This window comes from Coregonus lavaretus (genome assembly GCF_964263955.1).
Source record: "Coregonus lavaretus genome assembly, chromosome: 29".
Taxonomy (NCBI): domain Eukaryota; kingdom Metazoa; phylum Chordata; class Actinopteri; order Salmoniformes; family Salmonidae; genus Coregonus; species Coregonus lavaretus.
In genome coordinates, this window is record NC_140016.1 from 18,141,748 (window position 1) to 18,213,836 (window position 72,089).

General features: G+C 43.4%; 1 protein-coding gene across 1 annotated transcript; it reads right to left on the reverse strand.

The window, feature by feature from the left end:
• Nucleotides 1-35,301: 35,301 nt before the first annotated feature.
• Nucleotides 35,302-56,096, reverse strand: LOC311105054 (uncharacterized protein). The gene is made up of 5 exons (XM_084147042.1): nt 55,774-56,096; nt 55,130-55,468; nt 54,496-54,750; nt 36,526-36,639; nt 35,302-36,410 (listed from the first exon to the last, which is right to left on the reverse strand). Exons 1-5 carry the CDS (start codon nt 55,820-55,822, stop codon nt 36,397-36,399), a joined length of 771 nt encoding a protein of 256 aa, XP_084003168.1. The 5' UTR covers nt 55,823-56,096; the 3' UTR covers nt 35,302-36,396.
• Between the last annotated feature and the right edge of the window lie 15,993 nt (nt 56,097-72,089).

Below are 72,089 nucleotides of genomic sequence, written 5' to 3' on the forward strand. Positions count from 1 at the left end.
ACCTTCTGTTCCACAGATAATAGTAACGCATCGAATGGTGGGAGTAAGGTGCATCATATTTTCATCCCAATCCTGAGTGTAGGGAGTTTCTTCATCATCAGTCACATTAAGTGTGCAGTGTAAGTCAGTCTGGGGAGGTTTGTAAGGGTAAAAAGAGTAAATGAGCTTTCTCATTTGATTAAACTGGAACTGGACAGCTGGAGTTGCTGGTCCGGTTGGGAGACACCTAAGCCAGTAGATTTCCTGTGTTGTAGATGGTATAGGGGTTGGTAGAATGGGAAGCATCAGGACTCTTGCACTTGGAATTTGGGAAACAGAGACTTCAACTCCCTTTTCTGTTAGGTATATTGCGCATCCGAGTCTGCAGAGTAGGTCCCTACCCAACAGGTTAATGGGGCAGTTTGGACAGAAAAGAAACTGATGTTTCAACTTTGATGGTCCCCATTGAAAAAGCAAGGGGTTGGTTTTGTACTGAGCTTCGGGTGTTCCTGATACCCCCACCACCTGTATTGATTCCGAAGACAGGGGTTGGTGAGATCTGATGGCAGAGTATGTACATCCAGTGTCCACCAGAAATTGATGGGTAACACCTTCCACCTCACACGTCACTGTTGGTTCTGTGTAAATGGGAAAATGCTGGCCATTTGTCTCACCAGGTGATGGTGGGCAACTTCATTCCCAGGGTGGGAAGCCATCGGACATGCCCTGGAAAGATACACCGGGATTGGCCGGGGTGGTTGGTGCTGCAGCTGGAGCAGTCGGATGATTGTACAGAGGTTGGTAGTAGCGAGGTCCCGGTGCCGCTGCTCTTGGACCTCCTCTTCCATGATAGGCATATCCTCTCCCACTATTGGCCATCCAGTGTTGTTGTTGGGCCGATAATGGCATCGGACAACGCCTTACCGGGTGTCCGGGTTGGCCGCAGTTATAGCACGGGCCCATTCGTCTAGGACCCCATTGTTGAGCTGGCACAGGATATCCCGGCTGGGCGTACCCAGCACCTGTATACACTGGCCCCTGGGTTGGTTGGGCTGGATAAGCCACTTGTGGGTATGGTGTGAGTTGTGCTGGGTATGCACTAGGTGGTGGCGGCTGGTATGGAGGCACAGGACCAGTCAAAGGGGTAGCAACCAGCATCTTAGTGACAGTCTTTTCTATGATCTGGGATACATCGGGCGTGTCTTCTGCCATCATCTGCTTCTTGGGTTTTTCATTCTTCTGTGCCTCTTTGAGCTGGAGCTTCAACAGCTGAACCTGCAGTGACTGTACCTGTGTGTCAGCGGTGCCCTTATCCTTATTGTATTGGGTGATGTGGTGGGTGACATGGGAGTTGAACTGGACATTTGGCATGGCTCCCAACCCTACCGTGGCCCTCAGTTTGGTTCTTACTTCTGATGGGGTTCCGCTCACCACCATTTCCTTCCACATACTTAGGGTGGTTTCAGTATAATCATAGGGTTCATTATGGACTGTCCTCCAGGTGGTTTTTGCCCTGTCCAGGTATTCCGCTGCCTGTTCCCCTGGGTTGATAGTAAAGGAAGTGAGTGTAGCATAGTTCCTTTCTGTAGGATATGCTCTCCTCAACACATCCCAAAGTGGAGTTCTATATGTTTCAGGAGGAGTGGCCCCAGGGCTAGTTGTCATGCCTGCATCTCGGATGAGAACTGTCATGGTGGTATGGTCTGTAGCTCTAGCCAGCAGGGCCTTCATATCCGCTAAAGCCAGTCTGACCCCTGAAGTTAGTGTCTGTAGCTGCAGCAACCACGCCGACGCCCCACCATGCAGGCTGGGTAACTGCTCCATGAGAGCAGTGAGGTCTTGCATTTTCCATGCCACATACTCCTCACGGTTCTGAGTGGCACTCAGTCTAAGAGGCATCTGAGAATGTGCCTCTCTTTCTTTCTGCTGTCTTTCAACAATTCGGTTTGACCTTCTTATCACGTCCCTCAGTCCGGTTACCTTCCCCATCAGTACTCCCTCCACTCGGTAGGGGCCCCCTTGTTGTTCCACTTGTCTCAGAAATTCGAGTTCTCTGGATGCTTCTTCCAGATCTTCCTCACAAAGTTCCTCCCCATCATCCTTTTGTTCTTCAGTAGGTCGGTTCATGTGATATTCTCTTTCAGTATGACTGGACAGGTTGGGAACGGAATGGGCGTATTCCGCTAGCTGGCAAGCACCCTTTAGGGAATGTTCATATTCTTCCCTCAGACTGTCTCCCCTTTCAGATTGGGCTGGGGATGTCCTTTGCATATGGGAGGAGTGTCCACGCTGGGATTCGTTGTTTGATTTCGGAGAATCGGCTCTGGGTGGAGAAGTGTGGGAGTTATCTGGTCCTGAGTGTCTGCTCAGCTGTGGTGCACACTGGGATCCCCTGGTTGATCTCAGGGAGTCTGCCCTGAGTGAAGAAGGATGGAGGGAGTCTTCTGATGTTGAGTGTCTGCTCAGGTGTGGTGGCTGGGTTGTGTCCGGTTCCCTTGGGGTGGAATGGTGTGAAGGCCGTCTGTCTATTGTGAGTTCTTCACACGTCAGGTGTCCCCCCTCAAGGTCAACGTTCATCCTTCCCTTTAGGTGTCCTCCTTGCACAACGAAGACTGGAGCCTGTATCTTTGGTCCAGTGACAGAGTTCACCAAGGGAGTGTATGGAGGGGGTGTAGCAAGGGCGACCTCTGCTGGTAGAGGTGGGTAGATGGGAGCCGTGGGTGGAGTCGGCTCTGATAGGCTACCCTGCTGGGCCTCCATAGACGCCTCTTCCTCCTTTGTAATGACTACCCCCATCATTTCTGGTTTCTTGTTCAGTTGCGCTTTGAGAGCCTCCTCCACAGCCCATGTTCCTATTTTTAGTTCTGCTTCTGCTCTCTCTCGTTGCTTAGTCCCTTCCTTTTTAAACAAATGACTTTTATTCTTTTCTACCTCCCTGTCTCTAGCTTCCTGCACTGCCTCTCTCAGTCCGCCTTCCATCTTCCCCAGTTGGGCCCTGTTTGGCGGGCCCCCCCCTAGATAACCCGCCTGTGTCCACTTCAACTTCACCCCCTCCCAAACCTTCTTAAGAGACTTCCACTGTAAATTGCCCCCTGACCTATCTTGTATCTTCTGATCTAGAAAATCGTTAAATTTAAGCTTTAGAGTATTTGGGGTCGTCATTTTATCATATATCTTGTATTTTATGCTTATTTAATTTTTATTTTATCAGCTTAAATTTTAATACCTTAATTAGACTATCTTAATATACTTAGCCCGTCACCGGTTAATACCAGCGCTGCATTCCTGGAGACATGTACTCTGTCTTATCTCAGAGCTCCTCCCTCGTACTCTCAGAATTTTATATGTGTTGTTTATTTATCAGGCGTTGTGGAATGCGCAACCAACAGATTATATCAGCACATTAAAACACATCATTTAGACATTCATTCAATATAGTCAATATTTGTCACTTAAAATACTTCACATTAATCAATATACTTTCAACACTTACACATTACATTAGAGATCTCTCAAACACTCTGAACCTATTCCTTACCGATCTCAGTCGGACCGGTCTCAGCCGGACTTAGAATGGTTACCACTTTATCATTTACCACTGTTCACTTTAACTACACCCTTCACCTAACGAATATTCGAGCTTTTGGATAAGGCTTATACACTTTAAGACTATCGGAATCCTATTTTATTTTTTATTTTTATTATATATATATATATTTTTTTTTACTAGCAATGTTCATCATTGAACAATAACCATTAAACAATTGACATTTACACATCCGACCCTATTGGTACATGGAGCGTTTGTCATTAAGTAATACACATTTATCAGTTGACATTTACACATCCGACCCTATTGGTACATGGAGCGTTTGTCATTAAGTAATACACATTTCTATCTCTCCTAGCCACACAGTTCCCCCCGGTCTGACTCTCTTGGTCCGTCTCTGTGAACCAACTCTCCCAGACGGTTTAAACTTAATACATATTATCACACATTCCCCGATCTGACTCTCTTGGTCCGTCTCTGTGAACCAACTCTCCCAGACGGTTTAATACATTTTATCACAAAGTCCCTCCCGGTCTAACTCTCTTGGTCCTTCTCTGTGAACCAACTCTCTTAGCCGACTCTCGACTTATTAATTATTCCCAGACATGTTTACTACACTGCTTTTCAGTTTGTCATCTATGCATAAATTTTATCAACAATTCATACTCACACTCGGTAATACTGATCAAAATTTGGATAGACTATTCGACAATATGCAAAGTTTGATTTAACAGGTTTTGCTTACCTTTTTTTTATAGTCGACTTTAGGATCAGTTTCCCGAGCTGAGTTGAATTGTTGTCCTCCCTCCGAATAATTACACCAGTCTTTCCGTGAATCGTCCTTTTACCAACTCGCCCCCTCACATCCACATTAACCACTCTGGACCGTGTATCTAGACAACCATCGACTGCTACCAAGTTTCTGTTAATAACGGGATATGAAGGAGGGAGAGTCGGCGAATGATCGATTCAGACTAGGTGGTAAATTGTATGACAAGCGGCAGTTTATTCAGAGTAAAAATGTCTGGTACAAAACGTGCACGGTCTCGTTCTTTCAGCTCATAGGGAACCTCCAGAAAAAAGCCCCAAAAAACAGTTCACATATGTTTTATACTATTTGTAAAGTAGGTTGAGCCTGGCAGATCTGGTCTTCTGGTTGGTCCATGCTGCTCGGGCGTCGTCCTCTGTGATTGGGTCTAGGAGATTTGCACACTGTAGCTCAGGTCCTTTGTTCCGAATGTTTCAGCAGAGTAAAGATTTGGTGTGTGCGTTTAGTTATCTCTTATCTTGAGTGAGTCTGTGTGTGTGAGTGCATTTGTGGCAAGAGTGTGTGTTGGTCAAAGCTTGTCTTGGAAAAAGGAATTAGTTATAGCAATTTAATGGCAATAAGCTGTTTATAAAAATAGCATTTATTACACCAGGCAACAACACCCACAGAGTGGTGTTAACAAAGAAGCATATATTGCAGGCTGACCACTTTCTTCTTAAGAACATAAGTCTAGCATCCTAAACTGAAGGTCTAAATTATTCTTAAACTCTACTGGATGTTTGCATTCAATGATTCCATGGCTTTTAAGCCCCTTATACAGTGGCTTGCGAAAGTATTCACCCCCCTTGGAATTTTTCTTATTTTGTTGCCTTACAACCTGGAATTAAAATGGATTTTTGGGGGGTTTGTATCATTTGATTTACACAACATGCCTACCACCTTGAAGATGCAAAATATTTTTTATTGTGAAACAAACAAGAAATAAGACCAGAAAACAGAAAACTTAAGCGTGCATAACTATTCAACCCCCCAAAGTCAATAGTTTGTAGAGCCACCTTTTGCAGCAATTACAGCTGCAAGTATCTTGGGGTATGTCTCAATAAGCTTGGCACATCTAGCCACTGGGATTTTTGCCCATTCTTCAAGGCAAAACTGCTCCAGCTCCTTCAAGTTGGATGAGTTCCACTGGTGTACAGCAATCTTTAAGTCATACCACAGATTCTCAATTGGATTGAGGTCTGGGCTTTGACTAGACCATTCCAAGACATGTAAATGTTTCCCATTTAACCACTTGAGTGTTGCTTTAGCAGTATGCTTAGGGTCATTGTCCTGCTGGAAGGTGAACCTCCATCCCAGTCTCAAATCTCTGGAAGACTGAAACATGTTTCCCTCAAGAATTTCCCTGTATTTAGCGCCATCCATCATTCCTTCAATTCTGATCAGTTTCCCAGTCCCTGCCGATGAAAAACATCCCCACAGCATGATGCTGCCACCACCATGCTTCACTGTGGGGATGGTGTTCTCTGGGTGATGAGAGGTGTTGGGTTTGCGCCAGACATAGCGTTTTCCTTGATGGCCAAAAAGCTCAATTTTAGTCTCATCTGACCAGAGTGCCTTCTTCCATATGTTTGGGGAGTCTCCCACATGCCTTTTGGCGAACACCAAACGTGTTTGCTTAATTTTTCTTTAAGCAATGGCTTTTTCTGGCCATTCTTCCGTAAAGCCCAGCTCTGTGGAGTGTATGGCTTAAAGTGGTCCTATGGACAGATACTCCAATCTCCACTGTGGAGCTTTGCAGCTCCTTCAGGGTTATCTTTGGTCTCTTTGTTGCCTCTCTGATTAATGCCCTCCTTGCCTGGTCCATGAGTTTTGGTGGGTGGCCCTCTCTTGGCAGGTTTGTTGTGGTGCCATATTCTTTCCATTTTTTTATAATCGATTGAATGGTGCTCCATTGGATGTTCAGAATGTTGGATATTTTTTTATAACCCAACCCTGATCTGTACTTCTCCACAACTTTGTCCCTGACCTGTTTGGAGAGCTCCTTGGTCTTCATTGTGCCACTTGCTTGGTGGTCCCCTTGCTTAGTGGTTTTGCAGACTCTGGGGCCTTTCAGGACAGGTGTATATATACTGAGATCATGTGGCACTTAGATTGCACACAGGTGGACTTTATTTAACTAATTATGTGACTTCTGAAGGTAATTGGTTGCACCAGATCTTATTTAGGGGCATCATAGCAAAGATGGTGAATACATAAGCACATATCACTTTTCCATTATTTACTTTTTAGAATTTTTTGAAACAAGTATTTTTTTTTATTTCACTTCACCAATTTGGACTATTTTGTGTATGTCCATTACATGAAATGCAAATTAAAATCCATTTAAATTACAGGTTGTAATGCAACAAAATAGGAAAAACGCTAAGGGGGATGAATACTTTTGCAAGGCACTGCAAAGTACATACACATACAGTGCCTATAGAAAATCTACACACCCTTTTTTCCACATTTTGTTGTGTTACAAAGTGGGATTTAAATATATTTAATAGTAAAAAAAATTTTTACATTGATCTACACAAAATAGTCCTTAATGTCAAAGTGAAAAGAACATTTAATTTAGTTTCTTCAAATTAATACAAATATAATAACAAAAATAGTCACTGCATATTTATTCACCCCCTGTTTAGGCAAACCTAAATGAGATTTAAAATGGGGCGTAACAAATCACATAATAAGTTATATGGACTAAACTAATAGGGGTTGACATGATTTGTAAATGACTACCCCTTCCTATGCCCCCCATACATACAACATCTGTAAGGTCTCTCAGTCAAGTATGGAATTTCAAGCACAGATCCAAGTACAAAGACCAGGGAGCTTTTCGAAAGCCTCATAAAGACGAGCAGTGATTGGTAGATGAGTAGCAATAACAAATCAGACACTGAATATGTCTTTAATCATGGTCGAGTTAATAATTATGCTGTGGATGATGTATTAAACCACCCAGACACATCAAAGATGCAGTTGTCCTTTTGAACAGAGCTGCAGGACAGAACGGAAACTGCTTAGGAATGTTACCATGATGCCATTGGTGATTTTAAAACAGCTACAGAGTTCAATGGCTGTGATGGGAGAAACTGAGGATAGATCAACAACACTGTAGTGACCTCACAATAATGACCTAAATGACAGAGTGAAAAGAAGAATAGCAATATTCACAATAAAATATTCAAAAAAGGCACTAATGTAATACTGCAAATAAACACAGCAAATGAATAACATTTTTGGCCTAAATGCAAAGCCTTATGTTTGGGGCCAATCCAACACAACACATTACTGAGTAAGAGCCAATTTATTTTCAAACATGATGGTGGCTGCATCATGGTATGGTTTGCTTGAAATCGGCAAAGACGTGGGAGTTTTTCAGGATGAAAATAAATTAGATTGAGCTAAGCCCAGCTAAAATCCTAGAGGAAAACCTGCTTCAGTCTGCTTTACACCAGACACTGGAAGAGAAATTCACCTTTCAGCAGGACAATAACCTACAACACAAAGCCAAATCTACACTGGAGCTGCTTACCAAGAAGACAGTGAATGTTCCTGAGTGGCCAGGTTACAGTTGTGACTTCAATCTGCTTAAAAATCTAAGGCAAGATTTGAAATTGCTTTCTAGCCATGATCCCAGACACCTTGACAGAGGTTGAAGAATTTTGAAAAGAATAATAGGCAAATATTGTACAATACAGGTGTGCAAAGCTCTTATTAGACTTACCCAAGAGGACTCACAGCTGTAATTACAGCCAAAGGTGTTTCTAACATGTATTAACTCAGGGAGTGAATAGTTATCTAATCAAGGTATGTTAGTGTTTTATTTTTTGTTAAAGGAATAATCCGCCCCAAACCACCAATTCCTAGGATTAACAGTGTCAAATAACATTAAATAACACTAATATGTACAAAATTATATATACTCTACCGGTAAAAAGTTTTAGAACACCTACTCATTCAAGGGCTTTATTTTTACATTTTTCTACATTGTAGAATAATAGTGAAGACATCAAAACTATGAAATAACATATTTGGAATCATGTAGTAATCCAAAAAATCTAAACATTATATATTTGAGATTCTTCACATAGCCACCCTTTGCCTTGATGACAGCTTTGCACACTCTTGGCATTCTCTCAACAAATTTCACCTGGAATGCTTTTCCAACAGTCTTGAAGGAGTTGCCACATATGCTGAGCACTTGTTGGCTGCTTTTCCTTCACTCTGCCGTCCAACTCATCCCAAACCATCTCAAATGGGTTGAGGTCGGGGGATTGTGGAGGCCAGGTCATCTGATACAGCACTCCATCACTCTCCTTCTTGGTAAAATAGCCTTTACACAGCCTGGAGTTGTGTTGGATCATTGGCCTGTTGAAAAACAAATGATAGTCCCACTAACCCAAACCACATAGGATGGCGTGTCGCTGCAGAATGCTGTGGTAGCCATGCTGGTTAAGTGTGCCTTGAATTCTAAATAAATCACCAACAGTGTCACCAGCAAAGCACCCCCACACTATTCCACAAATTAATTTTGAAGAAGGCACACCTGTTAATTGAAAGGCATTCCAGGTGACTACCTCATGAAGCTGGTTGAGAGAATGCCAAGAGTGTGCAAAGCTGTCATCAAGGCAAAGGGTGGCTATTTGAAGAATCTCAAATATAAAATATATTTTGATTTGTTTAACACTGTTTTGGTTGCTACATGATTCCATATGTGTTATTTCATAGGTTGATGTCTTAACTATTATTCTACAATGTAGAAATAGTAAATATAAATAAAAACCCTTGAATGAGTAGGTATTCTAAAACTTTTGACCGGTGGTGTATGTGTGAACAAATGTTTCATTTTGTTGTTATAACAAGGTTGGTAGAAACATGTGAAAATTGTTTTGGGAAATCTGTTGCTGCTCAAGTTGACTACAAACCCACAATGCAATGCGCTCTCTCTCTGGGCTGGCTGGGTAGCTAGGTAGAAAAACATAGCTACACACAGTAATACCAAAGTCAATATCAGCATTTGAAGTGGCTAGCTACTGTAGCTGTAAAATCGGCAAAACAAACTGCACTATCAATTTAGGAATCTATCTCACTGAATTCAACTTGCAGTTCGTCTCTGCCCAGAGCGAGAGCAGAGTACGTTTCTTTTACACTTTTGAGGAGATGGGAAACTCCCTTAGACCGTATTAACGCCCATTGTGTACATTGCCCATTCGTCGTCAATAGACCACGTGGTGCATTCTGGGTGATTCTGGGACAAGGAAAGCTCTCCTTCAAGGAGTGAATGGGAGTCAGTTAAAATATCTAACTTGTTCTCTGTAATATCATATAGCTTTGAAATCGTGACATTACGTACTTTTGAGGACAATAGGCAGGTTTCTCGACTCGATTAGTTTAGCAACTGCGTGACGCAGCATGACAACGTGAATGCGATGGGTCGACAGTCAGTTGGGTGGGACGTTTCTCCATTCATTGCCCAATGGGATTCCCATCACCTCCTTTCTGTAATATCTCTCTTTTCCACAGACACACTGGGCACATTGCGACATGGTACTTAAAGGAGAAACAGAGTTGAATAATTTGGTACACTGTTTAGATTGGGCACATCTAAGCAAATTATATACTTTGTCATGACGATATAAATAGATGGATGTGTTCTAGACAAGTATGGCCATACCATCTATTGATTGATCAGGTGATCTGGTGTGCAGGTAATTGTTTTAAAAGTGTTATGAAATGTGATAGTGTGTTATCTCCTATCTCCAGTTACGAGAATCATGTCGCTATGACACGTTCCTATACTATTTCCTGGCTTTTACAGACGGACCACTTAGAAGTTAAATCATGGGGAAATGTTGTATTTTACCCACCGATAGAATATAGGCTTTCACCAAATTGACAGGAGTTTCATTATTTATATTTCTGGGGTTGGATTATCCCTTTAATCTTCACATTTGTTTCATAATTTTTCATCTGATTTCTGCATGCAGTGATTTCTGGCTACAGACACTGGGCTACGTTTGAGTTGGATATGTAATGTGTATCTCTCACTGTTAGGGACATAGAAGGGGGGCATTCGACTGCTTGTTTGTAAGAGGCAGATGTCAGCAGCAGCAGAACAAACTCAAATCAAGTACATTTACATTTACAAGTACAAATGAGACAGCATAGCTAACTAGCTAGCTAGCAGAATTACATCATCATTCATTAGGTGATAGACGCTCTTTTCAAACTGTCAATCCACTTAGAAGTTAAATCATGGGGAAATGTTTTATTTTACCCACTAATAGAACATAGGCTTTCACCAAATTGACACGAGTTTCATGCTTTTTTTTTTCTGGGGTGGATTCATCTTTAAACAATGTTATAATTTGTCTTCCACTTTGACATTACAGAGTATTTTGTTTAGAGCATGGACAAATTAAATTCATTTTAAACCCACTTTATAACACAATAAAATGTGCAGAAATCCAAGTGGGGTGTAGACCTTCTATAGGCACTTGTAAGCCTACATGAATGTGGATTTTTCAGTGTAGCCACATGTGCTGTGTCTCAGCACATTGTATTCACCTATTGTTATGATGAGTTTCTCTGGTATCAAGTGAGTCATGATGCAAGAAGATATTTAACACTTAGAGTTAATACAAATTATTTAATAGACACGGTACCGTGGTTCGTCTAACAAACGGCCCATGCTTTGCCTCTTGTTATCCGAACTACTAGACAAAGAAAATATCTCAGTTTATATAGTCCATGTTACATATTGCTTCCACAACATCTGGTAACCATCAATGGGCACTTCCTTCTTTGATGTTATTACCTTGAACCCCAAGTCAGTATATCATCTATCAATCATTCTAAGATAAACCCCACTAAGCTCCCTCGACATAATGGAATCCTTGGCAGTCAGACCCTGTGGCACCAAGAGTTAACTATCTACCAGATTGAACTTTGTACCACACAACACTATGACAAAGACATCATAACATCTATGTTACACAATTTGTTTCAATCTGACAGTATTTCCAACCATATAAGGAAATGGTTACTAGGTCTAAGGAAGTAGTACTTATGATCTCTGCTAAATGGAGATGTTGATGGTTTACCTGGCAGTATCATGGCTACTTTGATCTGCTGCACCTTATTACATTTGTTTTGTATTTGGCCATTTTAATAGATAGAGGAAAATAAAATATGGATTAAAATGTATTGTGTTATATCATGTTACTTGCCTTCAATGTCCAGTTGTACTCGTCTGGTTCCCAAACGAAACCCATTTGAATTGTAGATCTCCACAAGGTATTGCCCAGAATCAGTCCTCTCCACATTGGTTAACCTAAAGGTCCCGTTGTTGATAAAGAAAGATGATCACATCCACTAGCATTGGTCATCAGCTGGAGATCCAGAGTTCCACCCAGAACCACGGAACACTGGGATGAGTTCTGAGAAGCATTACAGCTGGTCACCATGTCTGTGGTTGAGGAGAGAGAGAGAGAGAGAGAGAGAGAGAGAGAGAGAGAGAGAGAGAGAGAGAGAGAGAGAGAGAGAGAGAGAGAGAGAGAGAGAGAGAGAGAAAGATCTCAATGAAAGACATGATGCCAAAAAAAATGGATGTCTCTCTTTAAAACATTTGTTGCAATGGGCAATGGTGGCAATGATCTAATGCATGATGATGTATGTGCATTTGACTCAATAACCATTCACATCTTTACAATACAAAGTAGACAATAGAAACAATTTAGAAGATACTGTCACGTCTCCTCCCGTTGCTCCCCTCCGGTGCTCTGATTCGCCCGTCTACTGAGCCACCGGTCTGAGCGCACCACCTCGGCAACACCGGAATGAAAACCCAACGCACTCTAATCACCTCCAGCGCACCTGCACCTCATCATCTCATCACCACCCCTATATAGCCCTGGACTCTTCAGTGTTCTGTTGTGTGTGATTGTTAGCGTCATGTCGCGTACTCGCTCTTTGTTGTTCTCTTTCTCAGTGTTAAATAAACCTTTACATTGTTGATTCCTGCGTCTGCGTCCTGCCTCTTCGTATCCTCTTCGTATCCTCTCCATATTTCCCAGCGCCTCGACCAGCACCAGCAGCAGATTGCCCAGCTGAACGCCGCCATGCAGGAAGTGCTCCAAACGCTGCATAAACTGACCAGTGCTCCGGTTACACCTAAGGGAACCCCTCGCCCTGCCGGAGCGCTATGATGGGAAAACGGCTAAATGTAGAGGCTTCCTGCTACAGGTTTCACTGTATCTGGCGAGTCAGCATGGGGCATCTCCATCAGACCAAGCCAGGATAGAGCTGGTGATTTCGCTACTGAAGGGAAAGGCGCTGGATTGGGCTATGGCAGTCTGGCAAGGAGGTGAGGCCGCGGCACTTCCCTACTCCACCTTCCTAGCTCGGTTCAGGGCAGTGTTCGATCATCCCACGGAGGGAAAGGATGCGGGTGAGCGTCTCCTCCGGCTACAACAGGGAGAGGAGGCCACATTAGAGTACGCCCTGAGCTTTCGCACGGTGGCGGCGTCTTCCGGCTGGAATGACCACCACAGACCATAGATCTCCTGGTGGCTCCCTATCTAGGAGGTATGACACCCGTTGCTGCTCTGTCATCACTTGTCACCAAAACATTGTTTTTAGTTCCCCTAATTCCCACACTGCCGAAGCACCACAAGGAGCTGTCCTTCCACATCGTCACGTCACCCCTTCACCAGATCGTCTTGGGATTGCCCTGGCTCAGATTACACAACCCCACCATCAGTTGGATCACCAAGAGGATCACAGCCTGGTCCCCATCATGCCAGAAGACCTGCCTGCTGGTGGTTTGCTGTTACATGTCAGTGGAGAGTCCGGAGTCCACCCTCCAGCCCAACATTCCACGGGAGTATGCAGATCTCTCCGATGTCTTCTCTGCCTCCAAGGCAAAGTGTCTCCCTCCTCACAGGCCCTGGGACTGCGCCATTGACCTGCTGGAGGGACAACACCCCCTGAAGAGTCGCATTTACTCCCTCTCCATAGCGGAGACTGAGGCCATGGAGAAGTATGTGGCGGCGACCCTGAAACAGGGGTTCATCAGACGCTCCACCTCTTCTTCCTCCGCCATCTTCTTCTTCGTGGCCAAAAAAGATGGAGGACTGAGGCTGTGCATTGACTACCGGGGGCTGAACGCAGTCACCACCAAGTACCGGTACCCCCTCCATCTGGTTCCGTCGGCTATCGAGCAGATGTGAGGAGCCCGGTACTTTACCAAGTTGGGAGTGCCTACAAACTGATCCAAATCCGGGAAGGAGACGAGTGGAAGACATCATTCAGTACTTCCTCAGGCCCCTATGAACACTGCGTCATGCCCTATGGCCTCGCCAATGCACCTTCCGTGTTCCAGTCCTTCATCAATGACGTGTTCCGAGACATGCTGAGTAGACAGGTGGTCGTGTACATCGACAATATCCTGATCTACTCGGCTACGTTCGAGAAGCACGTCAGGGACGTCCGAGTGGTCCTACTCCGCCTCCGTGAATACAGCCTGTTGGTGAAGGGGGAGAACTGCGAAATCCACCAACAGTCCATCTCCTTCCTAGGATACAGGATCAGTCCTCAGAGGGTGTTCATGGAAAGAGCAAAGATGGACGCCGTCAGGTCATGGCCAGTCCCCACCACCATCAAGGGCCTACAGAATAAGAGGATAAGAAGAATCTGACCATGAGACACTTCTGTTAACATCACCATCACTAGTCCAAACACAGCCTCCATGTCTCTTCACACAACAATCTTCTAAGTCCAGTTACCGTTAAAAAAACGCGTTTTGAAATTCTCTTCATAAAAAAAAGGTGAACATAAAGGCAGAGACGTATTGATTAACCTAGTCGTCAGACAAGTAGTGAGGTGGATGAGTTAGGAAAACAACTGATGGTGTTGCCTCTGTCAGCAGGGGAGGTGCTTAACACAAGGGTCACATCTCACTTCTACATCCCATAGAGTCTGAATTCTACATCTGCATTGCTTGCTTTTTGGGGTATTAGGCTGGGTTTCTGTATAGCACTTTGTGACATCTGCTGATGTAAAAAGGGCTTTAGAAATATATGTGATTGACTGATTGACATGCAATGTCATACTGCTCTGAATAATAGATGCACTTACACAATTGAAAGGGGAAAACATCTTATACACACAATCTATAGAAACAACTTTATCAGATGTTATACGTTTTTATAGCGTTTCCTTTATTTTGCTGTTTGTTTTGGGCTCAGCATTGTAGGTGACCTGTGTCAGTGACAAACCATTATGGTCAGAATCAGAATCACCTTCATTCGCCAAGAATATTTTCACATACTCAGAGTTTTACTTGGTGATATGGTGCTGCTAGTGATAGACAGCATACTCAGAGTCAAAAACTCAACCAGGAAGTACCAGTGATGCGCTCAATACGGAAGTGGTCCGATGAAGCTGATGCTAAGATACAGGACTGTTTCACTAGCACAGACTGGAATATGTATCATGATACATCCGATTGCAATGAGGAGTTTACAACATCAGTCACCGGATTCATTAAAGTCCAGGTTGCAGATAAAGGACCCTAACAGATATTTATGTAGTTGGTGCTCTATAGTAACTATTATAATTGGGTTCTAATTTGAACTATTATTTGTTAGTTTACATTTTTAAAATGTATGCTCCCTGCATATAAAAAACACAAAACTGCCAGAAAGGCCCAAACGAAAGATTGTAATTTTGATGACTCACATGGTGAGCTTACTGTAGCCTACTGTACATAGTAAACTGGTGCACACCAAGTTGTGCTTCACTTTTTAGTATGGAAAATGGCTGTGAGGATTTTGACAATATTCACAACATTGTCACAATTACAGTACAATCTATATACAGAAAAAAAGCTAACTTCATCTTTTACATGTGGAAAAACATATTTCCGTGAACATAATCAAGCCAGCAGCAGATGAAAAATTAAGTGAATTCTCTCCTCCCTCTCTCCCCAGTTTTAGCTTGTGGCTATCACTGTCTAGCTGGCTAACTTTAGGATATTTACTAGCCATAACCGAGTCCAGAACATAGCATTTCAATTTAGCCCACAAGCAGGCTCCATAGAAAACTCCCCCGGTACCCCAGACACCATCCAACGAGCCATCCACACACACAGAGAGCCCGAGTTCAGACAGCCAGAGGCTCCCAAAACACAACACATGCGTCAAGCTCCAGAAATAAACTTTACCATTGAGCAAAATCCACAATCCAACCCTCTAAAGAAAACCTGGCTCCTTTCTCTGAAATGCTACCAGATCCACAATCGAATACCTGGCCGAAGCATAGCATTTCGGTTTAGCCCGCCATCCACACAAATAGACACACACAGTTTCTGCCCCAGCCACAGGGCTCTATACTAAAGCAATAGTATCCTGTGTTTATAGCCATGTTATTACCTCGTACTCCTGCACATTGACTCGGTACTGGTACCCTGTGTATATAGCCAAGTTATTACCTCATACCCCTGCACATTGACTCGGTACTGGTACCCTGTGTATATAGCCAAGTTATTACCTCATACCCCTGCACATTGACTCGGTACTGGTACCCTGTGTATATAGCCAAGTTATTACCTCATACCCCTGCACATTGACTCGGTACTGGTACCCTGTGTATATAGCCAAGTTATTACCTCGTACCCCTGAACATTGACTCGGTACTGGTACCCCTTGTATATAGCCAAGTTATTACCTCATACCCCTGCACATTGACTCGGTACTGGTACCCCGTGTATATAGCCAAGTTATTACCTCATACCCCTGCACATTGACTCGGTACAGGTACCCTGTGTATATAGCCAAGTTATTACCAAATACCCCTGCACATTGACTCGGTACTGGTACCCCATGTATATAGCCAAGTTATTACCTCATACCCCTGCACATTGACTCGGTACTGGTACCCTGTGTATATAGCCAAGTTATTACCTCGTACCCCTGCACATTGACTCGGTACAGGTACCCTGTGTATATAGCCAAGTTATTACCTAATACCCCTGCACATTGACTCGGTACTGGTACCCCATGTATATAGCCAAGTTATTACCTCATACCCCTGCACATTGACTCGGTACTGGTACCCCATGTATATAGCCAAGTTATCGTTACTCATTGTATCTGTTATTACTTTTGTTATAACTTTTATTTTCTTCTCTCTGCACTGTTGGGAAGGGCCTTTAAGTAAGCATTTCACTGTTGGTCTACACCTGTTGTTTCTGAAGCATGTCGACGAATACAATTTGATTTGATTTGGAGGGAGAACTTTTCATTTTAACAGTGTCACAGGTTCATGCTGAATATCTCTCATGAGAAAACGTATTCAAATGAAATTTGTTTCCATATCCTGAGAACATTTATTAATGCCATTGCTAATTCATATCTGCCCCATTTTTTATTTTTAAAGCCAATACCATGTAAATAATTTAGGTCCTAGAAGTGAATGAATGACTACAATGAAAGAGCAAAGGGCTTTGTGCATTCTTGAAAAGTGTACTTATATTTTCTCTCCATTCCAGTTTCTTATCAATAATCACTCTCTGCCAGGCACTAATCACATCAGACCACAGAACTGGTGATGTGAGATGTGGTCTGTGATGTTGTGATGTTTGACTGACTACACCTCAGTATTGGCTCTTCATGAAGGGAAGTGCTACAGTATATAGCATTCGGAAAGTTTTCAGACCCATTCACTTTTTCCACGTTTTGTTAAGTTACAGCCATCTTTCTAAAATGTATTAAATAAAGCATTTCTTTCATCAATCTACAAATAATACCCCATAATGACAAATCAAAAACAGGTTTTAAGACATAAAAAACAAAAAAAAACGTATTTACATTAATTTTCAGACCCTTTGCTATGAGACTCGAAATCGAGCTCAGGTGCATCCTGTTTCCATTGATCATCCATGTTTCTACAACTTGTTTGGCGTCCACCTGTGGTAACTTGATTGGACATGATTTGGAAAGGCACACACCTGTCTATATAAAGTCCCACAGTTGATAGTGCATGTCAGAGCAAAAACCAAGCCATGAGGTCGAAGGAATTGTCCGTAGAGCTCCGAGACAGGATTGTGTCGAGGCACAGATCTGGGGAAGGGTACCAAAACATTTCTGCTGCATTGACGGTCCCAAGAACATAGTGGCCTCCATCATTCCTAAATGGAAGAAGTTTGGAACCTCCAATACTCTTCCTAGAGCTGGCTGCCCGGCCAAACTGAGCAATCAGGGGAGAAGGGCCTTGGTCATGGAGGTGACCAAGAACCCGATGGTCACTCTGACAGACCTCCAGAACTCCTCTGTGGAGATGGGAGAACCTTCCAGACAACAATCTCTGCAGCACTCCACCAATCAGGCCTTTATGGTAGAGTGGCCGGACGGAAGCCACTCCTCAGTAAAAGGAACATGACAGCCAGCTTGGAGTTTGACAAAAGGCACCTAACGAACTCTCAGACCATGAGAAACAAGATTCTCTGGTCTGATGAAACCAAGATTGAACTCTCATTATTTTACAGAGAACACATAGAGCCCTGAGTTGATTTTCCCTTTAATACCGTGGCTACAAATGAACATATTTGCCGCTAGAAATGTGTTCATTTGCCAGTAGAAATGTGACAACATCCACTGAAGTAGCTAGCAAGTCTAGCTAGCTAGATAGCTACAGTAGTTGCCTTGGTAATAAAACAAACAGACTTGCTAGCTTAGCTAACCAAAAATGTTTTCAATTTGACTTTTGCTTACAGAAGCAGCTAAAAAATTAAACATATAAGAATGACCTTCATAGCCATTGAATACCATGCAATTATACCGTGTGTTATAGGGAAATAATGCACGCTCTAGAATGCCCCTCAAGCCAATCAAAAACAAGTATTAAACAATGCAATGGTACAATTGTTTATAATGTAATTATCTGATTTTGAGGCTTGAACATGACAATAACATACACTTAAAACTGTTACAATCCTCTAAATGTATGACGAGAGAAATAAAGCAAAAACTAGAAATGAACATTAACATGATGTTCTCTGGTATGGCATTAGTATGAACAGCTTTTGTCAAAAGTATGTGTTCCATACACCAATAATACATCTGCAATTATTAGGGGACACTAAACATTATACTGTGACATGGAATCATTGTCAGAAATTCTTCATGAATTAGCCTAGCATTTTTTTCATCTTACGATCAATGCATAGAAGGATAACTGTATCCGAACCCAAACACATATTAAACTTACCATGATACACTCCTACTTACATCACCAACAGCCCAAACACAGCCTCCATGTCTCTTCCTGTTCAATTTAACCCCAAAGTGGAGAAATACTTTTCTGTAATCTAACTATGTCTGGCTACATATGAGCAATTAAGAGTTGTCCAGTCTGTAGTTTAGAGAACTGACCAAACCTCTCCTAAATGTACAGGTTGTTCTATTTGAGTAAAATTTACATTTAACATTATTTAGCTTCTCTGAAAACAAGTGTGATTTTTACCGTAACTTCTTCGTTTGAAAAAAGTGTTACAGACTCAAACTGTTAATTTCTCATGAGAAAAAGTATTCAAATGCAATTTGTTTCAATATCCTCAGAAAAAGTATTTAATGTAATTTAAAGCCACTGCTAATTCACAGCTGGCAAAAAAAGAGAACATCTATGAATAAAAAACAAGCTAATACCACAAAAATATGTATTATAAGTAAATGAATGCATACACAGAAAGAACAAAGTAAATTGTTTGGGCTGTCTTGAAAAAGGAATTCGTATTTTGTCTCCATTCTAGTTTCTTATCAATAACTATTCTCTGGAAGCCTACTAATGAGTCCACAATCTCTATTTTCCCTCTGTTACGAACTCATTCTGAAGGCTGAGGTCCTTTGAGTTCTGCATCTGAAATATGAGATGGGGTAAATCAGTGGTGTGATGACACGGTAAGTCAGATCCTAAGTAATGGTGACACATCTGTGTTGTACTGTAGCCTCATTGATAGTAACTATGGTAACATTATAGGTGGGGTGCTAGCTGTGTTCTAACCTGTGGTGCTGGACTTCTCCTTCTCCTCTGAATACAACAGGCTACCAGCATCACTACTAGGAGGAGACCACCAGCTGAACCTGACCCCAAGATGAGCGCAATGGGTAGATCTGGTCCTAGATAGAGGAGAGTTAACATGGTGGAGAGGTGATGAGCATACTAATGAATACACTGAATGTACAAAACATTAAGAACACCTTCCTAAAATTAAGTTGCACCCCCCCCCTTCTGCCCTCAGAATAGCCTCAATTTGTTGGGGCATGGACTCTACAAGGTGTCGAAAGCGTTCCAAAGGGATGCTGGCCCATGTTGACTCCAGTGCTTCCCTCAGTTGTGAAAAGTTGGCTGGTTGTCCTTTGAGTGGTGGACCATTCTTATTATTTTATTCATTCTTTTTTTTACCACCTTTTTCTCCCCAATTTCAATCTTGTCTCGTCGCTGCAACTCCCCAACTGGCTCGGGAGGCGAAGGTCAAGTTATGCGTCCTCCGAAACATCACCAGCCAAACCGCGCTTCTTAACACCCGCCCACTTAACCCGGAAGCCAGCTGCAGCAATGTGTCGGAGGAAACACCGTTCACCTGATGACTGAGGTCAGCCTGCAGGCGCCAGGCCAGCCACTAGGAGTCCCTAGAGCGCGATGAGCCAAGTAAAGCCCCCCCGATCATACCTTCCCCTAACCCGGACGACGCTGGGCCAATTGTGCGCCGCCTTTTGGGACTCCATATCACGGCCGGTTGTGATACAGCCCGGGATCAAACCCGGGTCTGTAGTGACACCTCTAACACTGCGATGCAGTGCCTTAGACTGCTACGCTACTCAGGAGGCCTGTGGTGGACCATTCTTGATACATTTACATTTACATTTACGTCATTTAGCAGACGCTCTTATCCAGAGCGACTTACAAATTGGTGCATTCACCCTATAGCCAGTGGGATAACCACTTTACCATAAAAAAATAAATAAAATATTATTCTTTTTTTTGGGGGGGGGGGGGGGGTAGAAGGATTACTTTATCCTATCCCAGGTATTCCTTAAAGAGGTGGGGTTTCAAATGTCTCCGGAAGGTGGTGAGTGACTCCGCTGTTCTGGCGTCGTGAGGGAGCTTGTTCCACCATTGGGGTGCCAGAGCAGCGAACAGTTTTGACTGGGCTGAGCGGGAGCTATGCTTCCGCAGAGGAAGGGGAGCCAGCAGGCCAGAGGTGGATGAACGCAATGCCCTCGTTTGGGTGTAGGGACTGATCAGAGCCTGAAGGTACGGAGGTGCCGTTCCCCTCACAGCTCCATAGGCAAGCACCATGGTCTTGTAACAGATGCGAGCTTCAACTGGAAGCCAGTGGAGTGTGCGGAGGAGCGGGGTGACGTGAGAGAACTTGGGAAGGTGGAACACCAGACGGGCTGCGGCATTCTGGAAGAGTTGTAGGGGTTTAATGGCACAGGCAGGGAGTCCAGCCAACAGCGAGTTGCATTAATCCAGACGGGAGATGACAAGTGCCTGGATTAGGACCTGTGCCGCTTCCTGTGTAAGGCAGGGTCGTACTCTCCGAATGTTGTAGAGCATGAACCTACATGATTGGGTCACCGCCTTGATGTTAGCGGAGAACGACAGGGTGTTGTCCAGGGTCACGCCAAGGCTCTTCGCACTCTGGGAGGAGGACACAACGGAGTTGTCAACCGTGATGGCGAGATCATGGAACGGGCAGTCCTTCCCCGGGAGGAAGAGCAGCTCCGTCTTTCCAAGGTTCAGCTTGAGGTGGTGATCCGTCATCCATACTGATATGTCTGCCAGACATGCAGAGATGCGATTCGCCACCTGGTTATCAGAAGGGGGAAAGGAGAAGATTAGTTGTGTATCGTCAGCGTAGCAATGATAGGAGAGGCCATGTGAGGATATGACAGAGCCAAGTGACTTGGTGTATAGCGAGAATAGGAGAGGGCCTAGAACTGAGCCCTGGGGGACACCAGTGGTGAGAGCACGTGGTGCGGAGACAGCTTCTCGCCACGCCACTTGGTAGGAGCGACCGGTCAGGTAGGACGCAATCCAAGAGTGAGCCGCGCCGGAGATGCCCAGCTCAGAGAGGGTGGAGAGGAGGATCTGATGGTTCACAGTATCAAAGGCAGCAGACAGGTCTAGAAGGACAAGAGCAGAGGAGAGAGAGTTAGCTTTAGCAGTGCGGAGAGCCTCCGTGACACAGAGAAGAGCAGTCTCAGTTGAATGACCAGTCCTGAAACCTGACTGGTTTGGATCAAGAAGGTCATTCTGAGAGAGATAGCAAGAGAGTTGGCTAGAGACGGCACGCTCAATAGTTTTGGAAAGAAAAGAAAGAAGGGATACTGGTCTGTAGTTGTTGACATCAGAGGGATCGAGTGTTGGTTTTTTGAGAAGGGGTGCAACTCTCGCTCTCTTGAAGACGGAAGGGACATAGCCAGCGGTCAAGGATGAGTTGATCAGCGAGGTGAGGTAGGGGAGAAGGTCACCGGAGATGGTCTGGAGAAGAGAGGAGGGGATAGGGTCAAGCGGGCAGGTTGTTAGGCGGCCTGCAGTCACAAGTCGCAAGATTTTATCTGGAGAGAGAGGGGAGAAAGAAGTCAAAGCATAGGGTAGGGCAGTGTGAGCAGGACCAGCAGTGTCATTTGACTTAACAAACGAGGATCGGATGTCGTCAACCTTCTTTTCAAAATGGTTGACGAAGTCATCCACAGAGAGGGAGGGGGGGGGGGGGGGGGATTCAGCAGGGAGGAGAATGTGGCAAAGAGCTTCCTAGGGTTAGAGGCGGATGCTTGGAATTTAGAGTGGTAGAAAGTGGCCTTAGCAGCAGAAACAGATGAAGAAAATTGATACACACTAAACTGTTGAGTGTGAAAAACCCAGCAGCGTTGCAGTTCTTGACACAAACCGGTGTGCCTGGCACCTTCTACCATACCCCGTTCAAAGGCACTTAAATCTTTTGTCTTGTCCATTCACCGTCTGAATGGCACATATACACATATCTCAATTGTCTCAAGGCTTAAAAATCCTTATTTAACCTGTCTCCTCCCCTTCATTGAAGTGGATCTAACAACTGACATCAGTAAGGGATCATAGCTTTCACCTGGATTCACCTGGTCAGTCTTTGTCATGGAAAGTTTTGTACAATCAGAGTAGATTTATAGCCAGGCACGTGCACAGATAGGGCTCAACTGCTCTTTTGCCCTCTTATAAAAAAGTGACCTAGCAGCATGGTGGATTTTTTCAAATGTAATAGTAATTTTAGAAAATTATTTTGAGTCTCTTTTCAATGTTTTAATTTTAAATGTAACAAAGTACACATCAAACTGGCTCATTTCATAAACTTGAATCTTGGAAAATGTCCCCTCCCCCACACTCCAGCCCCTCCCCCGCACTCCAGCCCCACTTGTGCACTTGTCTGACTTCTGCATGCAGTGGCCTCCGGCTACGGACACTGGGCGGAGAGTGTGAATACTGCAAGGCTACGTTTGTGTTGGATCTGTAATGTGTACAGTTGAAGTCGGAAGTTTACATACACCTTAGCCAAATACATTTAAACTCAGTTTTTCACAATTCCTGACATTTAATCCTAGTAAAAATTCCCTGTCTTAGGTCAGTTAGGATCACCACTTTATTTTAAGAATGTGAAATGTCAGAATAATAGTAGAGAGAATTATTTATTTCAGCTTTTATTTATTTTATCACATTCCCTTTGGGTCAGAAGTTTACATTCACTCAATTAGTATTTGGTAGCATTGCCTTTACATTGTTTAACTTGGGTCAAACATTTCGGGTAGCCATCGACAAGCTTCACACAATAAGTTGGGTGAATTTTGGCCCATTCCTCCTGACAGAGCTGGTGTAACTGAGTCAGGTTTGTAGGCCTCCTTGCTCGCACACGCTTTTTCAGTTCTGCCCACAAATGTTCTATAGGATTGAGGTCAGGGCTTTGTGATGGCCACTCCAATACCTTGACTTTGTTGTCCTTAAGCCATTTTGCCACAACTTTGGAAGTATGCTTGGGGTCATTGTCCATTTGGAAGACCCATTTGCGACCAAGCTTTAACTTCCTGACTGATGTCTTGAGATGTTGCTTCAATATATCCACATAATTTTCCTTCCTCATGATACCATCTATTTTGTGAAGTGCAGCAATCCCTCCTGCAGCAAAGCACCCCCACAGCATGATGCTGCCACCCCCGTGCTTCACGGTTGGGATGGTGTTCTTCGGCTTGCAAGCCAACCCCTTTTTCCTCCAAACATAACGATGGTCAATATGGCCAAACAGTTCTATTTTTGTTTCATCAGACCAGAGGACATTTCTCCAAAAAGTACGATCTTTGTCCCCATGTGCAGTTGCAAACCGTAGTCTGGCTTTTTATGGCGGATTTGGAGCAGTGGCTTCTTCCTTGCTGAGCGGCCTTTCAGGTTATGTCGATATAGGACTCGTTTTACTCGTTTCCTCCAGCATCTTCACAAGGTCCTTTGCTGTTGTTTTGGGATTAATTTGCACTTTTCGCACCAAATTACGTTAATCTCTAGGAGACAGAACGCGTCTCCTTCCTGAGCGGTATGATGGCTGCGTGGTCCCATGGTGTTTATACTTGCATACTATTGTTTGTACAGATGAACGTGGTACCTTCAGGTGTTTGGAAATTGCTCCTAGTGTCTATATAAAGTCTACACCCCATTTATTCCACATTTTGTTGTGTTACAAAGTGGGATTGAAATAAATATTTTTGTATTACATTTTTTTACATTGATCTACACAAAATATAATAACAAAAATAGTCACTGCATAAGTATTCACCCCCTTTGTTTAGGCAAGCCTAAATTAGTTCAGATGTAAAATGTGGCGTAACAAATAACATAATAAGTTATATGGACTGAAATAATAGGGTTTGACATGATTATTGAATGACTACCCCTTCCTATGTCCCCCATACATACAACATCTGTAAGGTCCCTCAGTCAAGTATGGAATTTCAAGCACAGATTCAACTACAAAGACCAGGTAGCTGTTCAAGTGCCTCATAAAGACGGGCAGTGATTGGTAGATGGGTAACAATAACAAATCAGACATTGAATATATCTTTAAGAATGGTCAAGTTAATAATTATGCTGTGGATTATGTATTAAACCACCCAGACACATCAAAGATGCAGTTGTCCTTTTGAACAGAGCTGCAGGACAAGAAGGACTGTTTAGGAATGTCACCATGAGGCCATTGGTGATTTTATAACAGCTACAGAGTTCAATGGCTGTGATGGGAGAAACTGAGGATAGATCAACAACATTGTAGTGAGTCCACAATAATGACCTAAATGACAGAGTGAAAAGAAGAATACAAATTTTCAGAATAAATATATTCCAACAAGGCACTAAAGTAATACGCAGAAAAAAAACACAGCAAAGGAATACCATTTTGGGCCTAAATGCAAAACCTTGTGTTTGGGGCCAATCCAACACATCAAATCAAATCAAATCAATTTTTATTTGTCACATACACGTGTTTAGCAGATGTTATAGCGGGTGTAGCGAAATGCTTGTGCTTCTAGCTCCGACAGTGCAGTAATATCTAACAAGTAATATCTAACAATTTCACAACATATACCCAATAAACACAAAACTAGTAAGGAATGGGATTTAAGAATATATACATATATGGACAAGCAATGACAGAGCGGCATATACTAAGATACAGTAGAATATTATAGAATAGAATGCAGTATATACATATGAGATGAGTAGTGCAAGATATGTAAACATTATTAAAGTGACTAGTGTTCCATTTCTGAAAGTGGCCAGTGATTTCAATAGGCAGCAGCAGCCTCTAATGTGCTAGTGATGGCTATTTAACAGTCTCATGACCTTGAGATAGAAGCTGTTTTTCATTCTCTCGGTCCCAGCTTTGATGCACCTGTACTGACCTCGCCTTCTGGATGATAACGGGGTGAACAGGCAGTGGCTCGGGTGGTTGATGTCCTTGATGATCTTTTTGGCCTTCCTGTGAAATCGGGTGCTGTATGTGTCTTGGAGGGTGGGTAGTTGGCCCCCGGTAATGCGTTCGGCAGACCGCACCACCCTCTGGAGAGCCCTGCAGTTGTGGGCGGTGCAGTTGCCGTACCAGGCGGTGATACAGCCCGACAGGATGCTCTCAATTGTGCATCTGTAAAAGTTTGTGAGGGTTTTAGGTGCTAAGCCGAATTTCTTCAGCCTCCTGAGGTTGAAGAGGCTCTGTTGCGCCTTCTTCACCACACTGTCTGCGTGGGTGGACCATTTCAGTTTGTCGGTGATGTGTACACCAAGGAACTTGAAGCTTTCATTGGTACGTTCATCTCTAGGAGACAGAACACGTCTCCTTCCCCGATTCATTGGTCCCTTTGAAATTGACTGTGTCATTAATCCCACTGTGGTGCGCCTGAAACTCCCAGCCTCTCTCAGGATCCATCCTACCTTCCACGTATCCCTGATTAAACCTGTCTGCTCCAGTCCCCTGTCTCCTCCTGCAGCAGCTCCTCCACCCCATCGGCTCATCGATGACCATCCTGCCTATACCGTCCTCTGTAGCTCAGCTGGTAGAGCACGGCGCTTGTAACGCCAAGGTAGTGGGTTCGATCCCCGGGACCACCCATACACAAAAAAAATGTATGCACGCATGACTGTAAGTCGCTTTGGATAAAAGCGTCTGCTAAATGGCATATTATTATTATATTATTACCGTCCAGCGGCTTCTGGACGTGCGCCATCGTGGCTGGCATTACCTGGTGGACTGGGAGGGACACGGGCCTGAGGACCGCTGCTGGGTGCCCCGCCGTCAAATTCTGGACCCCTCCTTCTTACGGGATTTCTATAAGAAGAATCTGACCATGAGACATTTCTGTTAACATCACCAACACTAGTCCAAACACAGCCTCCATGTCTCTTCACACAACAATCTTCTAAGTCCAGTTACCGTTAAACAAATGTGTTTTGATATTCTCTTTATAAAAAAAAGATTATCCTAAAGGCAGAGACGTATTGATTAACCTAGACGTCAGACAAGTAGTGAGGTGGTTGAGTTAGGAAAACAACTGATGGTGTTGCCTCTGTCAGCAGGGGAGGTGCTTAACACAAGGGTCACATCTCACTTCTACATCCCATAGAGTCTAGCTTCTACATCTGCATTGCTTACTGTTTGGGGTTCTGTATAGCACTTTGTGACATCTGCTGATGTAAAAAGGGCTTTATAAATACATGTGATTGATTGGAATGTAATGTCATACTGCTCTGAATAATAGATGCACTTACACAATTGAAAGGGGAAAACATCTTATGCACACAGTCCATAGAAACAACTTTATCAGATGTTATATGTTTTTATAGTACTATTGCCTTTCTTTTATTTTGCTGCGTTTATTTGGGCTCAGCATTGTAGGTGGCCTGTGTCAGTGACAAACCATTATTATCAGAATCAGAATCACCTTCATTCACCAAGTACATTTACACATACTCAGAATATTACTTGGTGATATGGTGCTGCTAGCGATAGAACCATTTAGAAACAGAATACAGACAGAGGTGTTTACACAAAGTTTACATACATTCATATCCGCGAAAAGTGGGGGTGCTGATTATGTGTTTACATACATCATATACAAATAGGTAGATTGAGCATAGTGCTATAAGGGCATTAGCTGATATAATATACAAATACATTTACATTTTAGTCATTTAGCAGACACTCTTATCCAGAGCGACTTACAGTTAGTGAGTGCATACATTATTAAAAAAATTATAATAATCATACTGGCCCCACGTGGGAAACGAACCCACAACCCTGGCGTTGCAAACGCCATGCTCTACCAACTGAGCTACATCCTTGCCGGCCATTCCCTCCCCTACCCTGGACGACGCTGGGCCAATTGTGCGCCGCCCCATGGGTCTCCCGGTCGCGGCCGGCTACGACAGAGCCTTGATTCGAACCAGGATCTCTAGTGGCACAGCTAGCACTGCGATGCAGTGCCTTAGACCACTGCGCCACTCGAGAGGTCGGATTATACAGTTGACATAAAGTGGATTATACAGCTGTGATATGATGAGTTTCTCTGGTATCAAGGAATTCAATATGCAAGAAGATACTTAACACTTAGATGGAGAGTTCATACAATGTATTTAATAGATACGGTACCGGGTTCGTATAACAAAACGGCACTTGGGTTGCCCTTTGTCATCTGAACTCCTGAACAAACGAAATCTCTTAGCTTATATACTTCATATTACACAAGTCTTCACCAACATCTGACAACCATCATTCGACACTGCCCACCCTGATGGTATCAGAATGTACCCCAGGCAGGATATTCCATCTATTAATCATTCTGAGATAAACACCAGTAAGCTCCCTAGACATACTGGAGTCCTTGGCATTCAGACTCTATAGCACCAAGAGTTACCTATCTAATGGATTTAACCTCGTTCCTACAACGCTGTGAAAACACGTCATATCAAGTTTATATAGAGTGGATTATAGAGTTGATATACAGTGGATGTACAAATGTAGTATAGGACAGTTATTTTGTGTACCGTTCAGAGATGTGATATGTTTCTTTCTTCGATAGCTCGGACTGAAGGAGAAAATGTTTTTACCACAGAGAGTTTGTGTGGCTAACAATAACATTGTGTTCAAGTAGGCCAACTGACTGGTTAGATTAGTTACTAGGCAAAACCAGGCCTTTTTAACCAGCTTACACATGTTCTGTACCACCATACACACCATGCTGTTGATAGGTTAGAGTGGCTTCACTTCTGATTACTGGAAGGACTTGAAAGGGAAGTGAGAGAAGAGGTTAACCTTATGGTGACATAAAAACCTAGCTTCTCCTAACTTCCATCAGAGGCCAATGTTCCCTCAGTAATCACATTGATGTGTCTGGTCCACAAAGCTCAGTGTGATGAGATGAAGGCCCATTGGTCTGAACTCCTGGATCTACCTCAGAAAGGTCATTTGAGGAAGGCAGCGGTCATGTGTAATGTTTTTCACATTTATTAATATTTAATTTGGTAATTCTCAAGAGATTCTCAAACACCAACAGAAAAGTATGCAACATCTGTCATAACCCATGTTTGAATGGGGTATCTTTATATATCAGTAACTATCCTACAGTATAATGGACAACGGATAAGTCATCCATAGGTCTATAGGGTACCGAGTCCTCATTTTATCAGCAGAAACATACATACAGCAAGACCTACTGTCACAGGTGTTGTGTGAGGTGTGTAGTTGGACTCAACTCAAACTCTTAGCTCTGCTCAGAGTACAACATGTGATTCCCTAGTTGACCTCATTCTGATCACAAATCAGATAGCCACTGTTTACACAAGAAGACATACAGAAACACACAGGTTGTGGAGTGTAAGCAAAGTCATTGATTTAACAGTCTGGTTCCACATTGTCGCTATAGGGAGCTTTAAGACTGAAGCAGCTCCTATATCCGGTTGGCCATGATCCTAGTGTTAAGTCTCCTGAAGAAGGATTTGATATTGGACTGTTTGTACTTCTTCTTCCTGTCCTGCCTTGTTTTGTGGTAGACCCCGTCCCAGTGCTCCTCCTCCTCATCCCCCATCCACAGTCCCCACGCACCCCCGTTCAGGTCCGGGTTGCACCGGTGGTCCTCTGAGGAGAAACGCACAGGGAGCGAGTTCAGGTTCTAGAACATCAACCATGCCAGCAGCTCTTTAAACATGTCCGGTCGCTGCTCTGCCAATTGTGGCTTTTGCAGGGGTCTCCGCTGATGTCAAAGAGCCACACTGTCTTCTGAGGTTCTCGGTGGCTTTCCAGGTTCCACCAGCTTTCGGGGAAACCAGGGAGCATCTGGGGCGGGGTCCAGTCTCCGTATCTGGGGTCGTAGTCCACGCTGCCAGTCAGAGAGCCAACATAGGAGTTGAACCCTCTGTGGGTGGGCAGGCAGTCCTTATTGTAGAAGCCCAGGTGCCACTTGCCCATCATATGGGTGGAGTAGCAAGCATCCTGTAGTCTCTGGGGAAGGTTGACCTGGTCGAAGGGAAGGGAATATATCAACTATTAGAAAAACAGCCAGATATATGGATCAACCAATGCAAAACTGGATGCAGTAGTGCTTCAGCTTCACTCCGTCCATGGACAGTTTATCCAGCATCGGTGTCTGGATGTCGGATCCATGGTAAACGATATCGTTGAATCCCTGATCGTCTCTCATGATGAAAATTATGTTGAATGGCGCTGGAATGTATAGCTACCGCTTGAATTTATAGCTGCTGTTTTACGGGCTCCTGAACAAATCTGCTATTTTTTTTTTGCGCTGATCGTAAAACATTTTGTAAATAATGATTCCAACATCGTTTCCGTTGACTGAAAAGGGCTTCTGGACATCAGAACAGCGATCTCTAACCTCGAGTTGGATTAAGATCTCTACTTCAACGAGTTGGCGGTGCAGGACATACTGCTCACCCCAGAGCAGGCCCTAATCCACGACACTTGGAGGGGAAAGAGATGGCGCAAGAGAGGTCGACGTGCGGGCACCCTGACGACACTACGTTGACGAGTAAATAAACCGCCTCTACCCTCTATTCTATTGGCGAAAGTACAATTACTGGAGACCAAACTGGACGAGCTCCGTTCATGACTGTCCTATCAATGGGACCTAAAACACTGTAATATCCTTTGTTTTTCAGAGTCATGGATAATATACATCTAGCTGGTTTTTCTATGCATAGGCAGGATAGAACGGCAGCATTGTGTAAGTTCAAGGGGGGAGGTGTGTATCTATTTGTTAACAACAGCTGGTGCACGATCTCTAATGTTCAAGAAGTCTCGAGGTTCTGCTCGCCTGAATTAGAATACTTTATGATAAACTGTAGATCATACTATTTACCAAGAGAGTTTTCATCTTTTTTTTTTTAGCTGCTCAATGAGCTGTAGAGGGCCATAAGCAAACAAGAAAATGCTCATCCAGAGGCGACATTCCTAGTGGCCGATGATTTTAACACAGGAAAACAGAAATCCATCTTATCTCATGTCTGCCAGGATGTCACCTGTGCAACTAGAGGCAAAACAAATCTAGATCACCTTTAATCCACACACAGAGATGAATTTGGAAAATCTGACCTTAACTCTATCCTCCTGATTCCTGCTAACAAGCAAAAACTCAAACAGGAAGTAGCAGTGATGCGCTCAATACGGAAGTGGTCCAATGAAGCGGATACTAATATACAGGACTATTTCACTAGCAGAGACTGGAATATGTTTCGTGATACATCCGATTGCATTGAGGAGTTTACCACATCAGTCACCGGCTTCATTAAAGTCCAGGTAGCATATAAAGGACCCTATCAGATATTTATGTAGTTGGTGCTGTATATTAACTAATATACATGGGTTCTAACTTGAACAATTATTTGTTAGTTTACAATTTTAAAATGTATGCTCCCTGCATATAAAAAACACAAAACTGCCAGAAAGGCCCAAACGAAAGATAGTAATTTTGATGACTCACATGGTGAGCTTACTGTAGCCTACTGTACATAGTAAACTGGTGCACACCAAGTTGTGCTTCACATTTTAGTATGGAAAATGGCTGTGAGGATTTTGACAATATTCACAACATTGTCACAATTACAGTACAATCTTTATAGAAAAAAAATCTCACTTCATCAATTACATGTGGAAAAACATATTTCCGTGAACATAATCAAGCCAGCAGCAGATGAAACAGAAAGTGAATTCTCTCCTCCCTCTCTCCCCAGTTTTAGCTTGTGGCTATCACTGTCTAGCTGGCTAGCTTTAGGATATTTACTAGCCCATACCAGTGACAAACTTGGCTAAGTTGTCGACATATGACAGTACACAAACAAAATCTAGCTCACTTATTTTGCCAGCTAGAAAGAAACAGTCACAAATTAATTCATAAACCGAGGAAGAGAATAGCTAGCTATAGAAAGCTAACATTAGTTGATGGTTCATCAATAAGATGCAACTGTTGATCCTAAAAAATAAACTTTCCCTTGGAAGAAAATCTACCCCTCCAAAGAAAACCTGTCTCCGGGACTTCTCCAAAATAAGCCCAGATCCGCGATCAGATCCATAACCAGAACATGGCATTTCAATTCAGCCCACAAGCAGGCTCTATAGAAAACTCCCCCGGTGCCCCAGACACCATCCAACGAGCCATCCACACACACAGAGAGCCCAAGTTCAGACAGCCAGAGGTTCCTAAAACACAACACATGTGGCAAGCTCCAGAAATAAACTTTACCATTGAGCAAAATCCACAATCCAACCCTCTAAAGAAAACCTGGCTCATTTCTCCGAAATGCTACCAGATCCACAATTGAATACCTGGCCGAAGCGTGGCACTTCGGTTTAGCCCGCCATCCACACAAATAGACACACACAGTTTTGGCCCAGCCACAGGGCTCTATACTTCAGCAATAGTACCCTGTGTTTATGGCCATGTTTTTACCTCGTACTCCTGCACATTGACTCGTTACTGGTACCCCTTGTATATAGCCAAGTTATTACCTCATATCCCTGCACATTGACTCAGTACTGGTACCCCATGTATATAGCCAAGTTATTACCTCATACCCCTGCACATTGACTCGGTACTGGTACCCCATGTATATAGCCAAGTTATTACCTCATACCCCTGCACATTGACTCGGTACTGGTACCCCATGTATATAGCCAAGTTATTACCTCATACCCCTGCACATTGACTCGGTACTGGTACCCCGTGTATATAGGCAAGTTATTGTTACTCATTGTATCTATTATTACTTTTGTTATTACTTTGTTTTCTTTCTCTCTGCACTGTTGGGAAGGGCCTGTAAGTAAGCATTTCACTGTTGGTCTACACCTGTTGTTTCCGAAGCATGTGACAAATACAATTTGATTTGATTTGTGAGGGAGAACTTTTCATTTTAACAAAGTGTTACAGGTTCATGCTCATTATCTCTCATGAGAAAAAGTATTCAAATGCCATTTGTTTCCATATCCTGAGAAAATGTATTAATGCCATTGCTAATTCATATCTGCCCCAATTTTTATTTTTAAAGCCAATACCATCTAAATAATTTATGTCTTAGAAGTGAATGAATGACTACAATGAAAGAGCTTACTTATATTTTCTCTCCATTCCAGTTTCTTATCAATAATCACTCTCTGCCAGGCACTAATCACATCAGACCACAGAACTGGTGATGTGAGATGTGGTCTGTGATGTTGTGATGTTTGACTGACTACACCTCAGTATTGACTCTTCATGATGGGAAGTGCTACAGTATATAGCATTCGGAAAGTATTCAGACCCATTAACTTCTTCCACATTTTGTTAAGTTACAGCCATTTTTCTAAAATGGATTAAATAAAAAATTTCTCTCATCAATCTACAACTAATACCCCATAATGACAAAGCGAAAACAGGTTTTAAGACATAAATAAAATAAAAATCAAAACCTTATTTACATAAATATTCAGACCCTTTGCTATGAGACTCGACATTGAGCTCAGGTGCATCCTGTTTCCATTGATCATCCTTGAGATGTTTCTACAACTTCTTTGGCGTCCACCTGTGGTAAATTAAATTGATTGGACATGATTTGGAAAGGCACACACCTGTCTATATAAGGTCCCACAGTTGACAGTGCATGTCAGAGCAAAAACAAAGCCATGATGTCGAAGGAATTGTCGGTAGAGCTCCGAGACAGGATTGTGTCAAGGCACAGATCTGGGGAAGGGTACCAAAACATTTCTGCTGCATTGACGGTCCCCAAGAACACAGTGGCCTCCATCATTCTTAAATGTAAGAAGTTTGGAACCACCAAGAGTCTTCCTAGGGCTGGCTGCCCGGCCAAACTGAGCAATCGGGGGAGAAGGGCCTTGGTCAGGGAGGTGACCAAGAACCCAATGGTCACTCTGACAGACCTCCAGAACTCCTCTGTGGAGATGGGAGAACCTTCTAGAAGGACAACAATCTCTGCAGCACTCCACCAATCAGGCCTTTATGGAAGAGTGGCCAGACAGAAGCCACTCCTCAGTAAAAGGCACATGACAGCCAGCTTGGAGTTTGCCAAAAGGCACCTAACGAACTCTCAGACCATGAGAAACAAGATTCTCTGGTCTGATGAAACCAAGATTGAACTCTTTGGCCTGAATGCCATGCGTTACGTCTGGAGGAAACCAGGCACCACTCATCACCTGGCCAATACCATCCCTACGGTGAAGCATGGTGGTGGCTGCATCATGCTGTGGGGATGTTTTTCACTGGCAGGGACTGCGAGACTAGTCAGGATCGAGGGAAAGATGAACGGAGCAAAGTACAGAGAGATACTTGATGAAAACCTGATCCAGAGTGCTCAGGACATCAGACTGGGGCGAAGGTTCACCTTCCAACAGGACAACTACCCTAAGCACTCAGCCAAGACAACGCAGGAGTGGCTTCGGGACAAGTCACTGAATGTCCTTGAGAGGCCCAGCCAGAGCCCGGACTTGAACCCGATCGAACATCTCTGGATAGACCTAAAAATAGCTGTGTAGCGACGCTCCCCATCCAACCTGACAGAGCTTGAGAGGATCTGCAGAGAAGAATGGGAGAAACTTCCCAAATACAGGTGTGCCAACCTTGTAGCGTCATACCCAAGAAGTATCGAGGCTGTAATCGTTGCCAAAGGTGCTTCAACAAAGTACTGGGTAAAGGGTCTGAATACTTATGTAAATGTAATATTTATTTTTGTTATTATTATTTTTGACATTTCTAAAAACCTGTTTTTTGCTTTGTCATTATGGGGTATTGTGTATATATTGATGAGGGGGGGGGAAACTATTTAATCCATTTTAGAAAAAGGCTGTGTTACGGATACAGGTATCCTGTGTCTTTTTGTGTTTTTCCTCTCCTTCTGCCCTAATCACAGGTGTCCTGTATGTTCCTGATTGGTGGTCGTTGGGGTGTCAGCTGATTGCTAAGGTGGACCAATCAGTGAACATTCCTCTGCATTGCACCACCTGTTTCTGGTTTTTCAATCACACATCCCATTGTTTAAAAGCCGGTCAGTTGTGTTTGTTGTTAGAGACTATTTCCGTATGTGAGTATGGATACTGTGGTGTCCTGTGTACTCACTCATTTGCTGGTTACTCTGTTTGGTAACTTTGTTAGACTATTTTTCGTATGTGAGTATGGATACTGTGGTGTCCTGTGTTTGTGTACTCACTCATTTGCTGGTTACTCTGTTTGGTAACTTTGTGTGTTTCTGGGAAAAGGGGAATTTAAGCAAGTTGCCCTTGGGCGTACATTACCCGTAGGAAGAAAACTGTCTAAAAACACTAGTTAGACCTGAGCGGACCACCCACTGTACTTTTGTATGATTAGCAGTAGCTTAGCGGTTCTTGAGGCAGGCAAGATCAGTTTAGGGGTGTTTTACACTATTGTTTCATTTCTTGGGTCCTGCTCAGCCGTTTTTCCCAAACCTTTACTGTGTGTTCAAAAATAAACCTTTTATGTTTGATGGTAGTTGATGGTTGTCGTGTAGTTTTTGTTCTCACTGTTCTATGTCACGCTTCTAATTCGCATGAATTATGTTACGGGTCTCATGTCCACCCACCCTAGACGTTTAAAGCCACGGGGTTCGTAGCAGGCTGTAACGTAACAAATGTGGAAAAGTTAAGGGGTCTGAAAACTTTTTTAATGCACTGTATGTTTTATAACATTTCAGTGGGCTGATAGAAAAGTCAGAAAACCCTGCATATAGTCACTTAGTTTGTCATGCTTTAAACAAAAAGTAGTAGATAATGAGAAGAGGTCCAGAATGTTAAATAATGTAGTAGATAATGAGAAATGAGGTCCAGACTGTTTCAAAACGTAGTAGATAATGAGAAATGAGGTCCAGAATGTTTCAAAAATTTGCTTGCTTTTATTATTTTCTATGTATTCAAAATCACACAAATACTTCAAATCAAAACATGATGAAGTTACAGTAAGAAGGGGAGTGTCTATGTTACAGTTTCCCAGATAAAAAGCCTTCCCAAACTCATACATTTCTGTTACTGTATATGACAAGCAACATAAAAGAAAACAATATACTGTACTATTCACTCCTTTGAAATGTTTAACAATAATGAACACTAGAATAGCCTGGCCTCGAGGGACCCCCCCTTCGAGACAATTTCTCTACCCCTGCACTCTGAGTTTTTGGCTTACTTGAGAATTTCATATCTATTGCTTCTGATATTGTTATGTACAGACTTTTGTCTCTTTCCAATGATATGTGACATTTGATTTGTCCGTTTTTTATATTCTTCTATATATTCCTTGCATTGCCTCCCTATTCGCCAGTCTCTAATCAACTACCTGTTTTCACCTGTTGCACCTGTTATGCACAGAAGGTGTCTCTCCTTAAGTACATGTCGTCATAATTTGTTTGTACAGCACTGATGAAGGCCTGAGGTCAAAATGTATGCTCAGTTTTTTGTTTAATAGCACCTTTTGTATTCTTTTGAGCATGGATTAAATTAAGTACATTATTTTTGCATCTCCTTGGGTTTTTCCTTTTCATGGTTTTGAGTGCAAGTACCTTTTGAACTCTACATATATGCTATCGCAAAAATAGTAATTTGTTCAGGTTTTTGAAGGTAACATTAGAATATGAAAGAAAATGTATTTTCAAAAACACAATAGAATTTTCATTAGTTTATGTAACTCTATGTACAAATAAAAAAACACTAAAACACTACAATTCAAGTGTTAAAAATCCATTAAATAAACACCATCACATAGATCATTAATTATTAACTTGTTACGGACAGGTCTTAAGGAACATTATGAAACTAAGAAAATGAATGTCAAAAGAACTGAATGGCATATTTTGAGTAAATATATTACTGTGCTTTGAGTTTGAGCTCCATTAAAATATTAAAACAGTGATAAGCAGTATAACATCATCATTAGTTATTAGTCATGGTCCCCATGGCAAGAGACTGCATACGCTCTGCTTACTCACCATCATCTGGAGAGAGAGAGAGGGGGAAAGACGGAGAGAGAGCGAATTAAGCATAATAATACAATTAAACTTATCAAACAAAATATGTTAAACAAAGGTACAATGGTGCATGGTTACTGACCTTGTTCTTGAGGACAGGTTTTCTTCTTGTAGAAACAGTATGATCCCAGACAGACTGTCAGCAGAATGAAGACTTCAGCAAGTTGGAAATAAACAAACACATTGGACCTTGGTCCTGGAGGACAGAAGTGAGACAGTGTAACACTTGAATTAAGAAATCAGCTAATTAATAAAATCCATTAAAAATAACTGCAGTAAGATCTGCTTTCAACATAAATCCTACCAGCCCTGAATGCTGAATGTTCTGTTAAAGGGAGACAGCAGTAAAATGATTTATTGTGGCTGGGACGTGTTGAGCAATTACTAAGGTTTCATGCCTCTTACCAATGGTTGCCTCTGTCACAGTTGTGTGGCCACTGTTGTAGGCTCAACACAGGGTATTATTAGCCTCAATCATCCACCCTGATATCTTTGTCCCTTCGGTTTATTGTTTTTGTAAAGTTGTGACAGTGTTTCCTTGCAAAGTTTGATTTATATACTTTTTGATTTTGGATCCTGCATCGCGGTTAGCCTCAGTTGCTGTGACTGCTACTATCTGTCCCGGGATTCTGCCAGACCAAAAAGCCTGAAGTTGTTTACCGTAGCTAGCTACTAGCCTAGCTGGTAGCTATCAGTATCAAGCTAGAAGGGTTTTCAACAAACAGCTTGAACACAGCCCGCGACGCGGTTAGCCCTTATGGCTGGGACCGCAGAGGTGTCCCACGCTAATTGTGGCTGTATTCCCTGCTGCCTGTTGCTTTTTCCCTGCAACCTGACCTGGCTGGAACTGCATTGTATAGCTACCAACATTAGCCAATGCTGCGACCAACAGTACGTGCAAAGACACGGCTTTCATTCTCACCACTGTGAGAGGATTTAAAGGAGGCGGCCACATATTTCTGCTTTTCGGATTTTGCAATTTGTGTGAGCTTTTTTTGTTCATTTAGTTGAGAAATTCCCTGTAATTAGAGAGACACAGAAGCCCAGCTAGCCTAGCTAGCCTAGCTAGCCTAGCAGTCTCAAATGGAGGTCCTTATTGAACATTTTCAATGCTACAGGAGCTGTGTTTATTTTTGCTTTATTCCAGGACAATGTGGACCGCCCAGACTTTCAATGTAGCAGTTGTTTGCTTGCAGAGGACTGCAGGGGCGAAGTGGCTTCCCCAATGAAAGAAGGCGCCGGAACCTCTTGATCCAGGGCGGCGAAGCTGTTTCTGTTCTGTGTCCGGTCCGGGCTTCAAATCTCCAAGGAGGCCCCTGTTGCCAGAGGTCGCTGTTTTCGACTTCCATGGCGAGTGACATATCTCCATGGCTGATTGGTAGGATCGAGAACAGGAACATCTCCCAAGTCATCCAGGAGCATCCTACTAGCTCCGTTCTCCAGGTGAAGGGGGAGACCCCTTCGGGGAGGGATCCCTGCAGAGTACCGGCCAGTCGGCAGTAGAGAACCAACACGTCAGCAACATTTCCATCAGACCAGAGCGGCATCCGGCTACTAGGGTAGAAGAAAAATAAAAAGTAGGCAGGCGTGGATTCCCCAGTAGCTTGGGTAGGTTAGCTATTTGTTTGCTAAGAGTAGCCACTTCGCCCCTGCAGTCCTCTGCAAGCAAACAGCTGCTACATTGAAAGTCTGGGCGGTCCACATTGTCCTGGAATAAAGCAAAAATAAACACAGCTCCTGTAGCATTGAAAATGTTCAATAAGGACCTCCATTTGAGACTGCCAGCCAGCTAGGCTAGCTAGGCTAGCTGGGCTTCCGTGTCTCTCTAATTACAGGGAATTTCTCAACTAAATGAACAAAAAGAGCTCACACAAATTGCAAAATCCGAAAAGCAGAAATATGTGGCCTCCTTTAAATCCTCTCACAGCTGTGAGCATGGAAGCAATGTCTTTGCATGTACTGTTGGTCGCAGCATCGGCTAATGTTGGTAGCTATACAACGCAGTTCCAGCCAGGTCAGGTTGCAGGGAAAAAGCAACAGGCAACAGGGAATACAGCCACAATTAGCGTGGGACACCTCTGCGGTCCCAGGCACAATCAATTATCTTCAGAGCTCCCACCCTCATCAGACCGTGCGGCTGTCTGAGACTCCAGCCCACTCATCATCCACAATGGATACCACAGCTGGCTCGGGTCCATCGGGCCCCATCGCCCTCGAGGGGTTTGCGAAACCACTCAAGGCAAAAGAACGGCCGGATCTCCTTAGCCATTGCACCAGCTGTCGTCATCGGCAGTTCTATTGTAAGAAACATCTTGGTTGCCGGGGCAAAAACCCTGTGCTTCCTGGACCACGAGTACAGGACATTACAAGGCTCCTTCCGACCATTCTATGACAGATGCCGGGAGCTGACGCTGTTGTAGTCCATGCGGTGTCAAACGACATCAGGAGGGCTAGCTCAGAACTTCTGAAAATTGATTTTTAAAAACTGATTCTAGCACTAAATTATTTCAGGTCCGGTACCATCGTTGGGCCGCGGGTGTGAAAGATTCAGCAGGCTACTGGCATTACACTCCTGGCTTAAAGATTACTGTAGATCTGTTGGAATCACGTTTATATATAACTTTGACACCTTCTGGAAACAGAAGATGCTCTACAGGAATGACGGAGTCCATCCAAATCATCATGGCTCCTGGACTCTGTCCACGCATTTCAAGGCCGCGTTGAGACAATGACTTATCAATGACCCAAGACCATCTCAGTTAATCCCTACCATTGTGTTGAATAGTTGTCATAATGCTGCAGCAAATGTACATTCTCCCAGGGGCATTGGCAGACACAATGTAAGTAATTTAATTTATGTCCCCCTAACTGCCCTGAATGCCTCTGTTGATCCTACAACTATTGTATGCAGTAATCATATGCCTATGAACCAGAGTTATACTGATAGCACTGAGGCGGTGTGACCTAGTAGGTAGTCCACTGTGTCATGACTTGCCCTCATAGGCTGAGGATAAAAAATGTCGGCTAGGCAAAGGTTTGAACACCCCCTTTCCTGGGGGCCAGTTTTATGACCAGTCGTAAATTCCTTGCAGAAACTTTATTTTCCATGCCTTGCAGTATTGGGAGAGGGAATTTCTTCCCGCCAAGACTCCAACATCCAAAAGTGGATAATGAAACAATATTCATTAAAGATGGTGGAACAACATAACTGTATCTGGGGGTGTACACTTCCCAGTTATGAGGTTTGCATCTAATTGTTGTATTAAACGAATGATTAAGTATAATAATACTTTTGTGAAGATAACAATGTGATTTTAGCATTCTAGATTTTTTTACAACATTTACATTTTAGTAATTTAGCAGACGCTCTTATCCAGAGCGACTTACAGTTAATGAGTTCATACATTATTTTTTATTTTTTTCATACTGGCCCCCCGTGGGAATCGAACCCACAACCCTGGTGTTGCAAACGCCATGTTCTACCAACTGAGCTACATCCCTGCCGGCCATTCCCTCCCCTACCCTGGACAACGCTGGGCCAATTGTACACTGCCCCATGGGTCTCCCGGTTGCGGCCGGCTACGACAGAGCCTGGATTAGACCACTGCGCCACTCGGGAGACCTGAAGCAAGGATATGCATATTCTTGATACCATTTGAAAGGAAACACTTTGAAGTTTGTGGAAATGTGAAATTAATGTAGGAGAATATAACACATTAGATCTGGTAAAAGTTCATACAAACAAAAAAACAGGGTGTTTTTTTGTTCCATCATCTTTGATATGCAAGAGACAATATAATATTATTAACAACATAACACGTAGTTTTTTTTTTTGAGGTCGTGTTTTTCTCTGGCTGGAGGTAAGCAGGAGGTAAGCTACATGTAGTGTTGAGTAAAGCTTAACCATGTGTTAGATCGTAGGTAGGTAGTTAGCTGTAGTTAGGTATTGTATTTATTGTAGGTTAGTATTGTTGTTTTTGTAGGTTTCCGTGGGTAATTGTGGGTTAGTATCGAGGCACGAGGCTAGCTAGCTAGCGGGTAGCTACTGGTAACGATTAGCAACGCTGGAGAGCTGGTTCCAATGGTAATGTAGTCCTAGCCAACGTTTAACTTTTGCTTAACCATGTATTAGATCGTAGGTAGGTAGTTAGCTGTAGTTAGGTATTGTATTTATTGTAGGTTGGTGCTGTTGTTATTGTAGCTTTCCGTGGGTAGTTGTAGGTTAGTATCGAGGCACGAGGCTAGCTAGCTAGCGGGTAGCTACTGGTAACGATTAGCAACGCTGGAGAGCTGGTTCCAACGTTTAATTTTTTATTTTTATTTTGCTGCGTTGTGAAGGGAACTCGACACGGACTTGAATTGTCTGTTTGGTGTGCTGACACACTCTTGGCAGTTTGTTGTGGCCAGGTGTTGATGCTAAGTTGTGTGCTAATGGATGCTAGCTTGCAGGTTGGCTACGGCGTCATAGCTAGGCTTCGTGGGTTGTTGTGGGTAGCTACTGTGTCTTGGCAGTGTCCTCGGCCGTGCCGGCTGTAGCACGAAGCTAGCTAGCTAGCCGTTCTTCAAACAGAGTCAACACAGTGGCCATTGCTAGCTACCAACATGACCAGCTGGCTGTACTGTAGTAGCTAACCACAATATACTTGTCCTAGCTAGCCAACGTCTAATCATTGCTGCGTCATGAAAGGAACTTGACACAGACACGAATGATCTGTTTAGTGTGTTATCACATTATTGGTGGTTTGTTGTGACCAAGTGTTGGTGCTAAACGGTGTGTTATTGTTATTGGATGCTAGTCTGCTAGCTGGCTATGGTGTCATAGTTGGCTAGCTGAACAAAGTGGGCTGAGTCTATTCCTTTAAACATTGAACCGCTGTGGTTCACAACAATTCTGATTTCCAAAGGCGGAAGTTGGGAGAGTTTTTTTTTTTTTTTGTTCGGGTGGTTCAGTGAAACAATTTTAGTTTCTGAGGTAGAAGTTTTTGGTAAGGGAGGCCCTGCTCTCTCCGCTCCCAGATGCTTAGTCCATTTCATTCCGATCTCCTCTGCATTTTTGTAGCCATTTGCTACAGCCTGTCAACTATGCCTCTGCCTATCCCTGTTCTCTCCTCTCTGCACAGGCTACACAAACGCACCACACCGCGTGGCTGCTGCCTCTCCAACCTGGTGGTCCCTGCACGCACCACCCACGTGGAGTTCCAGGTCGCAGGCAGCCTCTGGAACTGCCGTTCTGCTGCCAACAAAGCTGACTTCATCCCAGCCTATGCCAACCTCCAGTCCCTCGACTTCCTGGCGCTGACGGAAACATGGATCACCACTGAAAACACCGCTACTCCTACTGCTCTCTCCTCGTCTGACCATGTGTTCTCGCATACCCCGAGAGCATCTGGTCAGAGGGGTGGTGGTACAGGAATCCTCATCTCTCCCAAGTGGACATTCTCAATTTTTCCCCTAACCCATCTGTCTATCTCCTCATTTGAATTCCATGCTGTCACAGTCACTAGCCCATTTAAGCTTAATATCCTTGTCATCTATCGCCCTCCAGGTTCCCTTGGAGAGTTCATCAATGAGCTTGACGCCTTGATAAGTTCCTTCCCTGAGGATGGCTCACCCCTCACAGTTTTGGGGGATTTCAACCTCCCTATGTCCACATTCGACTCATTTCTCTCTGCCTCCTTCTTTCCACTCCTCTCCTCTTTTGACCTCACCCTCTCACCGTCCCCCCCTACTCACAAGGCAGGCAATACGCTTGACCTCATCTTCACTAGATGCTGCTCCTCTACTAATCTCACTGCAACTCCCCTCCAAGTCTCCGACCACTACTTTGTTTCCTTTTCTCTCTCACTCTCCTCCCACACTACTCACTCTGCCCCTACACAGATGGTAATGCGCCGCCGCAACCTTCGCTCTCTCTCTCCCACTACTCTCTCCTCCTCCATCCTATCATCTCTTCCCTCTGCTCAATCCTTCTCCCTCCAATCTCCTGATTCTGCCTCCTCAACCCTCCTCTCCTCCCTTTCTGCATCCTTTGACTCTCTGTGTCCCCTATCCTCCCGGCCGGCTCGGTCCTCCCCTCCAGCTCCGTGGCTTGATGACTCATTGCGAGCTCACAGAACAGAGCTCCGGGCAGCGGAGCGGAAATGGAAGAAAACTAAACTCCCTGCCGACCTGGCATCTTTTCACTCCCTCCTCTCTACATTTTCTTCATCTGTTTCTGCTGCTAAGGCCACTTTCTACCACTCTAAATTCCAAGCATCTGCCTCTAACCCTAGGAAGCTCTTTGCCACATTTTCCTCCCTCCTGAATCCCCCCCCCCCCCCCCCCCCCTCCTCTCTCTCTGTGGATGACTTCGTCAACCACTTTGAAAAGAAGGTTGACGACATCCGATCCTCGTTTGTTAAGTCTAATGACACTGCTGGTCCTGCTCACACTGCCCTACCCTATGCTTTGACTTCTTTCTCCCCTCTCTCTCCAGATAAAATCCTGCGACTTGTGACTGCAGGCCGCCCAACAACCTGCCCGCTTGACCCCATCCCCTCCTCCCTTCTCCAGACCATCTCCGGTGACCTTCTCCCCTACCTCACCTCGCTGATCAACTCATCCTTGACCGCTGGCCATGTCCCTTCCGTCTTCAAGAGAGCGAGAGTTACTCCCCTTCTCAAAAAACCAACACTTGACCCCACTGATGTCAACAACTACAGACCAGTATCCCTTCTTTCTTTTCTTTCCAAAACTATTGAGCGTGCCGTCTTTAGCCAACTCTCCTGCTATCTCTCTCAGAATGACCTTCTTGATCCAAACCAATCAGGTTTCAGGACTGGTCATTCAACTGAGACTGCTCTTCTCTGTGTCACGGAGACTCTCCGCACTGCTAAAGCTAACTCTCTCTCCTCTGCGCTTGTCCTTCTAGACCTGTCTGCTGCCTTTGATACTGTGAACCATCAGATCCTCCTCTCCACCCTCTCCGAGATGGGCATCTCCGGCGCGGCTCACTCCTGGATTGCGTCCTACCTGACCGGTCGCTCCTACCAAGTGGCGTGGCGGGAAGCTGTCTCCGCACCACGTGCTCTCACCACTGGTGTCCCCCAGGGATCGGTTCTGGGCCCTCTCCTTTTCTCCCTATACACCAAGTCACTTGGCTCTGTCATATCCTCACATGGCCTTTCCTATCACTGCTACGCTGATGATACACAACTAATCTTCTCCTTTCCCCCTTCTGATAACCAGGTGGCGAATCGCATCTCTGCATGTCTGGCAGACATATCAGTATGGATGACGGATCACCACCTCAAGCTGAACCCTGGCAAGACGGAGCTGCTCTTCCTCCCGGGGAAGGACTGCCCGTTCCATGATCTCGCCATCACGGTTGACAACTCCGCTGTGTCCTCCTCCCAGAGTGCGAAGAGCCTAGGCGTGACCCTGGACAACACCCTGTCGTTCTCCGCCAACATCAAGGCGGTGACCCGCTCCTGCAGGTTCATGCTCTACAACATTCGGAGAGTGCGACCCTGCCTTACACAGGAAGCGGCGCAGGTCCTGGTCCAGGCACTTGTCATCTCCCGTCTGGACTACTGCAACTCGCTGTTGGCTGGGCTCCCTGCCTGTGCCATTAAACCCCTACAACTCATCCAGAATGCCGCAGCCCGTCTGGTGTTCAACCTTCCCAAGTTCTCTCACGTCACCCCCCTCCTCCGCACACTCCACTGGCTTCCAGTTGAAGCTCGCATCCGCTACAAGACCATGGTGCTTGCCTATGGAGCAGTGAGGGGAACGGCACCTCTGTACCTTCAGGCTCTGATCAGTCCCTACACCCAAACGAGGACATTGCGTTCATCCACCTCTGGCCTGCTGGCTCCCCTTCCTCTGCGGAAGCATAGCTCCCGCTCAGCCCAGTCAAAACTGTTCGCTGCTCTGGCACCCCAATGGTGGAACAAGCTCCCTCACGACGCCAGGACAGCGGAGTCACTCACCACCTTCCGAAGACATTTGAAACCCCACCTCTTTAAGGAATACCTGGGATAGGATAAAGTATTCCTTCTAATCCCCCCCCCCCCCCCCCCCCAATTGTAAAGTGGTTATCCCACTGGCTATAGGGTGAACGCACCAATTTGTGAGTCGCTCTGGCTAAGAGCGTCTGCTAAATGACGTTAATGTGCCCTTGAGCAAGGCACTTAACCCTAATTGTTCCTGTAAGTCGCTCTGGTTAAGAGCGTCTGCTAAATGACTAAAATGTAAATGTAATAATATTGCAGTTTAGGCGCAATTTAGATGTCGGCCACTAGATGGCAGCAGTGTGTGTGCAACGTTTCAGATTGATCCAGTGAAGCATTGCAATACTGGACTATTTTGTATCAAGTCTGCCCAAATGTGCCGCATTGGTCAATTGAAACATTTAAGTTCATGAGATGAGATGATTGTTTTCCATATTGATTTGTTCTCAGTCAGTGGCCACGCCCAGATGAGCACAAACCTGATGGAATGTCCCTTTTACCCAAAGTGCATAAAAAGCCTTGAAAAACAAATTAACATTAGACCAGGAAGCCCCACGGCTTAATATGGTTGAATTTCTACAAGACCAGCAGACGTGAAGCGTGAGCTAAACGTTACAAAATGGTTTAAAACTACAACTCAATTACCAAAGGCAGACCAAGCAGATTGCGGTACAAGCCAGATGTTGCAAATGGTTGAATTTCTACCAGACCAGGACGAGTGAAGCTGAAGCTACACGTTACAAAATGACTAGACCAGAAAGACCAGAAAACGTGAGTCGACACGTTTGAAATGGAGAAACTCTGAAACTCTCAACCTCTACACGAGGTAAAGAAGAAGACAACAATGCACTAGACCTTATCATCTCAGTCTGCAGCTGGCATGTATAGTCGTCTAGAGAACTTTCACTAAAGACACGAGTTGGGAAGGACAAACCCTTTCCGACAACCGCTGGTACATCTGACATATCCTTTCTAACCACCACTACGACCAGAAACTCCACCAAGGACATTGGGATCTCTGGTGGGCAAACCAGAGTCCTACATCATCAACTCAACTATCGAGGAGAGCTACACGTAAATACATGTTGTATTTATAATCCGAATGAGCATTTAGTGGGTTTTAAGCATTTGTATATCCATGAGCGTAGTTTCCAAAGTATCCACGATAGTTTGAATCTCTGTCTCTCCCTTCCACTCTGACCCTCCTTCTACCCAAGCATTCATGCTATTGTTAGTCCAGTCCTCTAGGGACCTGTTTTCATTGTATTACGTTAGTAACCAATAACCTATGTGTGTGTGTGTGTTTGTATTGTGTTATTATTTAGTTAGTTAGTAAATAAATAATTAAGCCAATTTGTGTATTGCTGATTCATCAATAAGGTTAGGGTTCTTGTAAGTTCAAGGATTATGAGACGTTCCGAATGAGACTGATAAGAGGTAATTATTTAATAAGTGACTGTTATCGATATATAACATTTATATATTCTAAAAGTTTAATTCAGGAGATGGTAACTCGTTAAACAACTTCTTCCATGGTGCCCCAAATTCCTAATTAATTAATTGTTACATGATACATTTAATCAAGTGACAATTAAACATAGTTAGGTGATTCGATAAATAACAGTCATACATTAAAGTAAGTCACATCACAACAACAATGTGAAGCTCACCCTGCACTATCAGCTCAAATGTAAATAACATGAGCATGTCTACTTCTGATAAGCTTCCTAGTAAAGCAATACAAACAATCAAGCATCCCAGAAAAGGGCTAAACATAGCCTACATTAACATACAGTGCATTCGGAAAGTATTCAGACCCCTTGACTTTTTCCACTTTTTGTTACATTACAGCAGTATTCTAAAGTTGATTACATTATTTATTTCCTCATCAATTTACACAAACATTTATTTAAATAAGTATTCAGACCCTTTGCTATGAGATTTGAAATTGAGCTCAGGTGCATCCTGTTTCCATTGATCGTCCTTGAGATGTTTCTACAAGTTGATTGGGCATGATTTGGAAAGGCACACACCTGTCTATATAAGGTCCCACAGTTGACAGTGCATGTCAGAGCAAAAACCAAACCATGATGTCGAAGGAATTGTCCGTAGAGCTCCGAGATAGGATTGTGTTGAGGCACAGATCTGGGGAAGGGTACCTAAACATTTCTGCAGCATTGCAGGTCTCCAAGAACACAGTAGCCTCCATCGTTCTTAGATGGAAGAAGTTTGGAACCACCAAGACTCTTCGTAGAGCTGGCCACCCGGCCAAACTGATCAATCGGGGGAGAGGAGCCTTGGTCAGGGAGTTGACCAAGAACCTGATGGTCACTCAAAAAGAGCTCCAGAGTTCCTCTGTGGAGATGGGAGAACCTTCCAGAAGGACAACCATCTCTGCAGCACTCCACCAATCAGGCCATTATGGTAGAGTGGCCAGACAGAAGCCACTCCTCAGTAAAAGGCACATGACAGCACCTAAATAGACCATGAGAAACAAGATTCTCTGGTCTGATGAAACCAAGATTGAACTCTTTGGCCTGAATGACAAGCGTCATGTCTGGAGGAAACCTGGCACCATCCCTATGGTGAAGCATGGTGGTGGCAGCATCATGCTGTGGGGATGTTTTTCAGCGGCAGGGACTGGGAGACTAGTCAGGATCGAGGGAAAGACAAATGGCGTAAAGTACAGAGAGATCCTTGGTGAAAACCTGCTCCAAAGCACTCAGGATTGACCATAAGCACACAGCCAAGTCTCTGAACATCTTTGAGTGGTCCAGGCAGAGCCCGGACTTGAACCCAATCGAACATCTCTGGAGAGACCTCAAAATAGCTTTGCAGTGACGCTCTCCATCCAACTTGACAGAGCTTGAGAAGATCTGCAGAGAAGAAATGGAGAAACTCCCCAAATACAGGTGTTCCAAGCTTGTAGCATCATTCCCAAGAAGACTTGAGGCTGTAATTGCTGCCAAAGGTGCTTCAACAAAGTACTGAGTAAAGGCTCTGAATCCTTAAGTAAATGTAATATTTATATATTTTTTGTTTATGCATTTGTCATTATTGACTATTGTGTGTAGATTGATTAGGGGAAAAAAAACGATTTAATCAATTTTAGAATAAGGCTGCAACGTAACAAAATGTGGAAATAGTCAAGGGGTCTGTGTACTTTCCGAATGCACTGTATGTAGCTTAAGAAACAAGGTTTATGAAATCAATAACTTGCTAGTAACAGATGACATTCATATTCTGACTATCTGTGAAACTCACTTAGATAATTCCTTGATAATACAGTGGAAGCAATTCATGGTTATAACATCTACAGAAAAGACAGAAATGCCAAAGGGGCGGTTTTGCAGTCCATATTCATAACCACATTCCTGTAAAGCTTAGAGATGATCTCATATTAAATACTGTTGAAGTAATATGGCTAAAGGTTCATCTGCCTCAGCTAAAGCCCATTATTGTGGGAATCTGCTATAGACCAAGTGCTAACAGTCAGTATATGGATAATATGTGTGAAATTAAATCAAATCAAATGTTATTGGTCACATACACATATTTAGCATATGTTATTGCGAGTGTAGCAAAATGCTTGAGTTGCTAGCTCCAACAATGCAGTAGTATCTAACAATTCACAACAATACACACAAATCTAAAAGTAAAAGAATGGAATTAAGATATATATAAATATTAGGACTAGCAATGTCGGAGTGGCATTTACTAAAATACCGTAGAATAGAATACAGTATATACAAATGAAATGAGTAAAGCAGTATGTAAACATTATTAAAGTGACTAGTGTTCCATTATTAAAGTGACCAGGTTTTCCATGGCTATAGGGCAACAGACTCTAAGGTGCAGGGTTGAGTAACCGGGTGGTAGCCTGCTAGTGTTGGCTATTTAACAGTCTGATGGCCTTGAGATAGAAGCTGTTTTTCAGTCTCTCGGTCCCAGCTTTGATGCACCTGTACTGACCTCGCCTTCTGGATGGTAGCGGGGTGAACAGGCCGTGGCTCGGGTGGTTGATGTACTTGATAATTGTTTTGTTCTTCCTGTGACGTCGGGTGCTGTAGGTGTCCTGGAGGGCAGGCAGTGTGCCCCCGGTAATGCGTTGGGCAGATCGCACCACCCTCTGGAGAGCCCTGCGGTTGCAGGCGGTGCAGTTGCCATACCAGGCGGTGATACAGCCCGTCAGGACGTTCTCAACTGCTTGGAGGGTACTGTGGTCCCGTCGATGTAGATAGCAGAGGGAGCACGCCCCTGTTTCCTAAAGTCCATGATCAGCTACTTTGTTTTGTTGACATTGAGGGAGAGATTATTTTCCTGGCACCATTCCACCAGGGCCCTCACCTCCTCCCTGTAGGCTGTCTCGTCATTGTTGGTAATCAGGCCTACTACTGTTGTGTCGTCTGCAAACTTGATGATTGAGTTGGAGTCGTGTGTGGCCACGCAGTCATGGGTGAACAGGGAATTCAGGAGGGGGCTGAGCATGCACTCTTGTGGGGCCCCTGTGTTGAGGATCAGCGAAGTGGAGATGTTGTTTCTTACCTTCAACACCTGGGGGCGGCCTTCAGGATGTCCAGGACCCAGTTGCACAGGACGGGGTCAAGACCCAGGGCCCCGAGCTTAATGGTGAGATTGGAGGGTACTATGGTGTTGAAGGCTGAGCCATAGTCAATGAACAGCATTCTTACATAGGTATTCCTCTTGTCCTCTGTAGCTCAATTGGTAGAGCATGGCGCTTGTAACGCCAGGGTAGTGGGTTCGATCCCTGGGACCACCCATACGTAAAAATGTATGCACACATGACTGTAAGTCGCTTTGGATGAAAGCGTCTGCTAAATGGCTTATTATTATTATTGTCCAGATGGGATAGGGCAGTGTGCAGTGCGATGCGATTTCATCGTCTGTGGATCTATTGGGGCGGTATGCAAATTGAAGTGGGTCTAGGGTGTCAGGTAAGGTAGAGGTGATATGATCCTTAACTAGCCTCTCAAAGCACTTCATGATGACAGAAGTGTGTGCTACGGGGCGATAGTCATTTTGTTCAGTTTGCTTTCTTGGGTACAGGAACAATGATGGACATCTTGAAGCAAGTGGGGACAGCAGACTGGGATAGGGAGAGATTGAATATGTCCGTAAACACTCCAGCCAGATGGTCTGCGCATGCTCTGAGTACGCTGCTAGGGACGTCGTCTACGCCAGCAGCCTTGCGAGGGTTAACACGCTTAAATGTCTTACTCATGTCGGCCACGGAGAACAAGAGCTCACAGTCCTTGGGAGCGGGCTGCGTCGGTGGCACTCTGTTATCCTCAAAGCGGGCGAAGGTGTTTATCTTGTCCGGGAGCAAGAAGTCGGTGTCCGCGACGTGGCTTGTTTTCACTTTGTAATCCGTGATATTCTGTGGACCCTGCCACATACGTCTCGTGTCTGAGCCGTTGAATTGCGACTCCACTTTGTCTCTGTACTGATGTTTTGCCTGTTTGATTGCCTTATTGAGGGAATAACTACACTGTTTGTATTCAACCATATTCCCAGTCACCTTGCCATGGTTAAATGCGGTGGTTCGCGCTTTCAGTTTTGCGCGAATACTGTCATCTATCCACGCTTTCTGTTTTGGGTAGGTTTTAATAGTCACAGTGGGAACAACATCCCCTATACACTTCCTGATGAACTCAGTCACCATGTCCGTGTATATGTCCATTTATTCTCAGAGGCTACCCAGAAGATATCCCAGTCCGCGTGATCAAAACAATCTTGAAGCATGGATTCTGATTTGTCAGTTGTCGGACCAGCATTGAATAGACCTTAGCACGGGTACTTCCTGTTTGAGTTTCTGCCTATGGGAAGGGAGGAGCAAAATGGAGTGGTGATCTGATTTGACGAATTGAGGACGGGGGAGGGCCTTGTAGGCACCCCGGAACGGGGAATAACAGTGGTTCAGTGTTTTAGCAGCGCGAGTACTACAGTCAATGTGTTGATAGGATTTTCGGTGGCGTTTTCCTCAAATTTGCTTTGTTAAAATCCCCAGCTACAATAAATGCGGCCTCAGGATATGTGGTTTCCAGTTTGCACAAAGTTCAGTGTAGTTCCTTGAGGGCCGTCGTGGTATCGGCTTGAGGGGGAATATATATGGCTGTGACTATAACCGAAGATAATTATCTTGGGAGGTAATACGGTCTGCATTTGATTGTGAGGTATTCCAGGTCGGGTGAACAAAAGGACTTGAGTTTCTGTACGTTATCACAATCACAGCATGAGTAGTTAATCATGAAACATACACCACCGCCTTTCTTCTTCCCGGAGAGTTCTTTATTCCTGTCTGCGCAATGTATTGAGCACCCAGCTGGCTGTATGGATGGGGACAGTATATCCGGAGAGAGTCATGATTCCGTGAAACAGGGTATGTTACAGTCCCTGATGTCTCTCTGGAAGGAGATCCTCGCCCTGAGCTCGTCTACTTTATTGTCCGGAGACTGGACATTAGCGAATAATATACTCGAAGTCCACTCCGAATACCTCTTCTCCGCTGGCGGCGATTTGGAGATGCCTCTTTGATAAGTTCAATTGCCCTGGGGTGTACAAATAAAGGATCCAATTTGGGAAAGTCATATTCCTGGTCATAATGCTGGTGAGTTACCGCCGCTCTGATATCCAAATGTTATTTCCGGGTGTATGAAATAACACAAAAAACATTCTGGGCTAATAATGTAAGAAATAACACACAAAAAAACAACATACAGCAAAGTTCCTTAAGAGCTAGAAACGGAGCTGCGATGTCTGTCGGCGCCATCTTGCCATCTTGCTTGATAATTGATGTGATATCAACAGAGAGGTATATTTTCTTGGTGATTTCAATCTTGACTGGCTTTCATCAAGCTGCCCACTCAAGAAAAAGCTTCAAACTGTAACCAGTGCCTGCTACCTGGTTCAGGTTATCAGTCAACCTACCAGGGTAGTTACAAACAGCAAAGGAATGAAAACATCAACATGTATTGATCACATCTTTACTAATGCTGTAGAAATTTGCTTTAAAGCAGTATCCAGATCGATCAGATGTATTGATCACAATATAGTAGCTATATATAGGAAAACCAAAGTTCCAATTGCTGGGCCTAATATAGTGTATAAGAGGTCATACAATAAGTTTTGTAGTGATTCTTATGTTGATAATGTAAAGAATATTTGCTTGTCTGTGTTGGGCAAAAATAGTAAAACCCCATTTACTGGCTCAAATAGCCAACCAATCAGCCTGTTACCAAACCTTAGTCAACTTTTGGAAAAAATTGTGTTTGACCAGATACAATGCTATTTTACAGTAAACAAATTGACAACAGACTTTCAGCACGCTTATAGTGAAGGACATTCAACAAGCACAGCACTTCCACAAATAACTGATTATTGGCTGAGAGAAATTGATAATAGAAGACTTCAGTGATTGTTTTGAAATTATCGATCATAGTCTGCTGCTGGAAAAACTTGTTTTATGGCTTTACACCCCCTGCTATATTGTGGATAAAGAGTTACCTGTCTAATAGAACACAGAAGATGTTCTTTAATGGAAGCCTCTCCAACATAATCCAGGTAGAATCCGGAATTCCCATTACTTTTTACAATCTTTACTAACGACATGCCACTGGCTTTGAGTAAAGCCATTGTGTCTATGTATGCGGATGACTCAACACTATACACATCAGCTACTACAGCGACTGAAATGACTGCAACACATAACAAAGAGCTGCAGTTTTTTTCAGATTGTTTGGCAAGGAATAAGTTAGTCCAAAATATTTCAAAAAATAAAAGCATTGTATTTGGGACAAATCATTCACTAAACCCTAAACCTCAACTAAATATTGTGATGAATAATGTTGAAATTGGGCAAGTTGAGGTGACTAAACTGCTTGGAGTAACCCTGGAATGTAAACTGTCATGGTCAAAACGTGTTTATACAACAGTATCTAAGAGGGGGAGAAGTCTGTCCATAATAAAGCGCTGCTCTGCCTTCTTAACAACACTATCAACAAGGCAGGTCCTACAGGCCCTAGTTTTGTCGCAGCTGGACTACTGTTCAGTCATGTGGTCAGGTGCCACAAAGAGGGAATTAGGACAATTACAATTGGCTCAGAACAGGGCAGCATGACTGGCCCTTAAATGTACATGGAGAGCTAACATTAATAATATGCATGTCAATCTCACATGGCTCAAAGCGGAGGAGAGATTGACAATAATATAATCTGCCATTTAGCAGATGCTTTTATCCAAAGCGACTTACAGTCATGCGTGCATACATTTTTACGTATGGGTGGTCCCGGGGATTGAACCCACTACCCTGGCGTTACAAGCATCATGCTCTACCAATTGAGCTACAGAGGACCACAAGCTGTTTAAACTACTAGCACACAGTTTGGACACCCATGCATACCCCACAAGACATGCCACCAGAGGTCTCTTCACAATCCCCAAGTCCAGAACAGACTATGGTAGGCGAACAATACTACATAGAGCAATGACTACATGGAATTATATTCCACATCAGCTAACTGATGCAAGTAGTAGAATCACATTTTCAAACACATAAAAATACACCTTATGGACCAAAGGGTACTGTGAGAAACACACAAACGCTACCACATGCACACTACACACACGTACATTGTAATATTGTTGTGTGGTGGTATTCTACATTTTGTATTGCAGATATGTAGTGGTGTAATAATGTTATATGATGTACTGTTTATCTTTTGTTTTATGTGTGATGTACGGGCCTTAATGTGTTTGGACCCCAGGAAGACTAGCTGCTGCCTTGGCAACAGCTAATGGGGATCTGTATTAAATATAAATACATACAGTTAACATATATGAACCCTGGTGGCAATAAAACATTTTAAGGAATCACTTATCTGAGTTGAGAAGTGACAAATGCTACGATGCTGCTACTCCAAGAGGGTCGTTCCATGAAATAATCCCTTTTGGGTAGTGTAACTTGGTGATTTATTTTATTTATTTCACCTAATTTTAACACTATGTCATAAAGAGCACATGTTCAAATTAACTTTAAAAACATTTTCCCACCTCTAGAGGTTAAATACCAAAAAAATACTATGGTAAGTGCCTTTTAAGTGTCAAATAACGTAACAGGGTTGACCGTAAAAGGGTTGACCATAACAGGGTTGACGATTTCATCTTAAATCAGCCATAAATCCCCTTGTGACAGAAGGAATGAAAGCTTGTTGTGTGCAACAGGGAGGGGCAATTGAATGCAAACTTCACAACAACAACAATAAATTGTTACAAAAAAAATATCCTGTCTATGGGTAACAGGGTTGACATGTTATACTGGACCCACTCTGTTCTTCACCACAAAACTGGCCAGAAAGAGTGGAACCAGCTCACCTGCTTTTACACTGTGATTTGACTATTAGATGTTTAATTATTTAAAAAGGAATAGTTTCACCATATTAAAGCAAGAGTTCATTTCAGTTAACAGTGTTGATCTTAAAATGAAGGACAGGTTTTATTTAAACCTGAAAATGAATCATTAATCACATGAATAAAGAAACATCTTCAGAAATGACTTTGTCAAAGTAATAGAATAACTAGGGCTTTACAATGATGGTAAACATTTGGAAACATTTTAACATTAAGTGGGTTAACATCTTCCTAGAAGTCACAGAGGGTGACAGAGGCACATGTCAAAATGCTGCATTTTAGCACTTTAGCAAGTCTTTATTCATATAAAAAATCTGATTTACTGAATTCTCCATGTGGTCTATATTAAAGAAAAGGTCATGCCCCGGGCCCTCACCAGTGGAGGTTTTACTGGTGGGGGCCTCAGTCACAGTCGCCACTGTTGTAGGCTCAACACACAGGATACTGCCAGTGGCATTCACCCACTCTGATATCTTTGTCCCGTTGGATGAGGTGCAGCTAACATATATGAGCCCTGTAGGCAATCCAAATTAACAGTAATCACATGCGTATCTGAATTACATGTAAATACTGGCAAATGGATAATGCTGTTTCTAAACAGGTCAATTTTCATTGTTAATTAAACAGTAGATTACCTGGACAGTGTGAGATTATCTTGCTGACAGCAACACTGCTGATGTTGTTTCTGATGGTACAGGTGAGATCTCCAGACAGGCCTTTCTTCAGAGTGATGGTGTTTGTCTCGTTATCAGAAGAGGCCTCAGTGTCTCTCAGTGTCTGTCCATCCAGAGTCCAGCTGTACTGGGGACCGTCCCCCTCAGAGGAGCAGGACACCCTCATCTCTCCATGGGACAGACACTCAGAGGACAGCTGAGGAGAGGACACTGGAGCTGTGGGGGAAGAAGGATATGTAACTGTAGTAAGTGGGCAAAACACATTAGAACACAACACCAGCCATTCTTCTTGAAAGCCATAGAAGATACTGTAGTCAACAGGAGGAGCAGATTTATGATACACAATGACGGCATTTCAAATAACCAACAGATGATTTAATGTTGATGGATGTGGTTATGACTATGTACCAACTACAGTAGCCTATGAAACAAAAATGACTCCATGGTTACACATAAAATGCATTTCTCATTATTTTGATTATTAGGTAGTCACATATTTTTTGTTTAGCCAAAGAGAAATATGTAGAGCTTGTCAAAGTTATCATTTGTAATAATTATTTGACAACATTAACTTTATAAAGAGTTAGTTAATTACCTTCGATGAACAGTTGTAGTCCACTGAGGCTGATTGCTTCCCCTTTCAAATCAAATGTATCTAGCAGGTATTTACCAGAATCATTCCTTGTTGTGTTATTTAACCTAAATGTCCCATTGTTTGTAAAGAAGTGTCTTCTGTCTTTAATGGGGCTGTTTTTTATTACCAGTTTGTTATTCCTCATTCTGAATATCTCTTCTTTAGTAACAATTGTGCCTTTCCAAAATATGAGTTGATCATTTCCCGTGGCATTAGTGATCAGCTGGAGATAGACAGTTCCTCCCAGAGCTCCATAACACTGAGATCCGTCCTGTCTAGCATCACAGGAAGTCTCCAAGCCTGAAGATCAAGAAGAAAAATAGACACGGTAGTGACTATCACTGTTCTAACCCATATCTACATGTATTATTTTTCAGATGAGGATACAAGCGACTAATAGTATAACCAAACCAACAGCATCAACGTAATAGAGAACAGAAGTCAGTGATCATTATAATGGGACAGTGAGTAAAGAGACAGTCTCTAAGTGTTCTGAATATTGTCTATCATCATCCGTCATTTCTGCTACATGATATACAAGACTCCTTATATTATATTCTGCATAAAAGAAGAGGGAAACCAACACATATAAAGTTGTTTCTTACCATGAGACACTCCTGCTGAGATCACCAACAGTCCTAAAACAGCCTCCATGTCTCTTTAGGGTCTCAGTTTATCAAATGAACCTTCAGTACTTCAACAAAGTCCTCTATTTTCTATTCAGAGCTGAATTTCCATAACCTGGCAATGTTTTACAGCAAAAACAAAACCAATGCAAGAATAGTTTGAGAGACAGCTGTTCCTGCCACTCAGAATAGTTTTTCCAGTTTGTGACAAGCAAAAGAAGAAGTGTAATTGTAACCCTATTCATAGGTTCTGACTCACAGGAGAAAATCACACCCAGGGCTTGACTAACAACACCAGTACTAACTCCCCTCAGACCCTAAAGAGGAAGAGCCACGTCAAAGTTTCACTTCTTCATTATATAAAAAGCCAGGCTCGCTACATGTCTCCTGTGTGATGGATTTAGACAAGAAATCAAATACAGTATGTGATAAGTGAGGCTACTTTTGAGAGATGTTGGCGCCTGATTCGTTGTGTCAGGGCAGAGGTCAGCTCTCACACACTGCTGTCCAACACTGACATGAAGACACTGCCTTCTTCACAATTAGTATGTGCTTTCACTCCATTTTAGATTGTGATAATTTGAAAAAGAAATTAAGAACTGAGAGAGATAGAAAGACAGGAATTTGAGAGGAGGAGAGGTGAGAGAAATAAGAAGTGAAACAGAGAGGACCAGTAGATCAAAGTACAATGTTTCCCTAATAGTGGTTTGTGACTCTCTGGTGTCTTCGACCGGCTGCAACTGATTCCTTTTGGGTTGAAGCTGTTGGCTGGACACAATAACATGTTGTAGATGGAAATGGTTAGTATGGCTGTATGTTGAGACTTAAAAGGTTAAAAAGCATGTTCAATCTATAACAGAAGGACTCACTATAGAAAGTGTATACAGTTTAGTTGTTCATATACATTTCATGTACTTCACCGTAGGGATGGTATTGGCCAGGTGATGAGCGGTGCCTGGTTTTCTCCAGACGTAACACTTGGCATTCAGGCCAATGAGTTCAAGTTCTGTTTCATCAGACCAGAGAATCTTGTTTCTCATGGTCTGAGAGTCCTTTAGGTGCCTTTTGGCAAACTCCAATCTGTCTGTCATGTGCCTTTTACTGAGGAGTGGCTTCCATCTGGCCACTCTACCATAAAGGCCTGATTGGTGGAATGCTGCAGAGATGGTTTTCCTTCTGGAAGGTTCTCCCATCTCCACAGAGGAACTCTGAAGCTCTGTCAGAGTGACCATCGGGTTCTTGGTCACCTCCCTGACCAAGGCCCTTCTCCCCCAATTGCTCAGTTTGGCCAGGCGGCCAACTCTAGGAAGAGTCTTGGTGGTTCCAAACTTCTTCCATTTAAGAATGATGGAGGTCACTGTGTTCTTGGGGACCTTCAATGCTGCAGACATTTTTTGGTACCCTTCCCCAGATCTGTGCCTTGACACAATCCTTTCTCGGAGCTCTACGGCCAATTATTTTGACGTAATGGCTTGGTTTTTGCTCTGACATGCACTGTCAACTGTGGGACCTTATATAGACAGGTGTGTGCCTTTACAAATCATATCCAATCAATTGAATTTACCACAGGTGGGCTCCAATCAAGTTGTAGAAACATCTCAAGGATGATCAATGGAAACAGGATGCACCTGAGCTCAATTTCGAGTCTCGTAGCAAAGGTTCTGAATACTTATGTAAATAAGCTATTTCTGTTTTTCAAAAATGTCTATGATAGATTAATTATTAATGACTAATTATTACACCCTGAAACTGTGTATAATGTGTTAGAAATGTGTGAGTGTAGGACCAGTAAAGGCTATGGCATTGAGCCACTATTTAGCATTGTGAGTAAGAGTTAGGCCAGACAACAAAGACAACTGAGAAACTAAGATAAAGAGGCCTCCCAATTTAGGGAGGGGAGAAACTGTTATGAAAACATGGTGCAGAATATTGTGAGAATGGCAATAACTGAGTAATGCAGGGAGTAGGATATGTGTGTGTGTGTGTGTGTGTATGTGTGTATGCATGTGTGTATATGTGTGTGTGTGTGAACTGAAGGTCAGTAGAGCAGTTTTAGAGTGGAAAACTACAGCCTGCCTACAGAGGGAAGGGATTTCTTTTTGTATGACGTATGAGTATAAAAGATGGACTCTGAAATTGTGATGGCAGAATTCTCAATGAATAAATATCTCTGACCATGCAGACCGGGACTCTGGCCGTTACTTAAATCCCAAAAGACTTACAACCTTTTGGGAGACGCACAGAGACACTTTAATAGTTTGTTAAATAATTCACTTAACAGCTTGGTCCTTCTGAGCCGGACTCCAATACCCTGTTTCTGTCATTCCAGGTAACTCTGAAAACCGTCGACGGGCGAATGATACATTCGTAAATAGAAAGTCCTGCCCTTTGACATTAAGGGTTAAAACAGGCCAGAGGACACCTGATTAATGACAGAGACGGTGACGGAATCCAAACCTACATTGAATCTCGGCTGCAAGGATAAGGTCAGTAGTCTTTATTCATTAACTTGGTGAAATTGATTTGAGGACTTGCTAAAATATTGAAAAGTAGCAAATTGATCAATGCGTAGCCATTTTAAGTGAAATGTGGGGTTGACTGTCAGGAATTATCAAGATTACATTGTGAGGATAGACTCCTCCGTAAAGTATGAGATAATTCTGGGGGACTAGTCAACCTGGAGGTGGGTCCGTAATGATTCACGGTAATAGGCCATTACCAAAAGAAACTACCCAGTGTTGAAATAGAAGGAACTATTAAAAGTACACCTATGGGATGTAACCTGTAAGAGATTATTGAACAGTCAACAAATAATCCGGGTTAAACAAATACAAAAAGTACACCAGAAGGAATTAAAGTAGCATGTGTGAGAAATATAATATTAGTAAAGTCAAAAGTCACAAACAACTGTAGATTTTGCTGTAACTCTATCCGTTCTGGAGCCTTATGAACTCCAGGTTACCGATACAACACCAATAATCATGTAAGGTTGTATACGTGTGAGACCTAATGTTTGCTCAAAAGTCACATGAATAATTCCAGGTGGTTGTATAGAGGAGGGAGAACCCATTCCTGTTGTATGAGACTGTCAGGAATTATCAAGATTACATTGTGGGGATCAATCCCTCTGTAAAAGTATGAGATAATTCTGGGGGACTAGTCAAGATTACATATACAGGAAGGGGTGATTCAAGGTGTTGTTGTGTGAAGCTATTTTGAATTACTTGTTAAATTGACTTGTTATATAGAAGAGGTGGCTAAGGGATTTTTAACAGTACCAACCATGGGGGGGCAAATCCTCACAAGAGGTCCCAGAATTTACTGGGGACGAGAAATGCTTGATGTAATTAAAATGGAATCCAGGGATAGAAGAAATCTCCATTATGTAACCAGGTGGAGGGAGAGGTATGGTTTTGAGGGACGTCTAGACGCAGATAAACTCGAATCCATGCTTAAACAGATACATAAGGTGTGTAAAGGAGAAATAAGCAGTGAGAGAGAGAGAGAGTAGGAGGGGGCCAGTACCCACTGATAGCCTTACCTAATCTATTGGCGGGGAATGAAAGGGGCCCCAGCAACCTTAGATGTATACAGTAATAATAATAATATGCCATTTAGCAGACAGGCCATGAACACAGAGGACGTGGCCAGAGCGGTAGAAGGAATGACCCACCCCAAAACAGGAATAGTAAGGTTTGGGCTGCCGTTAGAGGGCAGTGGGTTTCAGGGGATGCCCAGAGGACACTTTTGCCATGGGCCGATCACGGAGAGTATGTTGGGAAAATAACTGAATTGTGTAATAGCCTCAGAGAGACATGCAATCCATCATGAGCAGAATAACAGAAAGGACATTGCCATATGTATGTCACCATGTACATCCTGGGACTATGTAGTTGCTTATACCAAGCGGGGGGGGGGACATGTCAATCTCCATACACAGTTTAGGGACAGGTGTAGTATTGTGAAAGTAGGGAATTATCAGAAATGGCAGTGCGACCCATATAAGGGTAGGTACTGTCTGAAAGTCTGAATTATGCTAAAACAGATTACAGACCTGACAAGTGAGATATCTTCTTCAACTGGGGCACCCTATAGAGTAAACCTCTCTGAGGGAGGTAGTGAGACAGTGCAAACTATAGACCTGAAGGAAGTAGTACAGATGGAGACGGAGTAAATAGATTTTAACCTGTGGTTGGAATGGATTCAGTATACGGTCTAAAGAGGACTGTTATGCCTGTAGGACAGCCAAACCAAGGTTGACAACTACTCCGTTCCCCTTGACAGGCTTTAACTCTCTGTCAGGTTTATCCTCCATGCAAGCCACCTGGGAATGTGGTGAAAGAGTCTTGTAGTAACTTGCACTATCTGTATCCCCCCATAACAAAGTCATCCCGACCTGGGTTGCCTCAGTTTGAAGTCACAGGGGATTCTTATTGTTTTTCTAGGACTAATAAGATAGGATACAGGGTAGGGCATCTTAGCTCCTGCTCCCACACAGAGAATGTCACAACTAAAAGAGACCATGACTAATCTCTCCTCTTTGTTGCAGCCAGAGGATTTTAGGAACCAAAACCAGGCCCGTGCTGACATCTGATGGTTGTGTGGTGATAACTGATTGTGAACTCACCTACATACGCAAACAATCAAACATGTCAGAGACTGGTGAGTTGTCACGTAGAAAGTAGGACCTCCTCCCGGGATCCTTTGATGAAAGGATATATATTGATGGGATCCACAATCAGATCGCAGCTGGGTTTGAATCAAGTATTTTCTGGTGGTCAACAATTAATAAAAACGTAGATTGGATGAATTATGTTTACTATAACCAGCAAAGATTTATAAACCACACTCGTGATGCAATAAAGGGATTAGCTGAGCAGACAGCGGCAACTAGCTTAATGACATGGCAGAATAGAATAGCTTTAGATATGCTTTTGGCTGAGCGGGACGGGGTTTGTGTTCTGTTTGGATCTATGTGCTGTACTTTCATCCCCAAACAATACAGCACCGGACGGGTCCGTGACCAAAGCGCTTCAGGGACTCAGCACGCTGGCGAACGAACTGGCTGAGAACTCTGGTATTGATAGCTCCCTAAACGGTTAGTTTGATAACATATTTGGTAAATGGAAAACTATTGTTGTAACTATTCTGGGTGAAGTTATAGCTTCTATGGGTATACTTGTTCTTTGTGGATGTTGTCTTATTCCCTGTGTCTGAGGGTTGGTGAGCAAGGCAGTTTCCCAACAGATGGTGAGATACGGCCCAATCCCGGACTCCGACTGAAGGATATGACCTACCAGGTTTGGTGGAGGACGACGACGATCCAGATAATTTGAGACTGGATGTTTTCCTAGAACTATAAATCTCTAGTTTAAAAGTTATTGTAATGATCTTTTGTGTATTAAAGTCTCATTTTAAGTATGATGTACTAGTTACCATTGCTAAAAAGTAACGTTACGCTTTTAATCATGGGGTAACACTGATGAACCTGTAATGTTTTTATATGCAAACAAACTTATATACTTCAATGAGTGTGATTCATTTCTATAACAACATATATTTTGTATGTGTGTAATATTTAGTCAAAGGGTGGAATTGATAGATTAATTATTAATGACTAATTATTACACCCTGAAACTGTGTATAATGTGTTAGAAATGTGTGCGTGTAGGACCAGTAAAGGCTATGGCATTGAGCCACTATTTAGCAATGTGAGTAAGAGTTAGGCCAGACAACAAAGACAACTGAGAAACTAAGATAAAGAGGCCTCCCAATTTAGGGAGGGGAGAAACTGTTATGAAAACATGGTGCAGAATATTGTGAGAACGGCAATAACTGAGTAATGCAGGGAGTAGGATATGTGTGTGTGTGTGTGTGTGTGTGTATGTGTGTATGCATGTTTGTATATGTGTGTGTGTGTGAACTGAAGGTCAGTAGAGCAGTTTTAGAGTGGAAAACTACAGCCCGCCTACAGAGGGAAGGGATTTCTTTTTGTATGACGTATGAGTATAAAAGATGGACTCTGAAATTGTGATGGCAGAATTCTCAATGAATAAATATCTCTGACCATGCAGACCGGGACTCTGGCCGTTACTTAAATCCCAAAAGACTTACAACCTTTTGGGAGACGCACAGAGACACTAAAATAGTTTGTTAAATAATTCACTTAACAGTCTAAAAACCTGTTCTCGCTTTGTCATTATGGGGTATTGTGTGTAGATTGAGGAGAAAAAATATATATTTTATCCATTTTAGAATAAGGCTGTAACGTAACTTCTGAATACTTTCCGAATGCACTGTATATGAAATGTATTAATTGCACTGTTAGAATGTTGCAATCAAAATGACTGCTCATTAACTTGAAGGGGGGTCCCTCGAGGCCCAGTCTATAAAGTAATTTTTTAAAATTGTGCAAGCAAGTGCGCACATAGGAGGTTACCATTAGACAGTCCTGCTGACTTCATCAGAACACCACAATCAGTGGATTCACTATTGAAGTTCCAAACTTGGATCACAAACTAAATCAACCTGCCACATCGTGTGACTAGGATGATTGAGCAAAACACGCAATAGTTTGTGTCACTTCAGGGAGGGGAAAGGAAGTTTTTTGAACACAGTCTTGATCTCACTTCTTCATTTCACAGACCAATGCATGAAAATGTTGTATACAATAAGGCATTAAATAAGATACAACACAGAAGTAGGATAAACCACACTCACCAGTGAACAAGAGATCTTGAGAATAGATTTACATGAGGGCTGTAAGAGGAAATGTGATTTTGTCACACTAAATGTAGTCAGCGAGAAATTGATGCCTCAAAATGAGAGAGACAGAAAGAAAGAGTGAGAGAGACGCTAAGTTCCCAAAAAGCTACTTTCCGCATTTCATTGTTTTGAAGAAAGATTCAGCTGAGAAAGAGCAGGACGTACCAAATCACCCCACTACAAGATTAAATCTACACTACATGATCAAAAGTATGTGGACACCTGCTCGTCCAACATCTCATTCCAAAATCATGGGCATTAATATGGAGTTGGTCCCCCCTTAGCTGCTTTAACAGCCTCCACTCTTCTTGGAAGGCTTTCCACTAGATGTTGGAACATTGCTGCGGGGACTTGCTTCCATTCAGCCACAAGAGCATTAGTGAGGTTGGGCACTGGTGTTTGGTGATTAGGCCTGACTCACAGTCAGCGTTCCAATTCATCCCAAAGGTGTTCGATGGGGTTGAGGTCAGGGCTCTATGCAGGCCAGTCAAGTTCTTCCACACCAATCTCGACAAACCATTTCTGTATGTATCTCGCTTTGTCATGCTGAAACAGGAAAGGGTCTTTCCCAAACTGTTGCCATAAAGTTGGAAGCACAGAATTGTCTAGAATGTCATTGTATGCTGTAGCGTTAAGATTTACCTTCAATGGAATTAAGGGGCCTAGCCCGAACAATTAAAAACAGCCCCAGACCATTATTCCTCTTCCACCAAACTTTACAGTTTGACCTATGAATTGGGGCAGGAAGCGTTCTCCTGGCATCCGCCAAACCCAAATTCATCAGTTGGACTGCCAGATGGTGAAGCGTGATTCATCACTCCAGAGAACGCGTTTGGAAACCCATTTCATGAAGTTCCTGACGAACAGTTCTTGTGCTGATGTTGCTTCCAGAGGCAGATTGGAACTCGGTAGTGAATGTTGCAACCCGAGGACAGACAATTTTTACGCGCTTCAGCACTCAGCGGTCCCTTTCTGAGCTTGTTCTGCGAGCTTGTGTGGCCTACCTCTTCGCAGCTGAGCCATTGTTGCTCCTAAATTTGACAAACTGACTTGTTGGAAAGGTGGCGTCCTATGACGGTGCCACGTTGAAAGTCACTGAGCTCTTCAATTGGGCCATTCTACTGCCAATGTTTGTCTATGGAGATTGCATGGCAGTGTGCTCGATTTTATACACCTGTCAGCAACGGGTGTGGCTGAAATAGCCGAATCCACTAATTTGAAGGGGTGTCCACATACATTTGTATACATGGTGTACAGTTGAAGTCGGAAGTTTACATACACCTTAGCCAAATATATTTAAACTCAGTTTTTCACAATTCCTGACATTTAATCCTAGTAAAAATGCCCTGTCTTAGGTCAGTTAGGATCACCACTTTATTTTAAGAATGTGAAATATGAGAATAATAGTAGAGAGAATTATTTATTTCAGCTTTTATTTCTTTCATCACATTCCCAGTGGGTCAAAAGTTTACATACACTCAATTAGCTTTTGGTAGCATTGCCTGTAAATTATTTAACTTGGGTCAAACATTTCGGGTAGCCTACCACAAGCTTCCCACAATAAGTTGAGTGAATTTTGGCCCATTCCTCCCGACAGAGCTGGTGTAACTGAATAAGGTTTGTAGGCCTCCTTGCTCGCACACGCTTAATCAGTTCTGCCCACAAATTTTGAGGTCAAGGCTTTGTGATGGTCACTCCAAGACCTTGACTTTGTTGTCCTTAAGCCATTTTGCCACAACTTTGGAAGTATGCTTGGGGTCATTGTCCATTTGGAAGACCCATTTGCGACCAAGCTTTAACTTCCTGACTGATGTCTTGAGATGTTGTTTCAATATATCCACATAATTTTCCTTCCTCATGATGTCATCTATTTTGTGAAGTGCACCAGTCCCTCCTGCCGCAAAGCACCCCCACAGCATGATGCTGCCACCCCCGTGTTTTACGGTTGGGATGGTGTTCTTCGGCTAGCAAGCGTCCCCCTTTTTCCTCCAAACATAACGATGGTCATTATGGCCGAACAGTTCTATTTTTGTTTCATCAGACCAGAGGACATTTCTCCAAAATGTACGATCTTTGTCCCTATGTGCAGTTGCAAACCGTAGTCTGGCTTTTTTATGGCAGTTTTGGAGCAGTGGCTTCTTCCTTGCTGAGCGGCCTTTCAGGTTATGTCGATATAGGACTGGTTTTACTGTGGATATAGATACTTTTGTACCTGTTTCCTCCAGCATCTTCACAAGGTCCTTTGCTGTTGTTCTGGGATTGATTTGCACTTTTCGCACCAAAGTATGTTCATCTCTAGGAGACAGGTACAAAAGTATCCTGACCAGCGGTGTGTACCTGAGCGGTATGATGGCTGCGTGGTCCCATGGTGTTTATACTTGCATACTATTGTTTGTACAGATGAACGTGGTAGCTTCAGGCGTTTGGAAATTGCTCCCAAGGATGAACCAGAGGTCTACAAAAAAAATTCTGAGGTCTTGGCTGATTTCTTTTGATTTTCCCATGATGTCAAGCAAAGAGGCACTGAGTTTGAAGTTAGCCCTTGAAATACATCCACAGGTACACCTACAATTGACTCAAATGATGTCAATTAGCCTATCAGAAGCTTCTAAAGCCATGACATCATTTTCTGTAAATTTCCAAGCTGTTTAAAAGCATGGTCAACTTATGACCCACTGGAATTGTGATACAGTGAATTATAAGTGAAATAATCTGTCTGTAAACAATTGTTGGAAAAATTACTTGTGTCATGCACAAAGTAGATGTCCTAACCGACTTGCCAAAACTATAGTTTGTTAACAAGAAATTTGTGGAGTGGTTGAAAAACGAGTTTTAATGACTCCAACCTAAGTGTATGTAAACTTCCGACTTCAACTGTATATCCACAGTAAAACAAGTCTTATATCAACATAACCTGAAAGGCCGCTCAGCAAGGAAGAAGCCACTGCTCCAAAACCACCAACCGTTTGCAACTGCACATGGGGACAAAGATCGTACTTTTTGGAGAAATGTCCTCTTGTCTGATGAAACAAAAATTTAACTGTTTGCCCATAATGACCATCGTTATGTTTGGAGGAAAAAGGGGGTTGCTTGCAAGGTGACGACCACCATCCCAACTGTGAAGCACGGGGGTGGCAGCATCATAATAATAAGCCATTTAGCAGACGCTTTTATCCAAAGCAACTTACAGTCATGCGTGCATCAATTTTTGTGTATGGGTGGTCCCGGGGATCGAACCCACTACCTTGGCTTTACAAGCGCCGTGCTCTACCAGCTGAGCTACAGAGGACCACATGCTGTGGGGGTGCTTTGCTGTAGGAGGGACTGGTGCACTTCACAAAATAGATGGCATCATGAGGAAGGAAAATTATGTGGATATATTGAAGCAACATCTCAAGACATCAGTCAGGAAGTTAAAGCTAGGTCACAAATGGGTCTTCCAAATGGACAATGACCCCAAGCATACTTCCAAAGTTGAGGCAAAAATGGCTTAAGGACAACAAAGTCAAGAAATTGGAGTTGCCATCACAAAGCTCTGACCTCAATCCTATAGAAAATGTGTAAGCAGAACTGAAAAAGCGTGTGCGAGCAAGGAGGAATGGGCTTTTCTGACACAACTTGTATCATTCTTTATAATCTAATTATCTGATTATGTGGCTAATAATGAGTGAACATGCTAATAGTATAAACGTATAACATTACAATACTCTAAATGTATGAAGAGAGAAATAATGTAGAAACGAGAAATGGACATTAACATGAGCATCTCTGGTATGGCATTAGTATGAATCTCTTTTGTCATAAATATGTCTTCCATACACCAAAAATGTATCTGCAATTATTAGGGGACACTAAACAATACTTCATGAATTACCCTAGTGATTTTTTTCCCATACGATCAATGCAATAGATGGACAACTGCATAGGAACCCAAACAAAGAATACAATTACCATGAAACACTCCTGCTAACATCACAAACAGTCCAAACAGCCTCATGTCTCTTCACAACACAACACTCATCTTAGCAAATGAACCTACTGTACTTCAAGAAAATCCTCTATTTTTTAGCAATCCTCTATTTTCTACCAGTGTAATTTTGACCTAACACTATTCATAGGTTCTGACTCAGAGGAAAGAGGAAGAGCGTCATCAAAGCTTCACTTCTTAATTTAAACAGCCAGGCTGGCTACATGTCTCCTCTGTGATGATATCAGATAAGAAGTGAGGCTACTTTTGAGTGTGAAGAAGAGATGTTGGCGCCTGAGAAAATAACACCTCATTCGTTGTGTCAGGGCAGTTGTCCGCTCTCTGTCACGGATTCTGCCGAGGCTGCTCCTCCTCCTTGCTCGGGCAGGCTTCGGCGCTCGTCGTCCCCGGAGTACTAGCTGCTGCCGATCGATGTTTCGGTGTTTGTCTTGTTTAGTCTTGAGTGTTTACACCTGTTCGCTATTATGTTTGTAGTCCCTATATTTACCCCTGTCTCTCGTTTGGTAAATTGTGTGTTATTGTTTTGTCTCCCGTAAGGTCGGCATTGCTGTGTCGTATGCGTGTATTTTCTTTCCTCCCTGTTAGGAGGTTTTGTTTTGTATGTTATTTTACTGGTTACTAAAGTACGTCTGCCAGTAGGTCTGTGTCCTGCTCTTGACTTTGCTCACCGCATACACGTCGCCGTTGACACTCTCAAACACTACCTTCTTGTCACACCCTGATCTGTTTCACCTGTCTTTGTGATTGTCTCCACCCCCCTCCAGGTGTCGCCCATCTTCCCCATTATCCCTAGTGTATTTATACCTGTGTTCTCTGTTTGTCTGTTGCCAATTCATTTTGTTTCGGCAAGCCTACCAGTGTTCCCCCCTTGCAACTGTCTTTCTCAAGTTCCTGTTTTCTTGTTTTTGGCCATTCTGCCTGCCCTGACCCTGACCCTGAGCCTGCCTGCCGTTCTGTACCTTTTGGACTCTGATCTGGTTTACTGACCTCTGCCTGCCCTTGACCTGTTGTTTGCCTGCCCCCTGTTTTATTAATTAACTTTTGTTTCTTCGACACTGTCTGCATCTGGGTCTTCTACTGAAACGTAATAGTACGAACTGGCCTTGACTGACCCAGCAGACTCGGACCAGCTCCGCAATGCCATCTCCTCCCAAGTAGCCACCATTGGAAGGCACAAGGAGTTGCTTCGTGGTCTCATGGAAGGGTTCCAGACCTTGGCCGAACGCCATGACTGAGAGTTTAAAACATTGCTGGAGCAATTCCGCGGGTTGTCTGTTAGGCCGCCTACCACGACGCTAACCTCCCAGCCCCTCAGTAACCCGGCTGTTAGCAGCGCAGCCTCCCCGGCCACCCCGGTTTCCCGAACCCCGGGGGGGGGCCCAGATAACCGGATGTTTGTTCCTGATGCTGTCCGCTCCTCTGTCCTGGAGAGGGCCCACTCCTCCAGGCTTGCCTGCCACCCAGGCTCCCGTTGGACCCTGGCCATTGTGCGACAACTCTTTTGGTGGCCTACCATGGTTCCTGACGTCTCTGCGTTCGTCGTCGCTTACACGATCTGTGCGCAGAACAAAACTCCTCGGCAAGTTCCGGCTGGTGTGCTCCAACCTCTGCCCGTTCCTCACCATCCCTGGTCTCCCATATCCCTGGACTTTGTCACGGGTCTTCCCCTGTCTGAGGGCAACACCTATATCCTGACGGTTGTGGACTGGTTTTCCAAAGCTGCCCACTTCATTCTTCTCCCCAAGCTACCCACCGCCAAAGAGATGGCCCAGCAAAGGGTGCAGCACATCTTCCGGATCCATGGACTGGTCTCCGACCGGGGTCCTCAGTTCTCGTCCCGGTTCTGGAAGGCCTTCTGCACACTCATTGGGTCATCGGCCAGCCTGTCCTCCAGTTTCCACCCTCAGTCCAACGGCCAGTCTAAGCGAGCCAACCAAGACCTGGAGACGACTCTGCGCTGCCTGGTCTCAGCGAACCCCACCACCTGGAGCCAGCAACTAGTGTGGGTCAAATACGCCCGAAACACCCTTCCCTGCTCTGCCATGGGTCTTTCGCCCTTTGAGTGTTCCCTGGGTTATCAGCCCCCGCTCTTCCCAGAGGTAGAGATCGGCATACCCTCAGCCCAGATGTTTGACCGCCGCTGTCGTCGTACCTGTAGGAGAGCCCGGTCGGCTCTTTTCAAGACCACCTCCAGGTATCGACGACAAGCGGACCACCACCGGACCCCGGCTCCCCGGTATTGTCTTGGACAGAAGGTATGGCTGTCCATCTGAGATCTGCCCCTCCGGGAGGAGTCCCCCAAACTTTCCAGCTGGTTTATCGGCCCTTTCCCCATCTCCAAGATCATTAGCCCCTCTGCTGTTCGTCTTCAGTTGCCCCGTACCCTCCGTATACATCCCACTTTTCATGTGTCTGGGATCAAACCCGTGTCTGGGATCAAACCCATAACTCACAGCCCTTTGTCTACTGTTTCAAGGATTCCAGTACCTGGTTGACTGGGAGGGTTATGGACCGGAGTAGAGGTGCTGGCTCCCCGCTAGGGACATCCTGGACCCAGGCCTCATCGCTGGGTTTCAACGCCGGCACCCCGTTCAACCAGGTAAGCGCCCAGGTAGGACGCCAGCTGGTGCCCCTAGAGGGGTGGGGTACTGTCACACCCTGTTTGTTTTGACCGTTCTGCCTGCCCTGAGCCTGCCTGCCGTTCTGTACCTTGTCACACCACCCTGGATTATTGACCTCTGCCTGCCCTGACCCTGAGACTGCCTGCCGTTCTGTACCTTTTGGATTCTGCTCTGGATTACTGACCTCTGCCTGGCCTTGACCTGTTTGCCTGCCCCCTGTATTTGTTAAACTTTTGTTATTTCGACACTGTCTGCATCTGGGTCTTCTCCTGAAATATGATACTTCTTCTTCACAATTAGTAGGCTCTTTCACTCCATTTTAGATTGTGATAATTTGAAAAATAAATGAACAAGTGAGATAGAAAGACAGGAATTTGAGAGGAGATGTGAGAAATAAGAAGTGAAACAGAGAGGACCAGCAGATCAAAGTCCAATGTTTCCCTAATAGTGGTGTGTGACTCTCTGGTGTCTTCGACCGGCTGCAACTGATTCATTTTGGGTTGCAGCTGTTGGCTAGATACAATAACATGACTTTATAATGGACTGAGTTTATATATCACTTTTTGGGGGCTCAAGCCTTGTTGAATTGGGTTTGTTATTGGATTCAAAATAAGATGTGCTTTAGAAAACAGTTTGAACCATTCTGCCATTGAGGATAGAGTGAAAATTATAACGTTCTCAACTGAACCTCTTTTATAATTTCACTTATGGACTTTGTGACCAATATGATCGTTTTACAAGCAAAATCATTAACAAACTTGTTTTGGAATGATTGTTTATCACTGATTTTAGTTATAAGATGGATATACAATTCTAATATATCTGTGAGATACTGCATAAATTATTTTGTTTACCATAAGACAGTCCCACTACCATCATTAGAAGGCCATACACAGCATGCATGTTGATAAAGTCTGTCACAACAAAGGCCTATAGATATGTCTTAGTATGTCCTGCAACCATTTACTCACAATGGGGATCCCCACTTTGAATGACAAAAATAATGGACTCAGAATATTACTCAAACTGTCACTAAAGCTGCTTTGTATTGTGTAGCGATGTCCTACTTTTATTTCATTGAGCGTCTGTAATGTGTCCATTTAGAAAGATACAATAGAGACAGGGTGTACTGAAAGATATTATATATAACATTAAACCTGGGTTGCCTACACGTCTCAAGATCACTTTAGCCCATCATTCTAGGAAATAGGAGACCTCAGAACTGGCGACTTGAGATGTGGTCTATGATGTTGTGATGTTTCACTGACTACACCTCAGCATTGGCTCTTCATGAAGGGAAGTGCTATAGTATGGGTGATAACATTTATTTCAGTGGGCTGATAGAAAAGTCAGAAAACCCTGCACATAGTCACTTAGTTTGTTGTGCTTTAAACAAACAGTAGTAGATAATGAGAAATGAGGTCCAGAATGAGGTCCAGTACACCTCTCTTTATCTCTCTCTCTCTTTATCTCTCTCTCTCTCAAATATTTGTTTTGGTTGGATTTTTTGAAATTATTATCTCTGTGTGAATTATTTCTATATAAATTTAGAATAGTCTACTTTATTGAAAATAGGTTGAAAACAAACAAGCAATTGCTTTTTAATTGCTTTTGATAATAATTGCTTTTTCAGATCACAAATGCAGCTGAAAGTACTATCGTTTTTCTGGTTGTATACATTCTATTTATCTGACACAGTATTTATGATAGTCATTATGGTATTTCCCTGTAGTGGCATACAGATAGCCTGGTGGTCCAGTCTGTTTGTGCTGTGTAGCCAACTCCTCTCTGTGTTTGTCCATTGCCATGCCAATTATCTCATTTAGAGTTAGAGTTAGAAACAGTTATTAAAGTGTCACTCCACAGTGATACAATCATTTACAATACAAAATGCAAAAAAACAAAAAAACAATCCTAGTCAAACGTATTATACTTTGGCGTCATCTATAATTCATGACACCATCTATACATTATTGAAATAATTTATTATACGTTACATCATGTGTTGCATGAACAAAACAAAAAAAAAGTAGCCTTCCCTGACACCAGGTAGCCTTGAGGTCATAGCGTTGGGCCAGTAACTGAAAGGTCGCTGGCCCAACAATGATAGCAGTACAATGATAGAATAGGTGGCTACAGAGCATATAAAGTATGGAACCAGGCTAGCATATAGAGGCATCATCCCTTCTTTAACAATAGCATCCAGGGGAACATATCTGACCTGCCACAACATTCTCTGTGGCCCTCATCGTTAAATCATTTCACAAACTAAAGTTCTATTAAAACACACCTTGATTTTCAATGGAATAAATTAATTCCCACATCAGGGCACCATTAGAACGCTCACAGTCAACACAGTGGTGTAAAGTACTTAAGTAAAAATACTTTAAAGTACTCCTTAAGTATTGTTTTGGGGTATCTGTACTTTACTTTAGTATTTATATTTTTGAAAACTTTTATTTTTACTTCACTACATTCCTAAAGAAAATAATATACTTTTTACTCCAGACATTTTCCCAAAAGTACTCATTACATTTTTAATGCTTAGCTGGACAGGAAAATGGTCCAATTCACACATTTATCAAGATAACATCCCTGGTCATCCGTACTGCCTCTGATCTGGCAGAGTAAACACACATGCTTCATTTGGAGAGTGCCCCTGGCTAAAAAATGAAATAAAATAAAATGGTGCCGTCTGGTTTGCTTAATATAAGGAACAGGAAATGATTTATACTTTTGATACTTCAGTATATTTAATCAATTACATTTACTTTGACACGTAAGTATATTTAACGCCAAATACTTGGACTTTTACTCAAGTAGTATTTTACTGGGTGACTTTCACTTTTACTTGAGTCATTTTCTATTAAGGTATCTTTACATTTACTCAACTATGACAATTGGGTACTTTTTTCACCACG

Excerpts from the sequence above, each read along its gene's own strand:
- LOC311105054 (XM_084147042.1), bottom strand. The coding sequence starts at position 55,822 with ATGGAGGCTGTTTTAGGACTGTTGGTGATCTCAGCAGGAGTGTCTCAT. Across the intron at positions 54,751-55,129 it reads ACTACAACTGTTCATCGAAG|CTCCAGTGTCCTCTCCTCAG; the intron begins GTAATTAACTAA and ends CTTCCCCCACAG. Across the intron at positions 36,640-54,495 it reads GATAATCTCACACTGTCCAG|GACCAAGGTCCAATGTGTTT; the intron begins GTAATCTACTGT and ends TCTGTCCTCCAG.